Source organism: Physcomitrium patens, chromosome 17 (genome assembly GCF_059467195.1).
Source record: "Physcomitrium patens ecotype Gransden chromosome 17, ASM5946719v1, whole genome shotgun sequence".
Lineage (NCBI taxonomy): Eukaryota > Viridiplantae > Streptophyta > Bryopsida > Funariales > Funariaceae > Physcomitrium > Physcomitrium patens.
Window position 1 is genome coordinate 12,965,138 of NC_143426.1, and position 72,089 is coordinate 13,037,226.

General features: G+C 32.2%; 4 protein-coding genes across 5 annotated transcripts; 1 reads left to right on the forward strand and 3 right to left on the reverse strand.

Moving 5' to 3' along the window:
• Window positions 1–20,771: 20,771 nt before the first annotated feature.
• Window positions 20,772–23,173, reverse strand: LOC112294085 (putative phytol kinase 2, chloroplastic). The gene is made up of 6 exons (XM_024544232.3): window positions 22,712–23,173; window positions 22,380–22,447; window positions 22,023–22,154; window positions 21,788–21,903; window positions 21,454–21,568; window positions 20,772–21,274 (listed from the first exon to the last, which is right to left on the reverse strand). The coding sequence occupies exons 1-6, from the start codon at window positions 23,057–23,059 to the stop codon at window positions 21,097–21,099; spliced, it is 957 nt and encodes a 318-aa protein (XP_024400000.1). The 5' UTR covers window positions 23,060–23,173; the 3' UTR covers window positions 20,772–21,096.
• Window positions 23,174–23,653: 480 nt separating this feature from the next.
• Window positions 23,654–26,805, forward strand: LOC112294158 (plastid division protein PDV2). The gene is made up of 2 exons (XM_024544359.3): window positions 23,654–24,447; window positions 25,408–26,805. The coding sequence occupies exons 1-2, from the start codon at window positions 24,154–24,156 to the stop codon at window positions 26,170–26,172; spliced, it is 1,059 nt and encodes a 352-aa protein (XP_024400127.1). The 5' UTR covers window positions 23,654–24,153; the 3' UTR covers window positions 26,173–26,805.
• Window positions 26,806–65,811: 39,006 nt separating this feature from the next.
• LOC112294290 (phosphoglucan, water dikinase, chloroplastic) lies at window positions 65,812–68,451 on the reverse strand. The gene is made up of 5 exons (XM_090243898.1): window positions 68,284–68,451; window positions 67,544–68,200; window positions 66,993–67,364; window positions 66,308–66,905; window positions 65,812–66,182 (listed from the first exon to the last, which is right to left on the reverse strand). Exons 1-5 carry the CDS (start codon window positions 68,449–68,451, stop codon window positions 65,812–65,814), a joined length of 2,166 nt encoding a protein of 721 aa, XP_090100024.1.
• A 1,204-nt stretch (window positions 68,452–69,655) lies between these two features.
• On the reverse strand, window positions 69,656–71,106 carry LOC112294802 (uncharacterized). 2 transcript variants are annotated; one of them, XM_024545647.3, is made up of 3 exons: window positions 70,831–71,106; window positions 70,565–70,735; window positions 69,656–70,206 (listed from the first exon to the last, which is right to left on the reverse strand). In XM_024545647.3, the coding sequence occupies exons 2-3, from the start codon at window positions 70,730–70,732 to the stop codon at window positions 69,928–69,930; spliced, it is 447 nt and encodes a 148-aa protein (XP_024401415.1). In that variant the 5' UTR covers window positions 70,733–70,735; window positions 70,831–71,106; the 3' UTR covers window positions 69,656–69,927. The 2 variants fall into 2 exon arrangements, with proteins under 2 accessions (XP_024401415.1, XP_024401416.1); XM_024545648.3 differs by having other exon boundaries at window positions 70,888–71,098.
• Window positions 71,107–72,089: the final 983 nt, after the last annotated feature.

Here is a 72,089-nt window from a genome sequence, read left to right on the forward strand (position 1 = left end):
TTGTAATACTTGACGAACATGTATTTCATGTTCTTCGACGTTCTTAGAATAGATCAGGATATCGTCTAGATAGCAGACGACAAAATTGTCTAAGAATTCACGAAATACATCATTCATGAGATGTTGAAAAGCAGCTGGTGCATTCGTGAGTCCAAAGGGCATGACATTATATTCGAAATGTCCATACCTGGTTCGAAACGCAGTCTTCCATTCATCTCCTTCTTTGATCCGTACTAGATTATATGCTCCTCTTAGATCTATTTTTGTATAGATCTTAGCTTGATTCAACTGGTCAAGGAGTCCTGATATCAAAGGTAATGGATACTTGTTCTTGATTGTGATCTTGTTGAATCCTCGATAATCAACACACATTCGTAAAGATCCATCTTTTTTCTTTACGAATAGAATTGGAGCTCCTGCTGGAGATTTTGAATGGCGTATGAAATTCTTCGCTAAATTCTCGTCAATATATGTCTTGAGTTCAGCCATCTCATCTTGCGATAAACTGTAAATTGGTCCAAATGGTGGCTGAGTTCCTTCCTTGAGGTCGATTGAACAATCATATGGACGATGCTCAGGAAGAATATCTGTATTCTTTTTCTCAAAAATATCTTGATACTCCTGATATTGACTTGGAATGCCACTTGAAGTCTTTACGTTTTTAGAAATAGGTGCAGCATAAATAGCAAAAGTTGATCCTTCTTTTGCTGCGTGTATAAATGCTTTTGCACCTATGAGTACGGATTTTACTATACTAGACTTATAATTTTTTACTTGGTTCGTAGAACTATTAATAACGCTCTGGGAAAAGTCAAGTTTACGCGAATTCCAATCTATTCGAGGGTTATATTTTTCTAGCCAGGATAAACCTAAAATAACTGGATTGGACGGGGATTTAATTATGTTAAAAGCTATGTAACTATCATGACCGTCTATTGTTACTTTTATAGGATGAGTTTCATGAGTGACATCTCCAAAAGACAAGGGACGACCATCTATGACTTCTACATGTACTGGTTTAGGTTTCTGTACAAAGGGTATTTTACGACTTTTAACAAATTGTTCATCTAAAAAACATGCTGAGGCTCCCGAATCTAATAAAGCAGAGGCTTTGTAATTCTTAGGTCCTATATATAAGTCTATTATAAAACAAGGAGAGGGTTCTGAGGAGAGGATAGGACCTTCATTAGGAATTGTACAAGGTTCCAGCTGCACGGTCCCTATTGTAGCTGGACAAATCCGTTTTCCGACATGTTGTCTTCTTTGACCGTCGTACCCCTCATTTTATAGTTGCGTCGTTTCTTTGGACAATATTGAGCAGTGTGCTTAGGTTCTCCGCAATATAAACATAATCCTTCTTGACGACGACGAATCTTTTCTTGCTCAGTTAGAGGTTTAAAACGTACCGCGTCAATTTACATGTCTTCTACTTCCGAATGTACGTTTGGCAAAGATGTTGATGTTGCCATTGAGTAATAACGTTGAGGTTCCCGTGGATGATTCTCGGATCGAAATTCAAAAAGTCGATTATCACATTTTACCGCAAAATCGATTGCTTGACTCAAAGTTTGAGGATCAGGTAAGTTGAGCATCAATTTCTTTACTTCGTATTGCAATCCATAAAGAAATTGACTAATGAGTGCAGCATCATCCCACTTGATGTCAATTGCAAATTGTCGAAATTGTGAAGCATATACTGTTACTGAGCGATTTCCTTGTCACAGAATTCGGATCTTATTTGTTGCAACACGAATTGCATCGTGTTCACCATACATAGATCGAAACTCCGCCAAAAAAGCTTCCAAATTGTCCAATATTGGATTTCATTCTTCAAGAAAAGACGAAAACCACGATAATGCAAAACCAGAAAGTAGAGTACCAATAAACCTGACTTGTGATCCTGGAGTTGGATAGCTTTGCGGTTGAAGTTCAATTGCCAATTGTACTTGATTGATGAACCCTCGAAACTTTGATCTCGTACCATCGAATTTCTCAGGTAAGGCAATTCTTGGTTCTCTAGTGCTTATAGGGTGTTGTACAATTGGAGAAGGAACGTGATTTGTTGTAGATGTTGAAGCAGCTCCGATCATCTCTATATCTCCACTTTCTGCTATTCTTGTTCTTTCATGTGTTGGTGAATTGAGTTGATGCATCGCAAGCATTAACTCCCTCATTTGCTCTTGCATTTGTGCCATTGCACTCTTCACTTCAACAAGCTCTGTCATAATGGCACTAAGAAGAAAAATTTGTTTGATATTGCTCAAGACAAAAGAAAAGAAAGACTTGATAATAAAGAAGATACTAAGAACAATATCAGTTTAGAAGTGGGTAATCCACAAACTTCTAATATGCTTATGTCTTGTCAAGAGAAAGGGGTAATCCATTCTTACTCAAGAAAAAACAAAGCTTTGATATTGTAAGTGTACTCTTGTCAATCTGTCAAGGACAAAGACTCGATGAGGGAAAATATACACCAAAAGGCTATCTCGATATAATAAGTCAAAATATAAACAAGTAGGTATATTAAAAGGAAACTGGAATGGCTATTGCCACAAGATAAGAAACTAAAGACTCTTGAACCTGGACTAGAAGCAAGAAAGGAGTTGACAAGAGTGAAGAAGCCTTCACTCTTGTCTCTATATATACTATCTAACTAGGGGCTACGTGGCGACGTTCTATAGGACCTCCAATATGTGTTGACTTTGTAGGACACATGCCTTGACTTATAAGGCAAGTTTTTCTATGTGTGGGCCACATAGTTAGCTTGATCTTCAAGCTAACAACATGTGTGGCACATGGCCAACTTGTTGACCACGTTTTTAATCCAAAAAGTCAATTAAAGACACCTATGAAGTCAAAGCAGTATCTAGGAAGTTTCTAGGAAGCTTCTATATTAAATATTATAGAATTAACTTACTTTTATCTACTTTTACTTACTTCTACCTATTTCTATATGTAATTATTAGCTTACCTGATTATGGCCGTGACAAAAAGCCAACATCCAACAAGGTACTTCTATTAAAACCAATCATGGGGATCCTACCATTGACATAATGAAAATTTTAAAAGACCAATTGAGTTTCTTCAATCAACATAACTTTGACCTTTCAATATAATTTTTTTAAAGAATATAATATAATTATTGCTATAAGATAGGTTACATGAAGCAAATGTACTCAAAATAATTCATGAAAATTTACAAGATAGAGTCAAATCAAATAAAAGAGCTTTGTTTAAATGTACAATTTGCTATACAAAATATTACTTCTATGACATAACTTAGAATAACTAGAATCTAAAAATTACTCTTTTGAAGCCAATACAACCTTCACTTTGGACAAAAAAATAATTAAGTATTTAAAGCAACTCTATCTTCTTTGAAAATTAATAACATCAATTCCAAATAATACCTTGATAATAGAAGTATTTAGTATATTACTAATAATTACCAATATCTTAATAATTTAGAATCTTGTAATAATAATATCAAAATTACAAATAGATAGAATCATCTTATTATTGAAAAATAGACTATATAATTTAATCTTCCATCTAGAGAAATAAAACAAAAATAAAATGATCTTTACATATTTGGATTAAAAAAAAAATTGTTATTCATAGAATCATTTATAAGTAACTAGTTCATTATAAGTTTTGATGATAAAAATTATTTTTTGTATAGCAAAAGACACAACAAAGTCACAAAAAAGGAGTTTGGAACTACATCAATAAATTATATTAACTTAATTTTTAAATACATACTATTATATATATATATATATATATATATATATATATATATAATATCTTTGTAATTATATACCATTATAAATTTAGTTTAAACAAAGTTCATAAGATAAAATTATAGTATTATAGATTCAATTATATAAATCATTCTACATTATATGATTTATTGATATACAATATGGCTACAAGAATTCTTCACATCTCCATTTATTAATAAATCTGTAATTACTACCAAGAAAAAAAATAATCTCAAATAAGCCTTTTAGGAGCAAGTGTCATGGATATACATAGATACTCTAATAAATACCTATATGATTAGGTAGAAGTAGATAAAAGTAAATAAAAGTAAGTTAATTTCATAATACCTTTTAGAAAAACTTCCTAGAAGCTTCAAAGATGCTACTTTGACTTTATATATGTTTGTAGTTGATTAGTAGGTTAGAATCTTCGTCAATAAGTTAACCACGTATTGATAGATTGTAAAACAAGTTAACTATGTGGCACACATATAGAAAACTTGTCTGACAAGCTAAAATATATGTTTTACAAAGTGAACATATTTTGGAGGTTAAGTAAGAAATTACCATGTAGCTCCTAGTTAAGAGTATATATAGAGGCAAGAGTGAAACCTTCTTCATTCTTGTTAATACTTTTTTAGTCGTTAATCTTATTTTTTGACTTTCTAGTCTTTTTGTTTTTAGCAACAACCATTCTAGTTCAATAATATATCATCTTTGAATAAATTTTTAGTTCTTTTTAGTATCACAAGAGTATATTGAGGATTTCTTTTTCTAAGATTCATATCCTTGATAGTTTAACAAGAATGTTAACTTATTGGTCTTGTCCTCTTTTAGAAGTGAGTGAATTATCTTACATCTATTGTTATATTTTGAAGGTTGTGGACTATCTATCCTTAAACAAAAAATCTTATTTTTTTAACATCGATCTTTTCTTTAAAGAGAAGAAATTACACCTCTTTGTGGAAGTTTTCATTTGGTATTAGAGATTGTGGATTACCTTCTTCTAATTTAATTTTTTGAATTTTTTAAAATTATCTATAGAAAAAAGATTATAGATGCTACTTTCAAAAAAATGAGAATACTTTTCTAACTATTATGGATCTTCAAGAGCTTGTCAATATTCTAAGAGTAGAAATCTCATGTATTTCCAACGTGAATTATATGCAAAGTTAGTTAAGTGAATATTCCATACTATTAAAGTTGACTTCTTAGTATATATCATTTCCAATGAAGGGCTAATGATGGATCCAAAGAAAGTCCAGACTATCATAGATTGAAAGATTCTAAGAACAGTAAGGAACGTGCAATATTTTTTAGTCTTTGCCAAATACTATTGAATCTTTAGGAAGAATTTTTCTCAAGTTATAGCTTCACTTACACATTTGATTGTAAAGACAAACTTGAGTGGAGTAAAGAAGCCAAAGCATCATTTGATGCTTTAAAAAAGAAATTTACTTCTACATCAATTTTATATCATGTCGACTTTTCTAAAGTATTTTTTATAAAAACAAATGAATACGACTTTGCATTCTATGCAATATTATCAGAAATGGAAGAAGATGACAAATTCCATCTAATAGCTTTCTATTCTAATTTTTATTTAGCAGTCAAGATTACTTATGAGATTCATAATAAATAACTCTTTTCAATCATGGATTCATTTCAAGAATGGCATGACTATTTAGAAGGTGCCTTGAATCTAATCATCATGTATACAAATTATAAGAACCTTAAGTATTTCATGTCAACACATATTTTGAATCATGGCCAAGCTCATTAGAGCATGTCTTTATTAAGATTTGATTTTAAGATAACTTATCAACTTGAAAAATAATAAGGTTTGTCGAACACTTTTTCTAGACATTTTCATCTTGTACCAAAAGAGGATGATGCATCTTTTGATCAATAAATAACTATTTTATTAAAGCCAAAATAATTTGAGAGATGATTTTACATTCTAGAAGGTAGGGCACAATTAAATGGTATTCAAACTCGTCATGGCTTTCTAATAGCCTGATATTTTGGATACAAGAAGACTTTGGAGTTAATATCGAGAGATTTTTGGTGGCTTCAAATGTAGAAGGTAGTCAAAGACCTTGTACAATCATGTGATATTTGTTCAAGATTCAAAATTCCTTGCCATTAACCTTATAGACTTCTTCAGCCATTACTTATTCTACAACTACCATAGTCTTTTATTTTTACGAATTTTATTACAAATCTTCCACTCTCAAATTTATATGATTCTATATTTATAGCAGTAGATGATTTTATCAAAATGGCATATTTTATACCATAAATAAAATCTATCATATATCAAGAAATAACTAAGTTTTTTTTTAACAACATCTATTGCTATCTTGAATTGCCTAAAGATATTATTTTGAATAGGAGGATTCAATTTATATCAAGATTTTAAAAAATACTTTTTAAGATTCTAAAGGTAGATATAAACTTCTCTTTAATTTTTCATCTTCAAATTGATGGATAAATAGAACAAGTAAATAAAATATTAGAGTAGTATTTGAGGTGTACCATCAATTATCATCAAGATGATTGGATAATTTTTTTATTATTGGTAGAGATTGCATACAATAATTTAATATACTCTTCCACTCAAAAAATACCTTTCTTTGCCAATTATGGTTTTCATCTATGATTTGATACTTTTGATTTTTGAAAAGTTGATAATCTTATGGCAGAAGATTTAGCAAATAATTTATCAAAGCTACATACAACAATGAAGGTACAGTTGAAGAGAGCTCAAAAATGACAAATTTTTTAATGTAGATGCCTATTGCAAAGAATAACCACAATTCAATGTAGGTGTTAAGGTATGATTACTTTGTTACAATATCAAAACTACTCATCTTTGTGACCAGTTGGACTATCATAGGCTTGGGACTTTTCCTATTAATAAATGAGTTAGTTCTATTACTTATCAATTATATCTACCAATGTTGTATTATAATTTTTTATAGTATATAAAAATTAACTAAAGTAGATAATATATTTATAAGTATTAATATACTTTAGAATAGTTAGTAGGTTAATTTAAAGAGAGTTGATGTAAGAAAATTTATTTTAAAATTTACTTATGTTGATTATAGTATTTAAAATATATAGGATTTAAATATTTAGTATAAAATTTATAGAGAAGATTGGGACTCAAAGATGAAGATTCAAACCTCTAAAAAGCTTATTTGGAGGAATAAAAGCAAGATATGGATGGATGAAGGCTAAAAGTAATGATCTTTACAAGCATTCAATAAACATTTAGCAAGCTACTTACGACCATAATAAGGATTTTGGTGACTTTAGAAAGGGCATTCGAAAATTTTAAATAAAAGGTTGTAAGATTTATAATTTAGACTACAATTTGTATGCAAATTTTAGAGGCTTTAGAATCAAGGTGATAAAGTTATAGCCATTTGAAGTTGATGTATCTTTTAAAGATATATTGTTGCTATTATGAGGATACGAGGAGTTTTATAATAGATTTTGGAGATTAAAAGGTATAATCACAAGGATAATTTTAAGATCTATATCTCTTATAAAAGAATTTTTGCATTTGAAATTTGTATGAAGAAGTTATAGAGTATTGAAGACATCATATATAATTCATAGACAATAAGTGAGTCATTTTGTTGATAGTAATGGTTGAAACCATATCTTTAGTTTTCAAATGAATTTTTAGCTTAAAAAATTATATATCAAAATTTTATGGTGTTTAAATACTTACTTTATAAAATATAAAGAAATTTATACACATGTGTACATATATATTTTTAAAGCTATTGTGAGATATTGAGATATTATTAAAAGTAGCTTTAAAAGTATATATGTACTTTATATAGAATTTGGATTTATTTGGATGGTCCAATCATGAGATATGACTTATTGAAGTTTGGAAAAAATTCACCTTAAGGATATATATAAGGTTTTATAATATTTTTATTACATTTTGGTGATCTTTGGTACTTAAGACTTATGTATTGATATAAATATCCCTAAAAGAAAAAAATTATATATAAACTTGGTATTTTTTTAATCTTGAAGCTTGATTGAGTAATTAGTAATAGCTAGAAGTCCAACACTTTCTTAAAGAAAATTCTCTCTGTCACGACACAAAGTAATTGAAGATCCACCTTCTATTTCACATATCTCAACTTGAGCCATATAAAACAGTGAATATCTCAAGAAGAAGATAAATACCACTTCTTTCTATAGAAGTTGATAATAATTAAGAATTTGAGATAGAAGGAGACTTAGATTTAAGGCAGTGCCAAAATAGGTTGGAATATCTTGTTCATTGGCATAGATATGATATTAGTAAACATAGATGGGAGCAAGCAAAGAATCTTGCAAATACAGTAAAGAAAATTGAAGCTTTTCATCAATGACATCGATCAAAATCAAGATGAAGAATAGCAAATCTTTGCTATAAAAGAAAAAAAATTAAAAGAACATAATGCTCTACCTTCTATTCTGATTTGTAGCTTTTATATATTTGTGATGCTAAGGAGATGAAGAATCAACAACCAATAGATTCAACTCAAGAACTTCATTTGCGGATGTTACAATCATACAATTAAAGAAGATTTGAAAAGATTCTAGAAGGTTCTAAAAAGATTTTTATAGATCTTGGAAGGTACCAGAAGGTTCCAATAGATTCTATAAAAGTTCTAGAAGGTCATAAGAGATCATGGAATGTTTTAAGAGGCTTTAGAATGAAGAACTATATATGAGCATACATAATGGTCAAGGAATTGGAGTACCTCAAGCACCACATCAAATGGCAATAGACGTTCCAAATTCTCAAATAATTACATCTACTTCAATAAATATGGGAGGTGTATCCACTCCAGGCAATGATTTCATAATAATAATAGCAAAAGAACCAAGGATCAACCTTCCAAAAAAGTTCGATGGGACTTGCTCAAAATTTTGTGGCTTTATAAACTAAGTACAAGTAATCACCTTCCTTCTACCTCAAAAATATTCCATTCAAGCATTTCATGTTGGTTTGATTGGAACATTGTTCTTAAGTCAAGTTTTATCTTGGTTCACTTCATTATTTGAAAAGAATTCTCATATATTGCACAATTTTGAAGCATTTTTGGTAGTATTTATAGAAGCATTTGGTGAACATGATAAGATTCATTTTTCAATAATTAAAATTTGAAGTCTTTGACAAAAAATATATTTTACATCAACGTATGTCTCAAATTTTTAATAATTAGTATGTAATATAAATTTAAAAAAAAGGATGTATTGATGAACCAATTTTATTGGAGATTATTAGACAATATCAAGGACTTATTGTTGTCTATGCTAGATCTTCAAATACTCAATGAAGCCATTAATCAAGTTGTGAAGTGTGATAACCATTTATTTCAATGATGGTAAGATAAACGTTCTTCAATTATGCCACATGTATACACCAATTATTTTGCAACTTCTTCACCATCCAATTCTAATGAACATTTCAAAGCAAAAGATATATAGATTGATGCAGTTCGCTTCAAACCTCTTTTTGAGTAAGAAAAAAAGTATTTAAGGGAACTTGGCCATAAGGTTGATAATTGTTCAGAGAAATACCAACGTACATATTGAATGAAGAGTGCTGCCACATCATCAAAAACTTTGCAAGAAAACGAGGGTGTCTAGCCACAGTAAGGAATGTGCGATTGGATTCTTCACTATCACAAATCAAAAAAGATCTTATATTCTCTCCCAATGCTTCTTATTATTTTACTATACCTATATAGTTAGGAGTCACAAAACTAGAGTATCATGCATTACTTGATTTAAGAGCCTGTGCATGTTTTATTGATAAAGAATTATTTAGATTACATAAAATATGTATGGTCAAAAAATCCAAAGCCATACATATAGAAGTAACAGATGATCAGCCTTTATCATCTAGAAACATCTTTCATGAGACAATTCTATTAGAAATAACCTTCGACAACTATAGCAACCAAGTAGTATTCAACATTATTAAATCACCATCAAGTTTAGTCATTTAAGGACTCTCACAGCTTAAAAAATACAATCCACGAATAGATTGGATATCTTGAAAGTTAGAATTTTTTTTAATAGATCATAGAACCACCAGATCTATGAAAAAGCTTTTAACACTTGATAAGTCAAAACTTAAACAACATTTATTTATTTGAGCTAGAGCATTTTTGAGGGTGATCAAACAAGGCACTATTTTTGCTCTCTATACAAATCCATGATCAAAACCTACGGTTGCTACAACAACAATTCTAGAGGTGTATATGGATTTTGTAGATGTATTTTAAAAAAAAATACAAACATCTTGCCGAAGCATTGCCCTTACAATTATATGATTGTTCTTCAAGAAGGTGCTCAACCACCATTTGGATCCATATACAATTTATTCCAAAATGATCTTAGAACTTTAAAAGATTACATCAATGAAAATTTAGCTAAGAATTTTATTTGACATTCCAAGTTGCCAGCTAGTATTTCAATATTATTTGTGAAGAAAAAAAATGGATCTTTATGAACGTGTGTCAATTATTGCAATCTCAATAAAATAACAATAAAGAATTGATATTTATTGCCATTGATATCCAGACTTCTTGATTAACTTAGCCAAACAAAGATCTCTATGAAGATTGATCTACAATATACATATAACTTGATATGCATTAACGAGAGAGAAGAAGATAGTATTTTGCACTAGGTATGGATATTTTGAATATAATATCATGTCATTTGGACTTACCAATATACTAGCCATATTCCAATACTTAATGAATGACATATCTTATGAGCATCTTGATGTCTTTGTTGTGATCTATTGGAATGATATTATAATCTTTTTTAAGAATCCGGAAGACTACAAAAAACATATCCACCTTGTATTGGAAAAACTACGAAGTATTGGACTATATGCAAACCTAGAAAAGTATGTATTTCATGCACCGTAAGTTGAATTTGTTGGATATATTATTTTCAACAAAGGCCTTTTTATAGATCTAAAGAAAGTACAATGAATCATCGATTGGGCAAAGCCAAAAATTACATGTAATGTCCAATACTTTCTTAGATTTGTAAACTTCTATAGGATTTTTGTTAGAAATTACTCCAAGATTATTGCTCCATTTATGCAATTGACATGCAAGGATAAGCTGGACTAGTGCCTGAAAGTAGAGAAAGCTTTTCAAAGCTTAAAAAATGCTTTGACAACATCTCCAATTTTTATACATCTAGATTTCAATAAGATTTACTTTATGGAGAGTAATGCCTCAGACTTTGCATGAGAAGTAGTCTTATTGCAATATAAAGAAGATGAAAAACTTCATCTAATTGCATTCTATTTTAGAAAAATCTAAGGGACAAAAATCAACTATAAAATCTACAATAAAGAATTGCTTGCGATTGTGGATTCTTTCCAAGAATGGCGCCACTTTCTTAAAAGCATCTCTCATTAAATAACTGAATATATAAAATACAAGAATCTTGAATACCTCATGTCAGTACAAGTCTTGAAGCATGGCTAAACGCGTTAGAATATATGTTTATTATGATTTGATTTTTGCATCACATATCAACTCGAGAGCTAATAAGGGTTATCAAATACATTATCAAGACGTTCTTACTTTGAATCAAAAAAAAACAAAGCAGCATATGATCAACAATAGGCAACCTTGTTAAAGCTTAAGCAATTTTATCTTTGAGCAACCAATGTATCAATGCCTGTGGATTTATTATTTTTTGATCAAGTTTATAAAGTCTCAACTACAGACCTTCTTGTTCTTAATATCAAGCATCTTACCAACAACCTTCCTGAAGAGTCTTCTAAATTCAAAATTGAAGACAATCTCTTATTCTTTGAAGAACATTTGTTTATTCTTAAAAGACTAACTCACCTGCACGTTCTTCAAACATGCCATGACTTCTTTGTAGTCAAAAATTTTGAATTCAATAAGACCTTAGAACTTCTATCTAGAGATTTTTGGTGGCCTAAAATATAGAAGGACATTAAAGAATTTGTACTACCATGTAATATTTGTTCAAGGTCAAAGAACCCTCAATATCAACCATATGGACTTCTTCAATTCCTTCCTATTTCAAGACAACCATGGTCATCTATTTCTATGGATTTTATTATAGATCTCCCACCATCAAAGTCATTTGATACTATCTTCGTAGTTGTTGATTAATTGACCAAGATGGCACATTTTATATCTTGCAAGAAGTCAATTACTAGTGAAGAGATGGCAAGACTTTTTATTGACAATGTCTATCATTACCACGGATTGTTAGACAACATTATGTCAAATCTTCAGCCACAATTTATATCAAGGTTTTGAAAGGCACTCTTTAAGATTCTTAAGGTTGACATCAATATTTCTTCTGCCTTCCATCTTCAAACTAATGGCCAAAAAAAGTTCATCAACCAAATTTTTGAGTAATATTTGAGGTACACCATCAACTATCAATAAGACGACTAGATTTTCTACTTATCATTAGTGGATTTTGCATTTAACAACATAATCCATGCATCTATGTAATAAATGCCATTCTACTCAAACTATGGTGATCATCTAAAGTTAGATATAATAGAGCCTTGAAAGTTGATAAATCCAAGAACAAAGAACCTTGCTACACAGATGGCCGAACTTCAAGCAACCTTGAAGACTCACCTAGAAAGGATTCAACAACATTATAAGCTTGTGGCAAATGAATTGATAAAGGAACATCATCCATTCTAAGTTGGTGACAAAGTGTGGTTTATTTGGCACAATATAAAAATCAAAAGGCCATGTAATAAGTTAGACTATCAAAAGTTGGAACCATTTGTGATTTAGAAACAAATCAATAATATAATTTATTGCTTGGAATTACCTTTATCCATGAAGTTTCATCAAGTCTTTTCTATTTCACTTTTGGAAAGGTATAAAGAATCAAACATACCAGATCAAAGACAACTACATCTCCTATGATTGAAATTAATGATCATGTTGAATTTGAAGTAGAAGAGATATTAGATTCAAGGATAAGACATAGAAGGTTTGAATATTTGATCCATTGGCATGGATATGATATCAATAATTGTACATGGGAATCAGCTGATAATCTTATAAATACACAAATGAAGGTTCAAAAGTTCTATCAATAACATCTATCTAGACAAAAATCAGTAAAATGAGGCACAATAGCTTAATAAGATGGCTTCACTATGATGATTTTTAGTTCTTGGCTTCATAAAAAAGGGGGATGAGATAGCCTTTAAAGAGGCAATTTTTTCAAATATTTACAATAATATAAGTGAGTAGTTCGAGTTCATGACCATAGCTTGTTTATATTCTTTTGGTCTTATCTACTTTATGTGATATAGGTAGTTAAAAGATAGACACCCTACCGATCATATCATCTCAACTAAGTAGCTCATGAGAGAGAATGCCAACATAAAGAGCTATCTAAATCACAAAAACATTGAAAGATATCGAGTGATAGATTGCTGATAATTGTATTTGAGATAGAACTTGCTTGTGAAAGACGCCCAAAAAGAGTGTTTGTAGGATTATTCTATAATAAATATATCGAAGTTAATGCTTGCTCACAAGTAGTAGGCTTGGAGTACTATCAATGGTCAGAGGGGCCTATGAACCATTTGCCTTGCAAAAAACAATTGGAATATGTAATGGATATTATACAATAGATCTTCAACTTTTTGTACATATACTGACTTACAGCAACATTGCTTCTCAAAGACCTCAAAATTAGAGGAAGAAGTGATGTCACAAATATACAATTGAAGAAGGTTTAAGAAGGTTCTAGAAGATTCTAAGAAGGTTATAGAAGATTCTAAGAAGCTTCTTGTAGATCCTAGAAGATTCCAAAAGATTCTATTGAGTTCTAAGAAGGTTCTTAAAGATTTCAATAGATTTTAAGAAAGTTTTAGAAGGTCAGAGGAGATCTTGGAAGGTTCTAGAATGCTTAGATGATTAAGAAAGTTGCCAATGAAGGATCTTAGGCTTACTTTGTTTCTAAGCCTCATGGAAACTTTTCAAGAAGCTTCTTAAGACCTAGTATATATAAGAGTCAAGGTTGAGGGAATCTTTAGTCTTGACAACTCACTTCTTGTGGTCTCGCCATGACCTTCTTGCCTTGTATCTAGTTATTGTTCTAATGTCAAGCTAATTCCATTTCTTGATCCTAAATCCTTATCTTGTATATAGTTCCTAACAACGGACTTATCAAATAAGACATTGTAATTGTCACAACCTTAAGACAATAAAATTGAAATAAAAATTCTTAAGAATGACATATCTTTTGTCAAATAGATGGCAACATATAATGTGTTTGGTATCACAACCTTGGAAGAGACTCCAAGTATTTGGTGATTTTATTAGAAGTATGAACAACTCTTGACAATATTCCAAATGTTTTAGTTGAAGGAAGTTACAAAGACCTCAACAACAATCAAATAACAAGGTGGTCTTCTTGCTCTAGTATAAGACACTATCAATGGCTGAGAGGACCTATCAATCATCTTCAAAGGGAACAAAGATCAGAGTATGTGGCAAATATAAATTGCCGCATCTTGGATAGTCTCAACATATAAAGATTGCTCCTCATAGAATTTGTTCATAGAAAGGGGGAGAGAGGTAATATCATAGATATTCATAAATATTCTAATAAATACCTATATGGTTAAGTAGAAGTAGATAAAAATAAATAAAAGTAGATTAATTTTATAATACCTTTTAGAGAAGCTTCATAGATGCTACTTTGATTTTATATATATTTGTAGTTGATGGGTAGGTTAGAATCTTGATCAATAAATTAACGACATGTTGATAGCTTGAAAAATAAGTTAATTATGTGGTATACATATAGAAAACTTATCTTATAAGTTAAGATACATGTCTTGTAAAGTCAACACATTTTAGAGGTTCAGCAAGACATTGCCATGTAGCTCCTACTGAAGAATATATGTAGAGGTAAGAGTGAAGCCTTCTTTACTCTAATCAATGTCTTTTTAGTCCTTAATCTTATTTCTAGATTTTCTAGTCTTCTTATTTTTGGCAATAGCCATTCTAATTCAATAATATATCAACTTTGAATGACTTTTTAGTTCTTTTTAGTATCACAAGAGTGTATTGAAGATTTCTTTGTTTGAAATTTATGCCCTTGACAGCAAGTAAAACAAAAAAATAAGAAAAAATTAAAATAATCCATTCATAGATATGTGGCTTGTTTCCAATAACATCTCTTGGTGGTTCAAGCTATATACTTATCGTAACTGATGATTATAGTTACTTTATTTGATTTGATTTTTTTTGCTACAAATCACAAGGTTTTGCAAAGTTTAGATTTTATGAATATGGTTGAAATGTAATTCAAAATAAAATTTTGATCAATGCGCTTTGATCATAGCAAGAAATTTCTTTCTAAAAAATTTATCACATTATGTCAAAAAAGTAGAATAAGGCAGGAACTCACAAATGGATCTACTCTAAAACAAAACAACATTGTAAAAAGAGCCAATTGCAAATTAATTGATATGAATTGCACTATGACAATTCAAGCCAAAATGCCAACTTTTCTATGGATATAAATCATTTTTAAAATCCCAATTTGTCATTCCTCTAGATTTTTGGTTCCAAAATTTATATATAGATTAAAACATGAAAATATAATAAATTCTAGCCTCAAGTTAAGTTTGGCCTATTTGTAGAATATGACCATAGAACTAAACGATTTTAAGTATGAATTTTCAATGAGCATAAGCTAAAAATTTCTAAAAATGTTGTAGTAATATGTGGGGTCTACTTGAGAATGCATTAAATACCTGGCCGTGGAAGAAAAAATAGAACTTGTAATAAGATGACTATAATAATTTTAATAAAATCCTAAATAAACATAAATTAAATTATAATAATGCTAATTAATTTTTAATTAAATTCAAATTTATAAAAGAAATATAAAAAAATCATAAATTATTCTTAATAAAATATATATAATAAAAAAATATCAAAAAAAATATTAAAAAAATATCAAAAGTAAATTGTTTAATTAAACCTTAATAAAATCCTAATGTAATCTTCAAAAAACTTTAATGAAATCCTAAACCAAATTCTAAACAAATCCTAATGAAATCCTAAATCCTAATCACACATTAATTAAATTCTAAATCCTAATCTTAGAACAAACTTTAATAAAATCTTAAATCTTAATCAAATACTAATTAAATCTTAATCAAATTCTAATCTTAAATCAAATCCAAATAAAATCCTTAATCTTAATTAAGTCCTAATCAAATCTTAATCAAATCCTAAATAAATTTTAATAAAGTCCTAAATAAATTCTAATCAAATCATAATCAAATCTTATATAAATCCTAAATCTTAACCAAACTCTAAATCAAATCTTAAGTAAATCCTAAATAAATCTTAGATACTAAAATAACTTTAATCAATCCTTAATCAAATCCTAAATCCTAAACAAACTCTTAACATATCCTACATTAGATTAAAAATTCAATAAATAGTTTTTGAATTGTTGATTTTGACTTAAAATTTGCAAGATTTGTAATAACTAAATTTAAACCAAGCATAAAATATTTGAAAAAGATTTCACATACTATATAGGTGATAATTCTTGAATTCCCCTCAGATATCAGGTAGCCTTTTTGTCCAACCCTGATATTGATATTTATGAACCACGATTTCTTAATTTTACTTTTAAATTGGTTTTAAAATTTTCAGAATTATTGGAAGTCAAGTTAAGTGCCTTTGAATAAAATTATATTTCAATCCAATTAACAAATTAATAGATATATTAGAAATTCTCATTGATCCTATAAACCTCAATTTTTAAGACTATAACCTACAAAATTTTCGTATTCTTTAATCTAATAGCTTGATTGACATCAAATTTTTTACACACATTCATAACAAGCACAACAACAAATTTTCAAATTTTTACTTATAAATATCCTACAAAACTCACAAAATCTTCAAATTCATGAACTTACTTTTATTTCACAAAATCTAAATCTATCAAGTACATTATTAACTTAAAAAATCCCTAAAAACCTCAATATTAATCCAAATGACATGAAATTAACTCTCAAATTGTTTTTCACAAGTTTATTCTCAAATTTCATTCTTTGATTGACAAAAAAACCTTAGAAATAATATAGGTGCTCGGTTTTGTGCCTTTGGATTTAATTTTGATCCTAGTTGGCAATTGGTCCTTTTAGGATATCAATTCTTATTTTCTTGTACTAACTTTTGCTAAAATATATAATATAACTCTTCTATGATAAAACATTTCCTTTCTTCTTTTATTTAATGGCTGTTTTATTATACAATAACATATTCTTCAACAAAACAAATGTCTTAAACAAAGATATTGTACCAAACCATAATCTATCAACTATTCAAAATAGCACCAATGTCTTAAACAAGACAAAAGCAGAAACACCAATCAAACCAAAGGACTCACTATTACTTGCATCTAATAATGCAAATAAAATATAATCAAATCTAAATATCAAAAGATCAATTGACATCAATGAATAAATTCTACCCACCGCATTCTTAATCAATGCCATTGGATATCTAGTTCTTGATACATCTACGCATCCTACAAGAAATACTCATATATAAAATGGTATTATTCAATGGCATCATCCTACTCAAATCCAAGAACTATCTTCTTGATTGAGAGATAGGATAATGTTCTCTTGCAATGGTCTCAACACAACAATAAAATCACATTCTCTTTACCAAATCATACCCTACTTACAAATTGAATACAATTATTTTTTGGTATTACTCATGAGCCATTAGATCCTATTAGTTTTGATGCAATTAATGTTGATCCAAATTGGAAAGAGACTATAGAACAAAAGTGTACTTCCATTATGAAGAACAACATATGGAAGCTCTATGACCTTCCACAATGCATCCTCACCACAAAATAGACATTCAAAACCAAAATTCGATGCAATAGAAAACCAATAAAACACAAGGCAAGACTAGTTGCAACTTTGAACAAATTTAGATAATTGACTATAATGAAAACTTTAATCTAATTATGAAATAGAAAGCAATATGATTGATCATTCTTCTTACAACCAACAATGAATGGTCACTTCTTTATTTCCATATAAGATCCACTTTCCTAAATGGTGATCTAAAAGAAATTATATACATACTCATCTCTAATAGTTTCTACAATTTCACAAACTTCAACAAAATATGCCAACTTAACAAGTCTCTTTATGGCTTGAAGCAAGTATGAAGGGCCTAAATTTAAAAAAATCAATATATTTTTTAATATACACAATTTTTTCAAAACAAAAGTAACTACAATCTCTACTATCTCCAAGATAGTGTTGGCACAACCATTGTCATACTCTACATTGATGATCTCTTGTCAACTAGCTTTAATTCCAACAAAATAACCTAAATCAAAGACTAACTCATGAATCAATTTGAAATATCAATTCTTGAAAATATTGATTCCTATGTTGGAAAAGATTACTAGAATCTTCCTCTCCTAACTTAATTGTAAAAGACACCACCCATATTATGAAGGACTTGACTATGGAAGATTACACACCATCCTCTACATCCATGACTAAAGGACTTAACATCAACAATGAGGCAGACTTGCAACACATCAATACAAAGCATTTCTAGAAATTTATGGAAATGCTCATATATTTGGTAAATACAAAACCAAAAATCTCCACTGCCAAAGGAATTCTTTGCAGCTTCATGCATAATCCTTGAATTCCACACCTACAAGTAGTGAAGAATTTGCTCACAATCCAGTGTGCCGCAACAGATCCAAACACATAGAAATGTGGTTACACTACATACGAGAAAATCTACTCACATGAACAGTAGATCTGTTTTTCGTATCAACACATGATCAGATCACACATATCTTCACCAAAGCTATAGGAAAGAACAGATTTGTCAAGCTTAGAAGCAAAATGGGAATAAAAAACTCAAGCTTATTATCAGAATTCTAAACGGGATCCAACTTATAAAATCCTAGAAAAAACCTAGTTCCCTAGCACAAAGGGCCCTGCTTCCTCCATAGTCAAAGTTTTGTGAACAGCACCCCGAAACTTAATCACCTGTCTCTTGCAATCTGTCCATCGGTAGTAAACCCTAGGGCAACGTCTATATTGAACCGCAAAGAACCTCGACTGACTATTGACATCACCGAGGTTATCTCTCAAAGAAACCACCTTCTCCGATTATACCCCATCAAAACCTTCACCGCTCACAGGAGTTCGCAACAACAAGAAGATAATATCCAAACACCAATGACAAACTCAATGAAGTGTTGCCAAGAGGAACCAAAAGCTCCACAGAAGCATCTGAATCTGCAAAAATTTAGTGCTTTACAAAACCATTACATCCAGGGTAAACACTCGTTGTACTCTGCACACTCCATCTCCAAATCACGTGGAAAGACTCACTAGCGAAAACTTCTGGGTATCACGACGACTGAAACCTGCATACATCCTCCGGTAACTCGATTCCAAAAACCAGGAACACTTCGATCTCGTTACCTTATCAAAGTATGATTTATCGAGAATTCTAAGCGCGAGGGGTGTTGGAGATCTATATTTCATTCTGTCAGATAGATGAACAACATTCATTTGATCACGAACTAGTAAATGTATCGTTCTCGTGCCCATCAATAAAAAAATGTTGTTACTTTTTCTATGTGTATTCAGTTAGAGGGTCACATTCAAGAGACATATTTGTGACATAGTATATTCATTCATTTGTATTTGTTGGCATTTGTGATGAAACTCACAAGCGACAAGAACATAATGGGTTTTGCAATACCCTGCAGAAATAAAAAAATATATGGAATGCTTATGTAACATTCCATACCCTCTTGTTGTAACCGCATGAAAAGAAGCGCTGGGATAGCAACGAGGCAATTCAATCCACAGACCTTGCACGATCCACATTATAGAACAATACATAATTCTCCACAAGACAGTTGTACAGGTGGCGTCAACTTTGTAGCGTCCGATTTCGCGGACGAGAGCGTCGGACCCGCAATTTGAGCGCTTCGACATATGGAATTGAATGCTTTGGGGTTGGACTGGTAAGAATTCCGCAATGTGAATTTTCGGACCATTTCCACCGACTCATCTGGCCTTCTTGCCAACACTTGCACTGATGCGGGACTTGGTAGTGGACGAATTACTTTCATTCTTGACGCCTACTCATTCAAATACCAGCTTTTAACGGCCTTCAAGAGGCTGCTCTTGGATTGCCGACAAGTCTCTCCTTCACAATAATTTTGAGCACATAAAACCTGGTTTTTTTAGGTCTAAAGCCTTCCTGTAGACTTTTGTTTGGGGTCCATGCTCCTCATGTGTCTCGATGAGTTTGATTTGTGTTAACTTACAGGATATATATATATATATATATATATATAAAAACGTTAGGAAGAGTTTTTACATTAAAAAAAAAGCCACTTGATATTCGGGTGGATGAACACAATAGTTTAGTTCCTTTATGCTTGTTGATGAGGTATACTTACATCGTTTTTCTATTCACGCTTTGAAGCTTTTCGGAAACTTTGAGAAGGGCATTTGACGAATTCAAATATTGAAAAATATGTTTGCATCCAAAAATATATGTTTCAAAGTCCCCATTCCCAAGACACTTGTATATTACTCTGTGTATGACAGCATTATTTACACATATTTTCTGATTTATATATTTATTCATGTTTTACTCATACATTCACAATATCCAGAATCCATAACTTGAAGAAAAACTCGTAAACATAACAATCTAGAAAATGGTATTATTAGTCAATCAACATCTACTCCGACTTAAGAATACAACATTAATATAAATTTTAATTCAAAATTTCACTAATTATATTATTAAATATTAAAGATTAATATTAATTATTAAACTTTCATAGTGTACATACCCTACTTGAACCGATTCTCCTTAATTTTTCCCGAAAACCATCTCATTTGAACATTGAATTGAAATAAAATAAACATAGAATGCTCTCGCAGCATTGTCATTATAGCAAAGCGGCTTGTCCTTTTGGCTTGGAGTAGCATTAGAGTGTGCTTCATACACTTGGAGTACTATGTCGGTAGCTCTGCATATAATTACTGCGGCTTGCTGTGAAGCTACTAAACTTGATGTGCAAGACTTAAGAAATAGTCGAAAATCCAAGGGGATTCACGTCTTTAGAGTTCACGTGTCGCAGAAGAAATGAAATCAAAGCAGCGATGGCAATTAGACAGAATGTGAACTGCAGTTCGTGCTTAAAAAGGAAACAATAGCATGCCGACTCCGATTGCAGTGAAAGGCACAGTGAAGTTGTCATCAATTGGGAGAGGCAAACCCTCGACAATTGCACCGGCAAGGGCCACCGCTAGCGACGTAATATAAACACCCGGCGTTGCTGTGAAAAACCCACATGCTGAGAAGATAGCTATGTATCTGCATATTTCAAAACAAAGCCAACATAACCATTCAACTCATGGCCAACCGAAAAATGATTAAGACGTCCGAAATCACAATACAATTTAAAATGTGTAAAAACTGGGCAGATTTAGGACTTTTATCTATATCCAGAAACATTTTGCTACCATCACAGAATTTTGAGGTTGGTTACATACACCGTGGACGCGAGTGAGGCCAGCATAAAGAAAGCCACAGAGCCAATGTATGATTTGTCGCTGTTGTACGGTAACTTCAGCTTACCATACTTTCTGCCCACAATATCCGCAAACCCTGCATCACCCATATCAACATCAACTAACATCGCCTCAACGCTCGATGGCCCTTACTGGAGGGATACACAACCAAAAGCTTCAAAACAAACCTTGCAGTGGGATAATCTGCCATGGTTTGTCTGTTTCAGTGACATTCTGTGTGATGGATAGAAAAGCCGAGAACAAGCATGCCGACTGTACTGCAGAAAAACAAGTATGACAGAGCAAATGATTTTACCATCGCCTGCGCACAAAGTTGCAATTGCACATATGCCAATAGGTGAATCTCGCCAGAAAAAAAGTGTTGCGACCAAGATTGCAATTGCATAATAAAGGGGACCCTGCAGCAATTCCCTGCAATGGGTTGTCAATTGTGAAACGGAGTCCAACATCGTAGAACTGGTGAGCGTAAGAGATGTGAAAGAGTTATAAACCAGACACTCTTGAACTGGTAGCCTCTGGCAAAAGATTACCTTCGGCTGCCTCCTCTGCTTATTGCTTTTACGAGAGACTCATTCTTCCAAAGACCAAGCCCTAACCCAATCATACGAAATCCGTTTGCCACAAGTGCAAAGGCTGCCAGATACTTAGCAAGAGGAGCAGTGCTGCAAGATGAAGAACAAAGTGTTACTATCCACACCGAATCCCTAAGCAAGTTTGTGTGCAATGAACCCACACATTTCGGAACATACCGAAACAAAAGGTGAGGAAAGTCAGCCTTGGAGCCAGCAAGACACCATCTAGCATCTCAGCTTCTAAAGTGTGGCTGACTATGTTAGTGCATTCGCCATAGTGAAGCTGAGTGCAGATCTAGCGTTACAAAGCCTCACCTGAAAAGAGGCCAGAACAGCATAAACACCAACCCAGACAGTATGTGGCAGAGCTTTCGACTCAACGTCTGCATATACCAACAGGACTATCAAATCAGGACATTCACAAGGACTTTCGGGGTTTTCCAGAGAACGCAGCAACAAACTCAAAGCAATAGAGTCTGCAGCACAAGCTTCAAGTTCACACCCAACTTCTTGAACTAGGGCTTCGAGACAGTTATGAGAGTGCTGTGTTGAGGCACAAAACAAGCGTATCGAGCCACATGATATCGCAGGAAGTGACACAGCCTCAAAATGAGGAAAAGTTGCAGAAATGCAGAGGCAAGTTTCACCTTCTCTAAGAAATCGCGTTTGGCTAGTTCGTCAAAAAATTGTAATATTCCGAGAGCCCCAGTCAAAGTGAACACAGCGACCACGTAATCGGATAAAGGGGAAGCTTGAACTGCTTCGACGGCAGAAGCCCAACCAGAAGACATTACCATGACAGAGCTACACAGAAACCCAACCGAAATTCTTTTCCAAAGCCCTTGCGATTGTGGGCAGCAACTCTGGGAGAATCTCGTCAAACAGGTCACAGAAACAGGTGCCATAGCCACTAGATTTTGAACGTCACCGCGAAACTTGAGATCGATAAAACACCGGGGATCCACACTCACACCCTCACATTCTCGCGGGAACATTGCGCGACAAACTAACAGCTTTTATGCGCGCTACGAGTTAGATTCCAGATGCTTGCCACCATAACCCAAATGCAGCCTGATTTGTTTTTTTTCCATTCTTCCTGTTGCTTCTGTTGCTCATGCTGACTTCAGGGTTGGTGTCTTCAGTCGTTACTATTTATGCTCTTTTAAAATTTGAATTCACAAAATGGTGTTTCTTTTTTTGGTATTTTAATATAAAGTTGGCATAAAATGTGTTATTTGTGTGTATATATATATATATCTATATATTATTTATTTTTTTATTGAGGTTTTTTTTAATTGGTTTCCACTGTGACTATTACTCTAAACTTAATTCGCCAAACTTCTATGGTAATGCATAGATGTAGGCTATTATTTATCTATTTTCACGTATGTAACTACCTATCTGCTAGTTATATTACAACACCATCCACCATAACTAATATTTAATATTCAATCATAAATATATATATATATATATATATATATATATCCAACCAATTTTAACGAATAGAGTTATAGTTACTTAAAATTGATTTATAATGAAATATTGATAACTTTATTAACTAGAGAGTTGACTGAGAATCTGACCCTAACCCTTATTTCATTTCAGTTTCCATCGTCCCCGACAGTCGCTTTGTGTCTGCGAACTGACGCTGCAGCCTCGCTTGTCCATCGCCGCCCTTTTCGCCGCCTTAAATCTCTCAGTCTCCAAACTCACCAAGTTTTCGTAAACTTGTGGCGTGTTCGGCAGCGCGTGATCGCAGCATTTGAAATTCGAGCGGCAGGTCTTGATGCGCATACAGCCAGGGAGTTCTTTTAGCGGCGGAGGAAACGGAAGCTGGGAAGACGATGATGACTGCGGAATGAATTGTGGAGATATCATGCCCTTGCTAGGCTTTGCACCTCTGACATCGCGTTGAAACTCTGCTCGTCTTTCATAGTTGCCGTGATGGAGTAAGGGTGGCTGTCGAAGTGCGGCTCATGCACTCGATTGCATGATTGAGGAGTAGGTGCGGACGTGTTGGCGAGTTTCTTGATTGTGTTGATTTTGTTTTGAGATTCTGGTTTCTCGTGGAAGGGACGGTGAGGGAATGGAAGCGGACGAGATACGCTTGGTGTTGGAAAGGGCGTCTGAGCTTCATGCCAAGATTAGTGAGGCCATTGAGCGAGCGTTGAAGTCCGAGTTTATGCGAACGACTTGCAGCCGGATGTTCGATTCTAGTTTGTCCTCTGTGAGTGACGCGGGTGAGAAGGATGGCTATGGGAGGTTTGGTGGAGATTGTGGCAAGGCCAGTACAGGTGGAGATCAGAATGTGGAGGCAAGGGCTTTAGGCTTGATTCGCGATGCTTTAGAAACGCTTGAAGACCAGCTTGAAGCTTTACAGGTTTTCTGCTCAGTTCTCACTACCGTGTTTTTTACACTGCACTTTCTTTCATGCGAGACATGCGTGAGTCGTCTCTCGGTCTTCTGGAATTTTACCGGCGACTTTTCATGTATTATGTCCGAGCAGGTGCATTTCTCTTGTTTCGTTGGAGTTTTGGAGTCCTTGTTTATTTTCCCAATAACTTAAACTACATATTATTCCTGAGCCGCGGATTATTTTGAATGCATGAAGCCCTACAAGGTTATGTCTGCAATTGAGAGATTGGTTTCGACAGTTTGCATGTAACGGCGCTCGACAGTTCTCAGAAGACAACTCTCTCCATCTATCCTGTAGTTGAGGTTGAGTTGGTTTTTCTCGTGAGACATTGTTGCCTATAGGATGTCAACGTCAAAAACGTCGTATGATGGCTTTTCATAGGGACATTGTCAGCACTCCGGAAGAATCGTAGTGGCGAGCACTGAAACCGACCCCAATGCAACGCACAAAACTTGAAAATGACGTACATATTAGAGCATGAAATCTTCATCGTTCTCTACTGGATGAGGTTTTGTTAATTTTACAGTAGGGTTGATAACTCTTACGCTCTGCAAAGAGTTTGATCCCTTGACAAGCGTTTGTGGTTTCTATGTGACGTGCCATTCCTAGGAATGGCAAGGATGTCTGTTTGGATTGTAACCCGCGATTATGAAGAGCAAGTCGGACTTTCATTTGAGGAGCATCACAATGAGATGTTCTTTCGTAATTTGCATAATACAATCAGTAGAAAGGTTTCAAGCTCTCAGACTACAGCTAAGAACATATAGGGTGAATACTTCAATGGGTCGAAGGAGCACTATAATGTTATGTCTTGTCAGGTGCTCGTATCGTCATTCAAGAAAGGTCTTCCATATCGTCCATGCTGTTGTAGCTCTGAACTCTTAAACTTTCCCTTTGACTAAAGCAACTGATTTTGTTTCTCAGTCAACGCAAAGTCACCAGAGAGTCGAAAAGGATGCCATACTTGCAGAACTCGAAGAAAATCGTCACTTACTCCTTCACAGGTTGAAGAACCATAAAGGGCGAGAATGGGAAGTTGTACATGAAGCCTTAGCATTTGCAGGTGAGCCAATGGAAGAAAAAGACGATCTTCTCCTTCCGCCGTACTCCAAGCCAGTTTTGGATGCAGCCATTGAAGTGGACGACCAATCATCCAAACATCTCTCTCAACTTATTTCGCTGCCTCAAGATCGAGCTGACAAAATGCTAACGCTCTCTAGGGGAAATGAAGTAGATAAGAAAGACGATGGATGTAAGGGCGTACCACTAGACAGAAATGGCAAACAGGACTCTCAAGAACCAGTCTTAAGTTCGGATCATAAAGTGGTTGCAGTAAGAGGTATTGATTTTGCGGGAGGATTCATGAAGGGTCTACGTGGGAGGGTTGGACATGCACTTGCCCATGCTGCAAAGGCCGTCTTAGTGGTGGCGAGTGTGGTTGCCTTCCTAGCATTTACTGAGCATGACCACAGACAAGTGGAGCAGAAACCACTTCTGGTGCCTCCAACAGTAAAGCCTGTCTTATTACCCGAAAATCATCCAAGGCCACTATCATCTCCAAAATGCTCTTGTGGCAAGAAACTCGCAGTCTTAGAAGAAGGAAATGCCGAGTGTGCGGTGATGGAGCGATTTGAGCTACCATTTCCCAGGGAAGTCAGGGATCCCAATGTTCTGTATGGTCGGGGATGAATGGAAACTCTTCGAGAACAATTCTGAAATCAGGTTGTGGAACCAGGCAGCTTCGAAAATTGAGCAATTCAAATAGCACATATCTTAATCCGACACTTTTCCAAGTCGATGAGAACCCTGCACACGGTGCGGGTAAATGTTATCGCAATTGTGCGTCTCAAGATGTGTGTATTTATATCCACCAGCTACAATTTGATTTGATACTTCAAACATGTCTACTAATACTCTTTGAAGCTGATTCTGAGCAGCACGTCAATTGGGCCCATCTTAGCAGTGACTGATATCATGGGCAGCAGGGACCAACGATAATAGCATCATATAATAACTACACTGACTGTCAGGTAATTGGTGAAGTTATATGGCATCAAATATAGTACATCGTATTCGAAGTCTCGCGACTAAACGCTAGCTGGTGACGTAAAATAAGAATTGCTTCAATACTAGAAACTGTGCCATGTGCCAGAACCCAGGAACCCAGGAATTGCTTGCATGCAAAGCATTGTGCTCCAAAAAGGAAGTTTGAGATTGTTCATAGTTAAGCGAGAGTTTCCTTTCGAAAAGTTTTACTTGTTGCAAGGAATATTCTGAAAGACCTGGAATATTGAGCTCTTGCGAAACCTCTTTGATGTTTAACTCTCGACTGTCTTTGTTGAATTTCCTGACTAAGATACTGATCGTTTTGGATGCACTCGGTGACTAATTCACTCCAGCGCGTTGAAGTATTTAACTCTGCAAAACTGATGCAAAAACTGGTCAAATCTTGCTAACGACATTAAAGCATTTTGACCGCAATGGAACGTGATCCATTGAGGAGACTGTTTAGGACTTGAAGAATGTGGTGTTGGCTTCTCCGGAAAAGTTTTTGAAACCTAATCGATCCCTGATGAACATTGTCTCCCGTGACTGCAATGCTCGTGCAATCTATGTAGAAGCTCGAAACTTGAGGAGGATTAAACAACACTTGAGCTTTGGCCGAGGCGAAGCTCAATGTCCAATGTGTCCTCTTGCTCCCCCATCACTTTATTCAAGCATAGGGGATTTCTTTCAAAGTTCACTGTAGAGCCGGAGTTCCACCATGATTTCTTACTCCGTTGACACCCTCTGGAGTGAGACAAAGCTTCACGAACAAAGTTTGGCATGCTCTGGAGTAGAAGCCTGGTGCCAAGGTCCGGCATCCTCTCACACGAGCTCGAGAAGATAGATTTCTCTAAAGGCGAGGACAGGAAAAGGACTGAATTCGAAATCATTCGATTTGCTCTGGACATGAACGCACGTACCGATTTTGAAGTTGAAAATTCCAGGTTATGGGAGGGTGTGCAGAGAGGCAACGACACTGATTGTGGCTTCGAGTAGCATTGAACCCACGATAGCTCTGCAACGACTGCATCGTTACAACCCACTTTTGGCTCTTCACCAACTCACGCCTGACGCCCGCACGAACTTTGAGGATTCTAAATGGTTGACGATGTCAACAAAAGCATGGTTTTCTAATCTAAGGTTCCACTCTATTTGTGCATGATTTGAGCTTAAGAGATAATTGACAGGAAAGTACTATTCAGCATCCAGCAAAATATTTGAAGTTTAATACTGGAACTTCCTATGAGAGGTGTTGTTTTGAACGCGTGTCTATCAGTGATCACAGGCCATAATAATCACCTCTTGTCTCCATTACAGAAAAAAAGTATTCTCGCAGGAAATTTGTTAAATCCCTCAATGTGGATTGCGAGAATGTAACAGTTCCACATTGAATCCTCCCAACTTTGCATCGATACATATTCAAGACTCCAGAGAATCTGCATTATGCACCCACGAGATTACACTAGAATTCAATTTAGGTTTAATATCAGCGACTCAATTTTGAAGACAATACTAATTCTTTAGCCTCACATTGGACCTAAATGAAGTGGACTTTGAACTGAGAAATCCACAAACAGTCATGGTCGTGAAAAAGAGAGAAATTATAACCTTCATGTGAACCATCTCAACCGAAATTTGATGTGAACTCAATCTCCATCAATCAACTCAACGTGCAACACAATTTGAGTTGAGACTGGGGTCCAAAACTTCTTTTCAACAGTTGTGCAATTGTATCACAGGTTTGTTCCTTACAAGCTTGCAAGTCCGTCTAATCTGAGTCATGCTTGCAAGTGAGCTTTACTCACGTCTAGCATGCCTAGAAAACTCAATCCGAGCTTGCTAATCTTATTCCACTTAAGGCTCTCCACTTTTGAATGAAAATGTTATGCTTTAGATTGAGGTGATACTTTGTGCTTGTTTCATAATACTTAGTCCTTCACTTGATTATGAAATAAAGTAAAGATCACTAACAAAGAGCCTACATTATTTGTACAATTCACATGGAAGAGCTTGCTTTACTTAATTTAAATCAAAGTAACACAAGAGATATAAAGATTGACTTCGACTTTATTACAAACTGGAATGAATGAAGAGGCCAACCAAATTCACAAGCTACATTTAGAGATAGATTTTATTTGGTTGCATTTCATGCATTGAAATGCATAAGGAAGTGTACATCTTTATTTCAATGAAATGTTTTTACAAGAACAATCATTATATGCATAATTCAATAGATGTCAAAAACATCTATATTTATTCTAATGTTTACGAGTAGGTAGAAGTAGGTAAAAATAGATAAATTTGATAGTATTTATAAAGAAGTTTCTTAAAAGCTTTGTAAATGAGGCTTTGCCTTTATAAGTGTCTATTATCAAGGACAAGAATTTGATGAAAGCAAATAAATAAGAAAGATTTTTTTCAAAAAAAAAAAAAAAAAAAAAAAAAAGTATGTATATTAAAAAGAAATTGAAATGGCCATTGCCAAAAAATAAGAAAACTAGAGACTCTTGAAATTAGACTAGAAACAAGAAAAGAATTGACAAGAGTAAAGAAGGGTTCACTCTTACTTCTATATATATTATCTACATAAAAATTATGTAGCGACATTCTATAGGACCTCTAAAAGACATGGGTGCTATATAGTTAACTTATATTGTAAGCTACCAATACATGTGACATGTGGTGAATTTATTGCCCAAGTTTTTAACCTATCAATTAACTACAAATACATGTAAAATCAAAGTAGCATCTATAAAGCTTCTAAGAAGCTTGATTAGAAGATATTATAAAATTAATCTATTTCTACTTACTTCTACCTATTTATATTACTAAGATAACAACTATAGTAAATATATATTTGTGACATTACTTCTCCTTCTAAAAACAAGTTTTATAAGGAGTGGTGATTATATATCGAAAAAGTTTAAGATGTAGCAAATTACATTTCCCACATAATTTGATCTTAGTTTTCTTTGAAGGTAGTTAATAGGTCTTTTTAGCTATTGATAATATCTTATTTTAGGATAGGAAGAATATCTTATTATTTGATCATTGTTAAAACCTTTATAACTTCTTTCAAACAAAATATTTGTAACATCATTAGAAATTGTTCCTACTTCCAATAAAATCACCAAATATCTAGACTTTCTTTCCAAGTAGTGATACCAAACATATTATATCTTGCCATCTATTTGAAGAAGAACATATTATTCTTGAAGGTCTTCATTACTATTATATTATCTTGAAGGTTGTAATAATTGTAATATCTCATGTAATAAGTCAATAAATGATGGTTCTTGAGTTGAATCTATTGGCTATTGGTTCTTTATTTTTTTAATATCAAAATTATATAAAAATTATAAATAAAGATAAAAAACAAAAGGTTTTCTATCATTCATCTTGATTTTGATATTTGTCTTTAATGAAAAGCATTGACTTTCTCTGCTGTATTTATAAGATTTTTTTATTGGCTCCTATGTACATTTGCTAATATTGTATCTATGCCAATAAATAAGATATTCCAACCTAAATTGGTATCGCCTCAAGTCTAAGACTTCTTCCACCTTGAATTCTTTATTATTATCTACTTTTATAAGATGTAATGGTATTTGTCTTCTTTTCAAGATGTTCATTGTTTTATATGGCTCTAAAAGAAATACATAAAATTTGGGATGGATTTTCATAGACTCTAATAGATGTAATCAATAAGCAACTAAATTGATTTATTTACAAATAAGAAATGATCCAAGTCTATGGTAATTCAATTTGTGATAAGGACAAATAGTTTTATTATTATAATGAAGTAACTATATCTTATCACCAACATAGAAATGAAGTTGTTTCTTACAATATGCATCCATATTACTTTTTTGTTGTTCTCAAGTCTCATTTAGTCATGTCTTTATTGATGTATGTAGCTCAAATAAATAATTTGTCAAATCTTTTATTATAAGATTATCAACTTTTGAAAAGTCAAAAATATCAAATTATGGATAATAATTATAATTAATAAATAAAGATATTTGTTACATAGAAGAATGTACAATATTATTATAAGCAAACTATAGCAATGATAAAAGAGTTATCCAATCATCTTATTGGTAGTTGATGGTATGCTTCAAATATTGTTCAAAAACTTGATTTACATGCTGTATTTGTCCATCAATTTGAGGATGGAAAGACAAAGATAGTTTTATGTCTATCTTTAAAATCTTAAAAAACATTCTCCAAAATCTTGATATCAATTGAGTTCTCCTATTCAATATAATATCTTTAGACAATCCATGATAGCAATAGATGTTGTTAAGAAAAAACTTAGCTATTTCTTTACCTGTAATAGATTTTATATTTAATACAAAATATGTCATCTTGGTGAAATGAACTACTATCATAAATGTAGAGTCATAAAAACTTGGAACTAGAAGATCCATAACAAAATCCATAGAAATAGGAGACTATAGTTGTTTTGGAATAGGTAATAGCTAAAAAAGTCTAAAAAATCAATGATAAGGAGTTTTTGATCTTGAACAAATATCACAAGATTGTATAAAATCTTTAATTGCCTTCCACATTTGGAGCCACCAAAAATTCCTAAATATTAGTTCCAAAGTCTGATTGTATCCAAAATATTCTACTACTAGAAAGTCATGATAAGCTTGAAGAATATATAATCAAACTTCATCTTTTAGAACATATAAGTACCAATTGGATAATAAGAGCCAATTCGATCCAATTTCGAGAATCCAATCTGGGTCTTACTACTGGACTCTTACCCAATATGAGACCTGAATTGGTCTGGCAACCCAATGCAGTCTGATTACGAGAAAATCCAGGTCTTACTACGGGTCCTCTTACCCAATATGAGACCTGTATTGGTCAGGCAACCCAATGCAGTCTAATTACGGGGAAATCCGGGTCTTACTACTGGACTCTTACCCAATATGAGACCTGAATTAGTCGGGCAACCCAATGCAGTCTAGTTACCGGAACATCCAGGTTAATCCGGGTCCTCTTATCCAATATGTGACCTGCATTGGTCAGGTAATCCAATGCAGTCTAATTATGGGAAAATCCGGGTCTTACTACTAGATTCTTATCCAATATGAGACCTGAATTGGTAGGGCGACTCAATGTGGACCTGAGTACGGGGTTTCGATTCTGTTTCAAGCTGTCCTATTCTCTGTTTCAGGGAACGTTGTTTTCGGTAAATGGATCTCTTAAAGGTAAAAATGGAGGAGGAAGCTTTGACGGCGAGAGCCAATTTCGGATCTAAGCTCTGACGATGGAAGCCAATTCCGGATCCAAGACGGAAGATTGAAGAAATTCAGAGGATAAGGTTAGGGGGAGAATAAGTTTTTGAGAGGTTTTTTTTTTCAGATCAGGAGGGGGGGGGGGTTTGGATCGAAGAGCTAACTTCAAGCTCTTTGCAAGGTTACTAGTTCGGTTTCATTGGAGGTTTTTGAAGATCAAGGGGATTGGAGAGGAGCTTCATGCTTCGGGTCGGGGAAGAAAAGACGGAGAATTGGATTTTTCTTCTTCATAGAGTTTTGGGAAGACTGAGGCAATCGTTGCTGAAGTCAGTGTTGTAATGGTGAATTGGGATTTTTTTAATGAAGTGGGTTTGATTACTCTTGACTGTTTTGTGAAATCGAGTTACGTCTGTGATTCAAGGATTAAAAGGGTGTCTATAGGATTGAGTATGTGGAGTGAATGAAATTTATTGGATTAATCTAACAAGACAGTTAGTGGATATAAGATCGTAAGTACAAAGTGGTATCGGAGATTAGCAGATTGGGTTGTTCGGGGTTCTCTGTAACGTCTAGAGACCTACTGGCTGGGGCAAAAAGGACTTCGACAAGCAGTCGAAGGGCATCCGTATAGATTTACGGTATATTCTTGTAGTCGTTTATATTCCAGCAGTCAAAAACTGATAGACTGCTTGACTATTGGCGAATCTCCATACTACCTTCTACAGCCAGACGCGCGGCGCGTTCTCGAGCAGGAAAGCACGTAATACGATAAAAGTGGTGAACCCGACGTGAAAGCTTGAGGTAGAAGGTATTGGATTTCGGTTGATTATATCTTTATTTTATGGAAAACAAAAATAAAAATTTTGAAGGATTTTTGGGAGGAGTTTCTGGTAGAGGTTCTTCTAAAGGACAAGGTATGCACATGGATCCATCTATTGCTAGTATGTTTCAAGCCTTCTCATTATCAATGCAGCAACAACAAAGCAATGATCGAAAGGAAGCTTTGGCAACCAAAGCATTGCAAGCAGTGGTCAATAAAATTGATCAATTTGATGGGAGGAATATTTCAAGGTATTTAAGATGTTATGTTCGTGAAATGGAATTAAATCGGGTTTCTGAGAAGAAAATGGTTGAACTATTTGGACTTGCCATGATACCGGAGATAAGAGACCACATTACATCGATTACGGATCGTTATGGGAATTCATGGGAGGTTTTTTCACATGCATTGAAAGACGAATATTTCTTAGAAGATGTTGATCGCGTTACTAAGAAGCTGTTTCTGGAATGGATTGAACGGCCCAATAAGAATTTACAAGCAACAGAGCTACTAAGGGAATTTGAGAGGCAGTACTCTCAATTATCGAAGGTAGAAAAATTGACATTGGAGCCGAACAAAGTTGATCTATTTCTTCAAGCTGCTGATGGAGAATTGCAAGGGAAATTAGAACTCCTTCTTGAAGACAAAGAAGAAGATGAAGGATTGACAACGAAGTGGAGGAACGTTGAAGATGCGATGGGGTTGCTTACAAAAAGAGAAAGGAGGAAGGATAGGAGCAATATTCCGAAAACAGTACAAGCACCCAAAGCTCCAGTATCTACAACACCACCAACAATGCCTACAGTTCAACCTTCGACATCCTTATCAAAGAAAGCAGATATGGGGATGGAAGAAATTATATGAGGAATGCGAGATCTTCAAATCAAATTGGTAATACTTGAAGAGAATACTTCTATAAATAATTCGAAGAATGTTTCAAAACAAGGATATGTACAAAGATGCATTTGGTATGATGATGCTTCACACACTAGAAAAGATTGCAATGAATTTAATAATATGATACGGCAGAGAATTATTTGCTGGAAAGATGGGAAGATAGCATTGAAAAATAGAGAGGATCTTCTTCAAACCAATTTTGGCAAGGGAGGAATGAGAGCATTGGTTCAAGATTACTTAAAAGAGCATGAAACAGCAGCACGAGAAAGTGCAAGTTATGGTGCTAGAGTAGATGATGACCTTGGTGGAAGTACGAAAACTAGTGAGTTTTGGGCTTCTGCCGTTTCTACAATGCAAGAAGGGAAATTACCTCGAGAAGCGTTATTGAGAACTGCAGCTACAATACAAGGTAGAACAGGTTGGGAGGATCCTGTTGAGTCTCTTTCAGTTCATGCATATATTGCTAAGAGCCAAGATGAAGCTTTGATGGAAGAAAAGAGACGAGAAAATTTTGATGATACTAGAGAAGGAAATTCTTCTAAGAGGCAAACTCGAGGAGACAAGGCTCAGGAGGCAGCTTCACAAGAATTGCCTATAAAGGATACCTCAGCATCATTGGGAGAAAAAACAAAGGAGACAAAAGATAAGGGCAAATCAATTGCTTATAAGCTACTTTCTGACATTGAAGCGGCAACAAATTTGAAAGGGGTGTTGGAAGAACGTATATTAAACGCTAAGGTGGAATTCACATTGAAAGAAGTCTTAGGAATTGCAAAGAAGGAGTTTCATGATGTTATCATTGACAGCATTAAGCGAAAGAGGCAATTAATGGGCGAAACTGGAATGAGTCATGTTATTGATGCAAGAATATGTAGAGATGAAGAAGAGGTTGATATTGGTTACAAGCAACCAACAAATGAAAAGAATGGGTATAATCAACGAGTACGTTTTGAAGATTTTAATGACAAGGAAATGGAAACTTTGAGCCATTATACTCGGAAACATTGGGCAAGGGCAACTACTGAGGTATTGGTGAAAGTAGGAGATATAGAAGAATCAATAGTTGCTTTAGTCGACCATGGTTCTGAAATAAATCTCATGTCTAAAGATCTTTATAAGAAGCAAAAATGGCCAATTGATATGGAACATGGATGGGCAATTCGAGCGGCTAATAACACACGGGGCAAATTATATGGAGCTTGTCCAGATGTCAAAATTCGGATTGGGATGTTGCGACGGAGCAACATTTCTTTGTTCAAGATACAACGTCTTATCCGTTGATTTTAGGACATCCTCATATCACGGCAACATGGATGGAAATAAAAATACTTGACGATGGTTTTGCTTATGCAAGGATATGGAGCGAAGATGGGAGGAAAGGTGTACAATTTCTAACAGTACATCCTAACCATGAACGGAATCGAGATAGGTTGAGGAAAAAACCATTGCCAAAGATTGTTGAAGGATTTAAGGATTTTGGAGAGGTACCACTGTAAAGCGAGATTATGGAGGTACAAAAGAGGAGGTACTCTCGCGAGATGAAGGTGCCTTTGATGCGAGTTTTATTGATATATTAGAGAATGGAAATATTATGTATAAGAAAGTTGATGATTTTAAAAGAAAAAAAAAAAAAAGATTATATGATATTGGAGGACAATTACGCAAGTTAGGTACATTGCAAGATGATGAGAAGATTTTAGGTGTTTATAAAGAAAATGGACTGGAAGATTCATTGGAATTGATTACATCTATTGGGTTAGGGGATAATGATAAGATTGTTGAGATTCATTCAAGAGAGGTTTATACCATGCTTGAATCTTTTTAAGCACCAGAAGTCACTGTAGAGACGAAATATAAAACGGCAGATAAGAAGGTAAAGCCTGTTGCCGGACCATTACCAGAAGATTCTAAAGAACAAATGGAAGAAGCATCAAAAGAAGCAAGTTTAAGAGATCCAATGAATATTGGACATCAATTTACTAAAGAAACTTTTGAAGAATTGAAGATTGATTCTGATGGTTCTTTATTGCCGGAGGAAATTACTTGCTTCAAAAAGATGTTGGCTAAACAAGGTAGATCGTTTGCCTTCGAATCTCATGAAATTGGGTGTGTGGATCCAAATATTGTAATACCTATGGTTATCTTCACTGTACCACATGTACCTTAGAATCTAAGATCGATTTCAGTACCGAGGGCACATTTACCTAAATTGGTTGAACTATTAAAAGAAAAGATAAAGATGAAAATATTCGAACCTTCATTTGCGCCGTATTCTAGTCGATGGTTTACAGTACCTAAGAAGAATGGGTCACTACGGTTTATTCAAGATATGCAACCGATGAATGCAGTAACTGTCAGAAATGTAGGAATTGGACCTATTGTGGTTGAATTTGTTGAGGCATTTGCTGAAAGGACGATCTATTCAATGGCTGACTTGTATTTAGGTTATGATCAATTTCAACTTGCCAAAGGAAGTAGAAATATGACAACAATGAGGACACCACTTGGATTGGTTAGAATGTGCACTCTTCCTCAAGGCGCGACCAACTCAGTTGCGCATATGATGAATGGGATGAATAAGGTATTGAGAGATTTTATTCCAGAAAAGACTATGCCTTTTCTGAATGATGTTCTTATAAAAGGGTGCAGAGAAGGAGACAAGGATGAAACTTTAAATACGAGGGGGTGTCGCAAATATGTTATTGATCATATACAAGATTGTGAAAAGATTTTAACTCGGCTTGGAGAAGTTCATCTTACATTATCGGGTATGAAGTCCGTATTTGGAGTACGAGAGGTTGTAATTGTTGGACATTTATGTGGATCTTATGGAAGAAAACCAGATCCGACTAAAGTTGATGCAATTGGAAGGATGAAAGAGGATTGTGATTCTTTAACAAAGGTTCGCAGGTTTTTGGGTGCATGTGTATTTTATCGAATCTGGATCCCTCATTTTGCTCACATAGCGGATCCATTATATGAACTATTACGCAAGGGTTACCGATTTAAATGGGAAGAAAGGTATATTCAGGTAATGCAAAGATTGAAGAAATTATTGATGTCACCTCCAATATTGAGGAAGGTTGATTATAAGTGCAATAGACCAGTGATTCTTACTGTGGATGCTAGTCCAATTGCCATTAGATGGGCTGTGGGTCAAGATGATTCTAGTGGGAATAGATTTGCAGTTCGATTTGGGGCTGAAGTTTTAAGTATTCGTCAGCGTGCATATTCGCAAGTCAAAAGAGAACTTTGGGGGGTCGTTTTGGCTATGAAAGCTGAAAGGGATTATTTGATTGGGGCAGTAGTAGTAATTGAAACAAATTGCTTGCCATTGCTTGGAATGATTATTAACTGTTCAACGCCAGATATTGCAATGTTGAGATAGATTGCTTATATTAAGTCACTAAATCCAGAATTTAAGCATATTACTGGGAAGGACAATTTAGTAGCAGACATGCTATCTCAAGCAAGATACGAGAGGGAGGACGAAATGGTTGAAGACATTGATGACGTCGGATTGAAATTCTATTCAATATCAAATCTCAACAGAGAAGACAAGCTATTTCTTGAAGAAGCTTATGAAGGAGAATTATTGGATATTGGTCATTACTTGAATACCTTGACTAAGCAGGAGAATTGGTCTATAGAAAAATTCAAAAAAAAAAAAAAAAAAAAAGCATATGGATTTTTACTTCGAAATGGATTCTTATGGAAGAGACCGAAGAAAGGAATTGGGATGCCACAACGAGTGATAGGCAAAAAGGAAGAAAGACTAAAATTATTAAAGGAGTTTCATGATAGTTTATGGGCAGGGCATAGAGAAATCTGGGCTACTTTTGCTAAACTCAAGGAACGATATTGGTAGAAAAATATGTATCGAGATGTGCTCTCATTTGTAGAGTCATGTGAAATCTGTCAATCATATTCTAATATCCGACATCGAGATGGTCTTCATCCTACGTATCCTTTGGCTATTCATTTTAAATGGGTTGTTGATTTGGTTATTATGCCGGTTGGGTTATGGCAAATGAGATATTTGGTTTTAGCTCGTGAAGATTTATCAAATCAAGTAGAAGGAAGAGCATTGAGGACAAAATCTACAGAGGGGATTTGTAGGTTTTTGCTTGAAGATGTCATTTGCCGCTACAGATGCGTAGGAAAAATCACTGCAGATCATGGAGAATTAAATGCACAAGAAGCTCGTAAGTTCTTTGAAAGATGTGGAGTTAAACTATCACTGACTACTGCTTATAATCCAGAAGGGAATGCAAAAAGCGAACGCGGTCACCCACTTATTGTGAAAGCATTAATTAAAGCTTGTAATAGAAAAGTTAAAGAGTGGCCACGGCTTTTGTCATTTGCATTATGGGCTGATCGAACAACACATAGTTCGGTGACAGGATATATGCTAGTAGAACTTATGACAGGTCAAAAACTAATTATGCCGATTGAAGAAAAGGTACTTACTTGGAGTATGCTACCATGGGAAGATGGATTGACAAGAGAAGAACTTCTGGCTATTAGGATTCGACAATTGGAGCAAAGAACGGAAGATGTCCAGATAGCATTGGGAAGGTTAAAAAGAGCAAGGTTACAAAACAAGGCGCGATTCGATAAGCAATATCGATTGAGACCAAAAGCAATCGAGGAAGGTGACTGGGTACTTGTTTATGACAATAGTGTGGATAATCAACATAGTACTTTGCGGAAATTTTTAAAACGTTGATTTGGACCATATGTCGTAACAACTGTTCATGATAATGCGACTTACTCGTTACGGGAGTTAGATGGTACAAAATTGAAAATACCAATTGCAGGGAAGCAAGTAAAAATATTTAAACGAAGACACGCAGAGATGAATATGGAAGACCTTAATGAAGGTATAGAAATTCAGCAGCAAGAAGATGAAAGTGATTTGGATAATGAAGGTGACGAAGACAAACAGGACAAAGACGTAGAGGATATATTGTGAATCAAACAGCAATTGGGTAAATTGGTGCATACCGGAGGATGCACAGGTTCAGAGGGGGTGGATGTCGTGTTGTAACACGAGTATACCATGAAAATATAAAGAAAGGGGACTTTTATTAATGTTCAGTTACCTCGAATATTGGGAGCAACGACCAACTCTAGTGCAAATACTGAGTGGCCAGGTTCAATCACCCCGTTACAGTCAGCCGGGGCATACTGAAATGCTCCGTTCGATTCCAATAACGGGAGTCAGCAAGAAGGGAAAGGACCAATTCATGCGACGGGTGAGCCTGGTTCAAAGAGCCAATTGGATCCAATTTCGAGAATCCAATCCGGATCTTACTACTGGACTCTTACCCAATATGAGACCTGAATTGGTCTGGCAACCCAATGCAGTCTGATTACGGGAAAATCCAGGTCTTACTACGGATCCTCTTACCCAATATGAGACCTGCATTGGTCAGGCAACCCAATGCAGTCTAATTACGGGGAAATCCGGGTCTTACTACTGGACTCTTACCCAATATGAGACCTGAATTAGTCGGGCAACCCAATGCAGTCTAGTTACGGGAACATCCAGGTTAATCCGGGTCCTCTTATCCAATATGTGACCTGCATTGGTCAGGTAATCCAATGCAGTCTAATTATGGGAAAATCCGGGTCTTACTAGTGGATTCTTATCTAATATGAGACCTGAATTAGTCGGGCGACTCAATGTGGACCCGAGTACGGGGTTTCGATTCTGTTTCAAGCTGTCCTATTCTCTGTTTCAAGGAACGTTGTTTTCGGTAAATGGATCTCTTAAAGGTAAAAATGGAGGAGGAAGCTTTGACGGCGAGAGCCAATTTTGGATCTAAGCTCTGACGATGGAAGCCAATTCCGGATCCAAGACGGAAGATTGAAGAAATTCAGAGGATAAGGTTAGGGGGAGAATAAGTTTTTGAGAGGTTTTTTTTTTCAGATCAGGAGGGGGGGTTTTTTGGATCGAAGATCTAGCTTCAAGCTCTTTGCAAGGTTACTAGTTCGGTTTCATTGGAGGTTTTTGAAGATCAAGGGGATTGGAGAGGAGCTTCATGCTTCGGGTCGGAAAAGAAAAGACGGAGAATTGGATTTTTCTTCTTCATAGAGTGTTAGAAAGAGTGAGGCAATCGTTGCTGAAGTCAGTGTTGTAATGGTGAATCGGGATTTTTTAATGAAGTGGGTTTGATTACTCTTGACTGTTTTGTGAAATCGAATTACGTCTGTGATTGAAGGATTAAAAGGGTGTCTATAGGATTGAGTATGTTGAGTGAATGAAATTTATTGGGTTAATCTAACAAGATAGTTAGTGGATAAAAGATCGTAAGTACAAAGCGGTATCGGAGATTAGCAGATTGGGTTGTTCGGGGTTCTCTGTAACGTCTAGAGACTTACTGGCTGGGACAAAAAGGACTTCGACAAGCAGTCGAAGGGCATCCGTATAGATTTACGGTGTATTCTTGCAGTCGTTTATATTCCAGCAGTCAAAAACCGATAGACTGCTTGACTATTGGCGAATCTCCATACTACCTTCTACAGCCAGACGCCCGACGCGTTCTCGAGCAGGAAAGCATGTAATACGACAACGTCAACTCTAATTTATTTCACAAAATCCATGTCATCCAAAAATAATCTTGACTTTGTAAAGCTCTTACAAAGTCATAATCACTCCAAATTATCCAAAACCAATGCTTATAGAAACCTTATTTAGTTTTCTATCAAATCCCATTCTTTGATTTGCAAAAGAGCCCCCAAATTACCCTAGGTACTTGGTTTTTTGCCTTAGGATTTGATTTCGACCCAAGTTCATAACCGGCCCTCCTTGGATATCAATATCTAGTTTTTTTTAGGTAATTTTTGCTAGAATTTACTCTTAACTTCCTTATAAAGATATTTATATCATTTATTTTTCTAATCTATCTTATTTTGCCTTATTTTTGAGCCTACAAAGTAAGTAGAAGCTATTTTTTCTAAAATGACAACATTACTACTAAAAGTTTTACTACCTTCTTATCTTTTATCCATATTTTTCTACTTTATCTTTTAACTTGGCTCTTCTATAATAAGATCCATATTATTATCTTTGACCATATAATCATGTTATAACACGACAATATATGTGATTCTCTGGCCAAAATTCAAAAAGTTGATTATCACACTTTACAATTAAATCGATTGCTTAATTCAATATTTAAAGATTAAATAAACTAAATATTAATTTCTTTATCTCATATTATAATCCATAAAGAAATTGGCTAGTAAATGCAGTATCATCTTATTTAATATGAATCACAAGTTGTCAAAATTAAGAAGAATATAATTTAATAAATTGATTTTATAGTCGCAAAATACGGATCTTATTTTTTACAATACAAATTGCATCATATTTTTTATGTATAGATCAAATATTTACCAAGAAAGCTTCCAAATTAACTAATATTTGATCATATTTTTCAAGAAAAGATAAAAATTATGATAATATAGAACTGAAAAGTAGTGTTGTAATAAACTTGACTTGTGATCTTAAAGTTGGATAACTTTGGGATTGAAGTTCAATTTTTAATTGTACTTGATTGATGAATCCTCAAAAATTTAATCTTATACTATGAAACTTCTCAAATAAGAGAATTCTTGGTCCTTTAGTACTTTAATGGTCTTCTAATATAGGAAAAAGAACATGATTTGGTACAGATGTTGAAGCAACTCCAATCATTTCTATATTTCTACTTTCTATCATTCTTATTTTTTTTTTGTGGTAAAAAATTAAGTTGATGGATTATAAATATTAATTGTTTCAATAATTCTTACATTTATGCCATTGCATTCTTTATTTAGGCAAGCTTTGCCATAATAATCCTTAGTAGAAAAGAAATATCTAACATTGGTCAAGATTAATAAAAAAAAAAAACTTAAGAATAAAAAAAATATTAAAAATAATATCAAGGCTCATATGTAGTACATATTGATTACTTAAAGTGGCCTTGAGGCCTTAGTCTTATCTTCCTACTTACACCCAAGGTGCTACAACCTATATAGAACTTGTCCACTTCTTTTTTTTACAAGGACTAGATTAGCTACTGGTCATCTTATTTTTTACTTGAAGAATTCATCTTTTTATATTTTTGACTTCATTATAGTATTTAAAAATATTAAAATAGCCTAAGAATCTTATATGGCTTTTAAATCTTGTTCCAACTTTTCACAATGGCTCCCAAGGTGGTAAAATTCAATTTTATCAAGATCTTGAAAACTTTTTAAAAAATTCTTAAAATATTCTAAATAAATTCTAAATAAATTCTAAGATATTTTTATAATATAAATATTATTTTAAAGATGTATTTTTCTACTTTAATAATTTTTAATAATAAATTCAATTTAAATTTACTAAAATTCTTATTTTTTATATAATTAACTGATAAGATATGAAGTTATTTTTCATACTTCCTCTAACCATTAATTAATCATTGATAGGAATTTTATAAGTATTACATGTAGATAAGAGGCTAATAAAGATATTGATTTTAATAATCAATCTTTAATACTTAAAAATAGATAAAAATACTAAACTAATTAAGATAATTACTTCTAAGACTTATTAAGATTCTATTTTTATAATTTTTTAAATAATACTTTTATAAATTATAAATACTTCTAAATTATAATAAATACTTAAATAATCAAAAAGATTCTTTAATTTCAATATTTGTATAATTAGATGACTTAAAATTATATTTTTAATCAATCTACCAATTAAGATGTATTAATAGGACTTATAATAAAGAAGTCTTTACTTTTGTCTTCATATATACTATCTAATTAGAAGCTATGTGGCAATATTCTATAGAACCTTTGATACATGTTCAATATCCAAGACATATGTCTTAACTTACAAGACAAGTTTTTTATATGTGTGCCATATTATTAGCTTGTACTACAAGCTATTAACATATGTAATATGTGGCTAACTTATTGGCCAAGTTTTTATCCTGCCAATTATTTATAGATACATATAAAAGTGAAATCACATCTATAAAGCTTCTAAATAGTTTTTCTATAATATTTTATTAAATTGATCTATTTTTATTTATTTATAATATTTAGATAATTATTATAATTATTATAATATATATATATATATATATTTAATATTATTTCTTTCCTCTTCTTCTCTCCTTTCAAGAGAAAAGTTCAACAAAGAGTGGTAATTATATGTTGAGGATGTTCAAGATGCAATGAATTATATTTGTTACATATTTTGGTCTTTTTTTTCCTTTGAAGGTAGTTGATAAGTCTTCTTAGCCACCAATAATGTCTAATTCTAAGAAAAGAAAACCACCTTGTTATTTGGTCATTTTTGAAGCCTACATAACTTCCTTCAAATAAAACATTTATAGTACCATGAAGAATCATTCTTACTTCTAATAAAATCACCAAACTTTGGGAGTCTCTTTAAAAGTCAAGATACCAAATATGTTATATCTTGCCATCTATTCAAGGAAGAACATATTATTCTTGAAGGTCTTTATCTTGATTATATTGTCTTAAAGTCTTTGATAACCACAATATTTCATTTGATAAGTTAGCAAATGATGGTTCTTAAGTTGAATCTATTAGCTGTTGATTTTCTATCTCCTTAATACCACAAATATACAAAAATTATAAACAAGGATAGAAGTCAAATGAAATCTTTTTTAAATTACAAATCTTTTATAGTAAAGACTTACTATCTTTATTTTTGATTTTGATGGATGTTCTCAATAAAAATATCAACCTTATTTGTTTCATACGCAAGATTCTTTACTAGCAACCATGTGCATTCACTAATATTATATCCATATTAATAAATAAAATATTTTAACCTATTTTGGTGTTGCCTTCAACCTAACATGTCTTTGCATTCATACTCTTAATTATTATCTACTTCTATAAGAAAAAGTCTTATTTATTATCTTTTTAATATATTTATTATTATCTTTCTATTATTTAGCTTAAAGAGAGATATATGAAACATCAGATGGATATTTATAGATTCTAATAAATATAATCTATAAGCAATTGGATTAATTTATTTATATATAAGAAATGATCCAAGTTTATGGTAATCCAACTTGTTGTAAAGGCAAATAGTCTTAATGTTACAATAAGATAATTATACCTTATTATTAATATAGAATTAAAATTATTTATTGTAGTAAGAAACTCCATTAATTTTTTTTAAGTTTCTTTTAGTTTTGTCTTTATTATTGCATTTAGCTCTAATAAGCTATTTGCTAAATTTTTTGCCTTAGGATTATCAACTTTTAAAAAATAAAAAATATCAAATTATGGATGATAATTATAATTAGAAAAAAAATATTATATATTAAATAGAAGAATTTATTGTATTATATTAAATAAATTCTATTAATAATGATAAAGTTTTCTATTTATCTCATTGGTAGTTGATGGTATATCTCAAATACAATTCTACAACTTAATTCACTTACTCTATTTAGCTATCAATTTGAGGATGGAAAGTCAAAGATAGTTTTATATCCATCTTTACAAACTTAAAAAGAGTTTTCTAAAATCTTAATACAAATTGAGTCTTCCTATACAATATAATATCTTTTGATAATCCATAATAATGATAGATATTTTCAAAGAAAAGCTTAGCCATTTTTTCATCAATAATAGATTTGTACATAGTACAAAATATACTATCTTGGTGAATTAATCTACTATCACAAATATAGAACCTAAGACTAGAAGATCCATAATAAAATCCATAGAAATAGAAGACCATGGTTGTTTCAAAATACATAATGGTTAAAAAAGTCTATAAGTTCAATGTTGAAGATTTTTTGATCTTCAATAGATTGTAAAATAAAAATAAATCTTTACTTATTGAGAGTCTATTTTAATTTATATTTGTTTAATTATTCATATATAATCTATTATTTCTTGATTAATATTTGATTTAAGTCTAATAATTTTATTAACTATCTAATTATAAATTTAATAAACTTCTCTGTTAGGTGATTTATTCTATCTTTCAAATACTAATTAATGTATGAAATGATTTAACAAAAAATATTCCTAATTTTTACTAAAAAATTCAGATCTTTTAACTAATTTAATTCACATTCATACAACCTCCACAACAATACAAGCTACATCAAATAACTATTAAGAATTTTAACTTAAAAAAAATTATATTATTTTATTTTATATTATTTATTTATTTATTTTATATCATCTATTTATAAAAATTATCTAAGGTTAAAATTCATCTAAAATAATTTTTCATCCATAATTTTTTTCATCTATAAATAAAAATTTATCTGCTTTTAATAATTCATTCACAATTGAATTTTCTTTAATATTAATTTTTATCTACTTTTTAAAAAATTCATATAAATAATTTTATTTATAAAAAATTCAATGATATAAATTTGATAAGTTACATATCTTAAGGTTGCATTGACCTTGTATTTCGGCTTGAAGTTGAAAAAAATTGTAGAATAGTATTAAGAGGATTAGCCTCCTAAAGAAAACATGATATCCTTCATTGCAAGTGGGTTGTAAGAAGCACAATATTACCCAAATAAAATAAAATATAAAATAGTAACTCAAAATTTGTGTAAATTTTTTAGTTTAATTTCTTTTTTATATTAAGATGCATCCAATCCCTAATTCTAATCTCAAACTCAAACCTTTTCTTACTAAAATACCTATAAATCACTTATTATTAATTCAATTTAGGTAAAGTTTTTCTTATTGATCTTAATTCAAGCTAAAAACTTCAAAATATCAAAGTTGATAAATAAATTTCAAAGAAATTGAGAGCCAAATCAAGAAAAAGTTGGTCGCTTACTTTTGCTGCAACCTTCAAAATTTCCATCCACAAATTTGCTTGATTCTCCCTTTTCATAGTTCTATTTCTTTTATGTTAAGGCTTATTAGAAAGTTAACAATAAGATATAGTTTCTTTCCAAATCTTAATACAAAATAATGTAAATCCAATTAATGGCATGAAAATTTTCAAATTGGTCTTAAAGCTTGCCGCCTAAAAATTCTAGCAATTTTCTTCCACAAGTTTATATAAACCTCTCTTATCATAGCTTTATTTCTTACATATTAATATTAATTAAAAAGATAACAATAAAATCTAGGTTTTTTTAAAAAATAGTAGAATAAAAAAAAAATCCAATAAATGGCAGAAAAAACTCTAAACTAATTTTGAATCTTACCACTCAAAAAACTCCAACAACTCTCTATCCACAAGTTTGTATGAATCTCCTTCTTCAAAGATTTTCTTCTTGCATGATAATGCTTATTAAAAATCTAACAACAAAATCTAGCTTCTTTCAAAATCTTAAAATTAAAAAAAAAAAATCCATAAAAAATATAAAAAATTTCAAACTAGTCTTGAATCTTGTTGTCGAAAAACTCTAGCTATTCTCTATCTACACATTTTCATGGAACTTGTTCATCACAATTCTTTGTCTTACATACTAAAGCTTGTTGAAAAGCTAACAACAAGATATAGCTTCTTTCAAAATCTTAATATGAAAAAATAAAAATATAACAAATGGTATACAAAAATTCAAACCAATATTGAATCTTACTATCTAAAAATTCTAGCAAACTCCTCTCACATGTTTGCATGGATCTCCCTCCTCACATTTTATCTTCTCATGTTCTAAAACTTGTTGAAAAGCTAACAATAAGATCTAGTTTTTTTCCAAATCTCAATGTAAAAAAATATATATCTAAAAAATGGCATAAAAAACTTTGAACTAGTCTTGAATCTCATTGCTCAAAAATTCTAGTAATGATCTTCTCACACACTCCTACTCAAGTAAAAAGAAAAAAAACTCTACTTGATGCCAAAATAACTACCCTAATCTTCTTCCAATACCTGCCTTGAACTACTATAAAGCTAGATATGTATCCTAAAAGATAATATCATCAAAGCTTGTTTATATTATTTATATTCTATATTCCACTCAAATTATTGTAAATAATTTCATATTCTATATTTCATTCAAATTTATAAACATATTAGTATTATATTCTTTTCTGTCTATAACTATAACTAATAAACTAAAACTTAATCTTTGATATTTTTAAATTAAGTTTATCAAGCCAACAACCTCTATTCTCTTTGCTTGTTGTCTTTGATTGAATTGAAGTCTTAATCCTATGTATTGGCCATTTCTTTCAAAGACAATAATTACACAATCCAAAACTTGGTCATAGTTTGTTCACTTTGTTTTCATTCAATAAAAAGTAAAGAATAAAAATAAAAAATTATTTTTAAAAAGGTAATTTTCTTACCTGTTGAATAATTTAAGAAACATATAAATTTTAGTTATTATAAATAAGTTATGAAGTTTTAAAAATAATAAGTATATAAATAAAAAATTAAATAAAAATATTTTACCTCAAAGATAATTTGCTTATAGATCAAGGACTCAAGCCTCACCAAGGCTCACATATAGTGTATATGGCTGTCCAAGAAAGGCCATGAGGTCTTAGTCTTGTCTTCTTAATTACTTTCAAGGTGCTACAATCCGTGTGGGATTTATGCACCACTTTCTTTTTAAAGACTACACTAATTGCTAATTCTCTTATTTTCTACTAGTAGATCCAATATTTTTGCATTTTTAACTTCACCATGGTATTTAAAAAACATCCAATTAGCTTAGAAATATTGCATGGCCTTCAATTCTTATTCCATTTCTTCATAATGGCTCTAAAAGCAATAAAACTCATTTTACCAAAGTCTTAAAAATTGCTCTAAATCTTCTAAATAAATTCTAAATAAGTTCTAAATAAATTCCTAAAATTCGTAAAATAGTTTTAAAATACTAATATTAATTTAAGATATATATATATTTTTATCTTGATAATTTTTTAAAATAATAAAATTAATTTAAATCTATTATAAATCTTATTTTTTATATAAATAATTAAAAAGATATGAGGTTCTTTTTCATGCTTCTTTTAACTATTAATTAATATTTATATTTTTTTATAAGTAATACATATAGATGGAAGGCCAATGTAAATATTGATCTTAATAAATAATTCTTATTACTTAATAATAAGTAAAAATACTAAACCAATTAAGATGATTGCCTTCAAGACTTACTAAGACTCCATTTCTACAACTAACATTCTAATTTTCTATTTGTCTAAAGATTTCTATACTACTCACCATATGTTGTGAATTTAAGCATTCTAAATGTATTTCTTTTTAATCTTAAAATAACTAATGAGTCAATTTGATGACTTACATCTTGCTAGTTTGATTTAAAGATCTTGCATCCTATATAAAATCTCTTCAACTTCTATATCTTTTTTCTTTAATATAGATGCTAGAAATTGAATAATTATTATTATTAGTCATCTAGTATGTATTTGAATCTCATATGTATATACTATTCTTAGAATATTGATCCTATCCTTCTTCTTTTTTTATTTGCAAGTAAATCCACAATATCTTTAATATTTCTCTACTTCATTATCAATCCTTCATCTTCTTCTTTGTCTTCAAGAAGCAATTCTATTCTTTCTTATAATTTTTTATTGATAGCTTGAAGAAATAATTCAATCTTGTTTGGCTCCAATGTTAATTTTTTACTTTTTATAATGAAAATTATTGCCTTTCAAATAACTCCATTCAAAGTTCTATAAAAAATTCCAAATTCAACCTTCTAGCCTTCTTGTACCATTAATTCTAAATAACAACAAATACAATCTGATAACTTTTACTTCAAAATTTTACATCAATTTTATAACTTATGTTGTATTATGTATTGACTTATTTGAGAATGCACCATGCACCTAGCTATAGAAGATGAATTTGTGTTTTAAAAGAATAAAAAAAAATCCTAATAGATTTTATCCATATAAAAAGAATGCAATTCGAATTTCATTCCAAAAGTACTTAAAGCCAATACAAAGTACTCAAAAACTTTCTTCTTAATAACTTCAATCATATACAAACTCCAATTACCTTATTACTTTCATAATTAAGTAATTTTGAATTCTCTTTGTAAGCCCTAATCTTAATTAGTAAGCTTTAGTAAGTTGTAATTCCTAATCTCATTATCTACTTAATACAAAAAAATTTATAAAAATTCTATTATAAGTCTTTTATATGCTTAGAAAAATTCAGCCCAATCCAATATATAGATTATAAGAAGACATCCAAAAAACTGCATTGATGTCACTTAGCCACCAACTCAAAAGTTGATGGAGATGTTTTAGTAGCAATTTCTCCTTCTTCAACTATTAACTTAAGCTCAAAATTGACGTGTAGCTTGATTTTTAAATCTTCTAATACCATGCCAAATTTCACTTTATTTTAACTAGTAGATCTTTAGATATCATAGAAATCTTATCTGATTCCAAATAACCATCTTTCAATACCCTCTTGTACTAAAAACCAAATATCTCTCAATTAAATTATTAAATTAATATAAAATTTTATGCATACTTAGCACACCTAATAAAAAAAGTACTACCAAATTTTAAATTATAGATGTAATACTAATTGCATAAACTAGTTGAAAGTGCTTGCTCTAATTATATTGTATAAATCCAAAGTCACCAATACAAACCTTGATTTTGAACAAAAATTTCAAAGTCATTCCAAATCCTATACAAATAATTCTTATGCTTTTAGAACAAGCTTAAAGTTAGCTCTCAAAGCCTAATCATCAATCTCCAAAGGTCTTCCATACTTTGCCTTAGATAACCATTTTAATGGCAAGAAGTCTGATTTCAACCATGTTCTATAAACAGTCAACCTTTGGATATCAATCCAATCTATCATAGGAATTTTTTAGCCCAACCTTGCCTTCAACTTAATTTTAATATCAACCATAATAATAATTTATCTCTTTTATTTTATTTTTATTAATTTATATTTTTTTTTAAGATAGTAAAAGAATTTTTACAATCTAGAAGGTAAAATTACTAACCAACTTTTAATCTACTAGATATTAAGATAAAAAAATAATTTAAGAGGCTTTTATAAAAGCCATATTAAAATATCTTAAATTATTATTGAATTAAGATGATTTGATATTAATTAGAAATTTATTTTTGATTATATTATTACCATATTATTGTATTACAATATGATATCATCATAACAATTATTAGAAAGCATGAATATTATAGGATAGCACTAGTTCTAATCACATGGCATCAAAAGAAAAATAAGGCTGCACTTTACAAAGAAAGACCATACTTTCAATACAATAAAATAACATCGAAGCTCTAGTATACCAAAATCGCAACAACTCCAACTTACACTTTTTAAAGGAGCTTATATCCTACAAATTAGAGTCTCTTTGTAACAAAAATAAAGAAAAAAATAGCAAGAAGAGTACCACAAAAAGAATTCAAGAAGAACCAACTATAACTGAGTACCACATCTCCTTGCTACCAATACTACTTTGAAGGATACTAGCAATCCTCTAACATCCAATAGCAACTCAATTCCACTGCTTGACCTTTTAAAAAAAAAATCCTTAAATATAAAAATAAGAGAAAAAAAATAGGCAATACCATCAAAAGACTTTGGAATTGCAATCAAATACAAAAAAAAAAGAAGAATAAAAAAAAGGTTTAGAAAATAATTTTCCAAATCTTAGCAATTTTTTTTCAAATTTTTGGATTTTCACCTTTATTCTAGGAATTCCAAGTAAGTAAGATATATATATTTTATCTTCTTCTTCTTCTTCATTTTTTTTCCTTTTTTGTTTGTTTCTTTGTTTGTTTGTTTGTTTGTTTGTTTGTTTTTTTTTTTCTTTCTATTTCCTTCTAATTATTCTTTTATTTTTTAAATTTTTTTATTTAATCAAATTAAGTTTATATTTAGCTCTTAATTTAATTAATTTTTAATAAAAAATTCGATTATAACAAATATCATAAATATATATTAGCTAAATTAAAAATTACTATTTATTTTAAATTTTTTTTCAAAGAATTCTTATTAAAGATCTTTTTTTATATTGACATCCTAATTTATACAAATTATAAAATCTATAGAGTCATTTTTTGAAATAAAATAGACTTTTCTTCAATTCAAACTTAAAAGTACTTTGAGACTTAAAAAATATATTTTTAATTTCATAAACATAAGGATCAAAGGACATACTCAATTAAACTTCTTTGAAAAATATTGAATCAATAATTAATATTGATTTCGTTACTTAAAGATGGAAATACTTTGAATTCAAGAGAATTATTTTTTGTTGATTAAAAGTTGCATTTCCTTCTCTTGGTGCAAAATAAGAATATCTAAAAAATCTTATTATTTTTTGGATCAATAAGTGATCTTGAAATTAAATCTTGATAAGAACATGCTCCAATATATTTGGCAATAATTCAAAATATGTATCGACATGAAGTATTTAAGGTTTTTGTGATCCATATATATAATGATTAGACTTAAAGTATCTAGATGTTAATGCCATTCTTGAAATGAATCCATAATTACAAAAAGATCTTTGTTGTAAATGTCATAGTTAAACTCAGCTGCTCAAAATTTCTAAAAATAAATGACCATCAATTATTTATGTGTAAATAGGTTTTATTTTTTTAATTAAGAATATTTATTATTTTTTGATAAATTTTTTGTTAGTAAAATAGACTAAAGCTTCTAAATCTAACAAAGCTAAGACTTTGTGATTTTTTAGTCTTAAATAAATTTTTATTGTAAAACAAGGTGAAGGATTTGAAAGGAGGATATGATCTTTACTAGGCATTGCAAAAGATTTCAATGGCATACTTCTTATTGTAGTTGGAGAAATTGATTTTTCAACACATCATTGTCTTTAGAAACAATGCTCCTTATTTTGTGGTTGCATTGCTTCTTTAGACAACATTGTATAATATGCTTAGCTTCTCCACAATATAGGTACAATCTTTTTTGATAGCATTGTCTTAATGTACTTAATTTAAATACATTAAAGATATTTAGAAGTTAATTAGTTTTACTTGTAAGATGGGAGGAATATAATGCTAATACATTTATAAATTTGAATAGGATTTAGAGTAAAAGATTATTATGTTACATAAATTATTTAAGTTTTGAAGGTATTGCCTTTTAGAGTACATACCCGGATCTATAGGAATTCAAGGTGGATGTTGAAAGAAGATTAGAGATAGAATATTTCCATCAAGTGGATTTTTTCCTTTGGCTAGTGTCATGTAAGAGGGAGGTTGCCAAAAATTTGACATAATAAGATGAAAGAATAGTTCAAGTTTTTCTATGCTATCTATTATATTTTCATTTTTTGGTATTGAAATTTTGAGAGAAGATAGATCTTGTCATTAGCTTTTTAATAAGCCTTAATATGCAAGAAGAAAATTTTTGATGAGAAAGATCTAAGCTAATTTATAGATGGAGGTTTTGAAGGTTGTGAAATTTTAAAAAAATTCTTTCATTTTTTCTAAAATTTATTGTAAGATTTTAATAATTTAAAATTTATAGTTTGAATTAAGTTTAATGAGCTAAAATTTTCATAGATTAGATTAGTAATAAGTGAGTTATAGGTATTTCAGTAAAAAGAGGTTTGGATTTAAATTTAGAGTTAGAAATTGGATGCATCTTGGTACAAAAAATAAATTAATCTAAAATTTTTACTTAGCCTTTGGATTGCCTTTTTATACTTGAATTTATTTAAGATAATATTGTACTTTTTACAAGTCATTTGCAATCAAGTATTCTCCTGAAAAGGCTTGCCTTCTTGATAGCATTGAATCTTTTTTTGTTCAATAAGAAGTTTAAAACATATCGTGTCAATTTGCATATATTCCAATCTTGATGAATAAGTTTCTATGAGCTTAGAATCTATAGCCATGGCTTGACTTGATTTGTACCTCTTCAATCAAATCTTTATTTTTGGTATCTTTTAAAAAATCAATTATCACATATAATAGCTTAAGCAATAAATTGTTTGAGTGAATTTTCTCTTAACATTGTCAATAGTAAATCTTTGACATTATTTTTTAATTCATATCAAAATTGATTAATAATTGCTTTATTATTCCAATCTATGTTGTAAGCAAGGTTTTGGAATTAAGCAACATATATAGTAGCTGAATATGATCTTTATTGTAAAGATATAAGTTTAGTTTCTACTATCTTTTTTTGATCACTTTCCCAAATATAGTCATGAAGACTTTTAAGAATGAATTTAAAGTATAGAATAGTTATAAATCTTTTTTTTATTGAAGGTAAGAATTAAGAAAGAATATTCATAGAAAGAAGTGCATTTATAAATTCAACTTTAATAAATCCATCAAAGTATTAAAAAAGATGCAACCTTAGATGGAATTTTATTAATTATAAAAAACTTCAAAATTTTGATATTATTCCATCAAAATTCTTATTCCATCAAAATCTTTGGCATACTTATTTTTGCCTCTTTTATACTTATAATAATAAGATAAATTGAATTTAGTTATGAATTTGATCTATTTGCTTCTTTTAATTGCTCAAATTCTTGGTGTAGACTTAAAAATTTATTATTGACCTCTTCTATAGGCATTGGAATACTACTTCTATATTTGATGTTAAAAATATGTGAAATTTTTACTCTAAAAGTACTGACAAGCTCATGAAGATTTGTAATGGTTGCAAATATATTATTACTTTTACTAAGAATAGTATCCATAATTTTTTCTTTCATAAAAAATTCAAAAATAATCTATAAGATAAATTAGATAAAGGTAATTTACAACCATTAATACCAAATAAAAATTTCTACAAAGAGGGATAGTCCACTTTCTTTAACAAAAAAATCACTATTAAAAAACTGAAATACCAAATTAAAAGTAAATAATTTATAACCTTTAAAATGAAAGTGGACTATAATAGAATTAAAATAGTCTAATTACTTCTAAAAACAAGATAAAAACAATGAGTTAGCATTCTTATCAAACTATTAATGATATAAATCTTAAAAAACTAAAAAATAAATATACTCTTGTATTACTTGAAAAAACTAAAAAATTATTTAAACATGATAGAATATTAAATTAGAATGATTATTTTTTAAGAAAATAATATTAAAAAGTCTTAAAACATGATTAAAAGCTAAAAAGATATTTACAAGAGAAAAAAAGGCTTCACTTTTGCCTCCATATATACTATCTAATTAAAAGCTATATAGTAATATTTTGTAAGACCTTCAATATGTGTTCAATTTATAAGATATATGTCATAACTTGCAAAATAATTTTCTTATATATAACACATTATTAGCTTGTACCACAAGCTACAAATACGTGCAACATGTGGTTAATTTGTTGGCCAAGTTTTTACTCTAATAATTACTTATAAATACATATAAAGGTGAAATTGCATCTATAAAGATTTTAGAAAGCTTCCTTACAATATCTTATCAAATTAATCTATTTTTACTTATTTATAATATTTAGGTAATTATTGGAATAAATATATATGTCCATGATAGGTTACTCAATTCATTTGGCAATGATTTCAATCTTAAGTACCAACTTATATCCAAGGTAATTAAAGATGTGAGGTTGTCTAATCTATTTGGAAATAATGTCAAGTTTTTCACCCATTGATATCTAAGTTTTTTAAATAAAAAAGACTTTCTATTCATATTAATAATGATCTAAATTTCATATAGTCTTTTAAATTAATTATCTTTAAAAAAGTCATATATTTCATTTCATTTGACAACATGATTAAGTTTTAGTATCTCTTTAAGTCAAGTTCTAATAATATAGTAATTTTAAAGAATGAATTTAGAAATTTTTATATAATATAACAATTTTTTCATTGCAATACATTTAAATTTTCAAACTTTTTTCAAACATCTTTGTCATCTAGCCTTGCAATGCTTTATATACTAGTTCTTCTTCTAATTCATATTCCTCTAGCATAGTTAATAAAAATTATTTTAAACTAAGAAAATACTTTATCAATATAAAAATATGCTTAATATGCTTGCTATATATTTGGATGCAAAATCAACAATATTACAATTTAGAAATCGAAGAGATAAAAGAAGTACTTCTTATTTTTTTTAAATTGATGTTGTTCATGTTGTTGTAAAATAATCCTTTCAAATATAAACCAGTACAAAAAGATTAGAATTTTAACATTAGTAATGCACCTCATTAATATACATATCTAATTACAATACAAGATTAAAAAAAATTATAACATAACTTCACATCTACATATATCTAAAAATTACAATAAAAAATTATATAATATATAAATTAAAAATTCTAAGCTTTAAATTTTGATTTTATTTAATTACCATAAGTTTTATATGTTATTTAGATAATAATTAAGTCAAATTATCTTTTTTAAGAATCTATGAAATAGATCTACATTCAAGTTCCATATTTGTATATACTTATATATATATTTTTTTCGACAATCTTTTTATCCATGTCTCATAGTTGATCATATATTCCTATAATTTTATCTTTATTTAATATAATAATGATTGATAAATCAATATTTCTAATATAAATTCTATATCTTGATCTAATATATTTCATTGACTATTAATCCATATTTGCAATGCTCTTTCTTTTGACATGCCTTGTAGAGATACATCATTACAAAAAAAAATATATATATATTCAAAAATATATTCTTTTCTTTAACTTTTAAATTATCAAAGTTTATTCTTAATGTCATCCAAATTTAATAGTTACTATTGTTTTCATCTTTATCCAATTCACTTTCTCTTTTCAACTTTTGTGAAGATAACTTTCAATATCTTAATCTCTTCTTTTCTATTAAAAATGCTTTCATAACTTTTAGACTCAATAGTAGGCCATTGCAAGCTCTTAAATTTTTTTTATCAATGTCAAAAAATTCATTAGATAGATTTTCTTAGCTATAAGAATGAGTGATAAATAACTTCATATTTGTTTCTTCATGAAGTTCTTCAATGTTAGTTTCATAAATTTTTTCATCCCAATACATTATTAATATTGAATCTCAAGTTGTTGCAATCAACAAGTTACATTTGAATCTCAAGTTGTTGCAATCAACAAGTTACATTTGCTATATATATATATATATATATATATATATATATCATTTAAAGGCACAACATCTTCAATTTGACTTTGATTCTTCACATTGTCAAAGACCATGATGGTTTTGTTCTTTATAAAGAAATATTTTAACATTCTTTGAGCTTCTTTTAATTTTCGTGATATTTCTTTAACTCTAAATTATCATAAAATATTACAGGAAGTTATATAGTAATCACCACCACTTTTAATACACTCAACAAAGCATGAGGCCTTATACATGTATTTTACATTATTAAATGTGGTCTTTGTTATTATAATCTTGTCTATTCCACCTATTCCAATAAGAAATAATGATTTTACTTCATTTTTTATTTTTATTTTATTTGTGCTAAATATTATGTCCTATTAAATATTATTTTTTCAAATAAATCAATCTATTATAAAAAAATATATCCATAAATTAATAAGGAAATAAGAATCATGCATGTATTATATTTTATGATAGATTTATTAATTTGAACTCCAATTAAGGCATTTAAATATCATTATAGCCAAAATATATATATATATATATATATATATATATATATATAAATAAATAAAATTAATTAATATAATTAATTAATTAAATATTTTCTATAATATTTAATATAAGTCTTACTAATAGCAATCTATTATCTATTTGATGAAATTCTAAAAAGGTAAAATTTTCCCTCAATCCAAATTATAAGATGGCTTCAATTAAGATTTTTTTATAATTGGTGGTCTAAAGTGGAAGATACAATACATAAGAATAAAGAAAGAACAACACAAGTTAAGTGAAATAAGTGCAATCAAGCAATTGTACACAATAAAAGTAGTTTATACTCTATATATTAATTTTTTATCTAATAAAAAATAAAATAAAATATTTAAAAATTTATTTTTAATAGATAATTTTATTATCTTTCTAATGAAATAAGAAACATATAAAATTGAATTACTCCAAGTAAGTTATGAAATTTTAAAAATAAGAATAAATAAATAAAAAGTTAAGTAAAAATATTTTACGTCAAAGATAACTTGTTTATAGATTAAGAATTTGAGCCTCACCAAGGCTAAAATATAGCATATATTGGTTTTCTAAAGAGGCCTCAAGACCTTAGTCTTATCTTCCTATCTATATCCTAGGTGCTACAATCTACATGGGACTTGTATACCTCTCTGCCTATAAGGACTAGACTAGTTGCTAGGCCTCCTATTTTCTACTAGTAGAACTCATATTTTTTCATTTTCTACTTCATTATGGTATTTAGAAATATTCAAATAGCCTAAGAACATTTTATAGCCTTCAAATCTTCTTCCATTTTTCCATAATGGCTTCCAAGGTGGTAAAATTAAATTTTATCAAGGTCTTGAAATCTTCTCTAAAAACTCCTAATTTTTTAAAATAAATTCTAAAAATATTATAATATTTCTATAATAATAATATCTATTCAAGGCTATATTTTTTTATATTGGTAATTTTTAATATTAATAAAATAAATTTAAATCTACTAAAAATTCTATTTTCTATATAATTAATTAAAAGACACAAAGTTTTTCTTCATGCTTTCTTTAATTACTAACTAATTATTGATAGAATTTTTATAAGTAATACATGTGGATAAGAGGCCAATGAAGAAATTAGTTTCAATAATCAATCCTTATTATTTAATAATAAATAAAAATATTAAATTCATTAAGATAATTATCTCTAAAATTTATTAAGATTATATTATAATAATTTTTCTTTTAATAAGAATTTTGTAACTTATAAATACTTCTAAATTCTAATAAATACTTAAAAAATAAAAAATACTCTTTAATCTTAACTTTTGTATAATTAAATGATTTAAAAAAATATTTTTAATTAATTTATCAATTAAGATGCATTGGTAGGATGTACATGTGAGCCAAAGAATTGGCTCGCATAGTAACTTGAGTGAAAAAAACCACCAATTAGGATTAGTTAGCACCGAGGAGAGTGATTAGGATAGTTACAAGCCAATAAATTGTGGCTAAGGGGTTTAAATTATGTTTAGAACGAGTTCTCACAAGTTAGGAGCAAGGAAAAAATCATAAATTAAGAATCTAACGGAATACAACCTAATTCAAAAGGGTGGAGACTTATTTTCACTATCAAAACCCCGAATCCATCATGTGTTTTCAACACAGTGAAGGAAAAACTTAAATATTAAGAAGGGTTTAGTAAAAGCAACCACATGAAATCGGCCTATGACCACGATAACAAATTTTGTCGCGACACTAAAATTATGACTCACCTAATTGTCTTACAATTAACGAATTTAAAACCTAAATCAACTCTCGGAATTTGTAAATTCCTTAGGGGCCCTTGATTAGATAAATTCCGAACAATTCATGGTTATATCTAATGGATAAGAAGTAATTGATTTCGGAAGGTCCTTGACTATTCCAAAGGCCATGAGGAAATAAATAAATAAATAAATAGACAAAAGAACCGCAAGTCATAAGTTGGAGGAGCAACCCAATAATTGAGGTGGTAGAAAAATAAAGAAAAGAAAAATAAAATTAAATAAAAATAAATATAAATATAAAAGTAAAAAAATTGAAGGATATAGAGGCCGAGCACGGCTGGCCATGTGGGCGAGTACTATTTATTTCCAATTTGGTTTTGATTTTTCTATTTTATCCCTTCCCCCGAGCTGGCGAGGGGGGATTTGGGGCTTTCCTAGGGAATATTCCCCAGAATTAGACTGGTCCCGGAGGACCAGCCGCGCCGTCCAGGCAGGCAGCGCAAGTGGGGTAGGCGGGGCCAGAGGGGAGTCGATCGGAGAGAGGAGGAGGAGACCAGGGATCGACGCGGGAGGGGGGAGTAGTCGCGGAAGCTGGCTGGAGGACACAACGGAACTACGAGCAGGGGGAAGAGAGAGACGGCGGTCTGTAGGGAGGAGACCCAGTCGCGGAAGGGTGGTAGGAGAGAAGCGCTAGGGAGTAGGGGATAGAGGTCCACCAAGAAGAGAGTCTCGGGGGAATCGCGCCAATGCAACGGCGAAGAAGGGAGCCGCGGAGTGAGTCGGCCAGGGAAAAGAATAGGGTAGAGGTCGGAGGATGGAGTGAGGGGGTCGGGATGGCGGTCTTGTGTGTGATGTCTCGGCGGGGTCTCGGGAAGACGGGGTCTATCTGAATCGGGGTGATCGAGAGGCCGCAGCGGTGAAGGAGGTAGGATTGCCGTTGAATGGGAGCTGGGAGTCTATGAGGGAAGAGCCCGGACCCAGAAGGAGGGAACCCCCAGGTCAACAAGGCGGAGACCGGTAGGATTGCGATCGGAGCAAGACGAAGCCCGCACGGAAGTCAGCCGCGCCTGGGCAGATCGGGAGCAGGCAGGCGCCGTTCCGAGAGGAGAGAGCTGATCGGCGGGGGTTCTGTCCGCACGGACTCGGAGGTAGGAGAGAACGTGGAAGCGACGGTGAAGGAGGCCGCGCCTGGGCAGATCGAGAGAAGGCCACCGTGAGGCCGTCAGCAAGGCCTGTGTAGACGCCTGAGGAAAACAAGCAGCAGCGGGGTAGGGGTGGAGAGAGCGGAGGCGACTAGTGCGAGGAGGGTTGCAGCCACAACCAGAATCATGACCTTGGTAGCTAAGGAGGTTACCAACTTCCTTCCTCTTTTCCCTTCAATTGATGATGGTTGGTGATGCACAGTTGAGCTGCTAGGAGTTGTAGTGCCAGAACCGGAATTTCCGATTGACGCGGAAGCGCTGGCCAAATTGCTTAGGATTAGGTCAAAATCCTTGGATCTCCCCTTGCGTGACAAGTCATGAATTCCATGCAATCTTGGTAGTTGTATGGTCTTGAATCTGAATGTATCCTCCTTGGAAGTTGAGTGCTCACAGTCTAGTTGACATTGAACATGAGGCATGAAGTGAAGGCATGCTGTCCCATCAAGTTGATTATTGAATTTAATAACATTAGACGTAAAAAACTTTAAATTCGGACGTAAACTCGCAAGGATATAGTCATCTGAAGTTGGAAGGTTAATCCAAAAATTAAAAAAAAATAAAAAATAAAAAAATAAAAAAAAATAAAAATGAATTTAAAAACAAATAATAAATAAAATAAACTAAAAAATATTTAAATAATAATTAAATGATAATTAAGCGACACAATTGGGTAATTCCAGGGTTCAAGAATGGTGAAGGATTTAAGTAAAAGAAAACTACAAAAAAAATAAAAATAAAAATAAAAATAAATAAAAAAATCAAGATAAACATAAGGATAAAGATAGAAATTAGATTAATGAATTAAGCAATTAACCAGGAAATCAACATAAGTTATAAAATTCCAAGGTTGGACTATAATTAGGATCTTGTGATTAGAATTAGCCTCTTCACTAAGGGGGGGTTAATTTCTGTTCACAGTACAACTTCTATATTTTGATGACAATTGTTTTTTGATGCTCCAAAATATGATATATTTGCTACACCAATTTCAAATTTAAACTTATTCTTTAAAAGGTTTGATCTATCACAAATTTTTACAAATTTTGGCCAATGCAAAGGATTTAATCTCCCATTTTTACATGATTGCTTTTAAATTTTCATATTCTAGATTTAATTCATTAAAGAATGAACTATTAAAGAAGAGAATTCTTTGTCCAAATTGATTTAAGTAGAATATATTTAAATATGATTTAAAATACGGCCTATTGGAACAAAAACTAAAACATAGGTAAAAGATATATTTGACGGTTGCTTGAAAAATCGCTATTTTTTAAAATCATGATCTAAACTATAGCAACATTTGTAAATTCTCTACCTTATTTTCACACCCTATTAATTAGAGAGTATTTAACTTGGAATAATTAGACAAAGATGATAAAAATAAAACTACTAAGAGATATTATAATTCACAAATATAAATAGGTCTTATTAAAGTAGTGGCTACAACATCCAGATACAAACTATAAAAGTCTTTTTTAGAAGTCAAAAAAATGATATCAACTTGAGGATTCATTCAAGTACAAATATCCAATTCTTCAATAAAAACAAGCAATTCTTAAACAAAAATTGAATGCTACTAGGTGAAAGTAAAGATCTAAAGAACAAAGAGCAATAGTAACATGTAAGAAAATATCTCATAATAGCACTAATCTCAGTGAAGCTTTAAAAAAATACACACAAATAGATAGACATTAATGTAAGTGGATTTAAAAAAAGATAAATGAAATCTTAAAAAAAGCAATGTTATAAGGTATAGTAGGAAGGACAAATTTGATGTGGATTGAGAAGGTGCCACGAGTGACAGTCGTGATAGCCATTACTATGTAACAATAGCAATAAAAAAAAAAAAAAATTAAGGATGTCAATGTTTGCAAGAGTAAGAGCTGAAGAAATAAGAGTACGAGGAGGAATTAAGAGTGAGTGGATTGAAAGGAATAAGCAAAAAGAAAATATAATCCTAAGTAGAATGGACAGTGCTATCCTAAGATTGAATAGTGTTGACCAAAAATGATGCACAAGGAGAAAGTGGTGGTGAAGAAGAAGGAAGAAGAGAAAAAACCAATGACGATGACAATGAATCAAGTAGGGGCAAGGAGAGTGGAAGATATTGCAATAGTAGTATGTACAAATAGAGTCCTGCAACTTTTTCTTTCTATTACATATAGAATTGTTTCCTAGAAACCTTTCTACTTAAGTCTTTTTTCATCAATAAATCTTTAAATGCTTCAATATAGACTTCAAATGCTTTCCAACTATCTCCAAAAATACCTTACATACTTGATATTTTGTCATATTTTTCTATAGTATTTGAAAATCTTTGCATGATCAAACTGTAAAAAAGACTCCAAATCATGATAATATATTCTTTCAATAATTCTTAAAATTATTCTATGATAACTTAATAAAAAATAAATCTAATTTCTCTTTTTTATCACCTGTATAAAATTTTACATTAGATTTTTTTGATATTTTTTATTCAATAAATTAAATCTATAATTTTAAAACTAAATCATTATTCTTAAATATTCCTTAAACCTATATATATATATATATATATATATATACACACACATACATTTCAATTATCTCATTTCAATCTATAACTTTAATGTAATAATTATTAAATTTCAATCATAATTCTAAATTTTAAATATCTTATATTTAAAATAAATCTTCCTTACAACCTTTGATATACAACTAAAATAATAATTTAAGATGATACAAATAAAATAAAAAAAATTACAATCATAATATAAATTTTTTTAAGTGCACCTACCTTTTTATTAAATAAAAAAACCAGTTCAAGATCCACAAAGAATCCAACCAAATAATATCTTCTATATGACTAATTTACTAAATAAAATATTTTATTACAAATTCTAATAAGAATAACTTTCAACCATCTTACATTATTTCTAACTTTTATGTTCTATAAATTATATCAAAAATGAGACTCATTCATCTATTTCACTCAATTTTACCTACATTCTTACATATCTTTATTATTTCAAATTTCAACTTACAAATTATTTTTATTATATTTATTAATTAAAATATATTTACTATACCAAATATTATATATTACATTCATTCATCACCAAATTCTAATTTCTAATTTTCTATAAAATAATAATAAAATAAAATATAAAAAATAAAAATAATAAAAATATCACTCACTATATCAATTCAAAATTCTTTCTATATCTATATCTATCTTCATTCTTCCATATAGTTCAATTATCAAGTATAACCATATTCTCCTATCAAAAAAGACAAATGATTCTAAAACAAAGAAATGAAATTCATAATTCATTAAACATTCCAAAACCAATAATATATATCTTACAAATAATTTATTAACCTACATTTGAAGATATTCTTATCAAAATATCCATATTTTTTATTATAATATAATTCATTAAATCACTTTTTTCCATTAATGTATACAAATGGAGTTGTTTTTACTTCATTCACCTTTTCAACAACTATGAACTACTTGCTATAACTACTATCTGATTAGAGACTTATTCTACTTAGGCAGGGCACTACCTCAAGATTTATCACTTCTATTCTCTAAACTATCATATAAGAGAAAAGTTCCTATGTTGCTACTAACTCCATCACCATGTAGTTGAAAACCTCATTTATATTCTTCATTATAATGAAGCTTTCAAATTGACAAAAGCAATCACATCTATTTTCAAAATACTCTATTGTTCAAGTTGGCACTTACTTCATCCTATAGTTTTAATTTTCAATATTTATCCTAGTTGAATTATCTAAGACTTAAATTCTGAAAATAGAAACATCAAATATGTATCTATCCAATATTTTCAATCTTCAATAGAAGTAAGAAGATAAATATCACGTATATAGTCATCAATATTCCTATACAAATTTTTGATATTGCCTTACTTTTAACCACTATCAATGTCTCATGCAAGATGTTTAGTTTCTTTATCTTCCATTATATATTATGATCTTCTAGTTTATGATTCCTCAATGATCGATAAGCTATAGGAAGTACTTGTAAGTAATGGTAGAATTTTATGTTACTATTTTCTTTTCTATGTACTTATTTTCTTGTTAATTATACCTAACTTGCATAAATGGTCTTAATTTATGGGATCAAATTGTGTATGTTTGAAATCTTTCAAGCTTTGACAACTAGATCAACCATACTACTATCATTTAGAACTCAAATGAAATAGTAAACTTCATAAATTGGATATGAAATACTTCACAAATTTTTAATTTAAACTTGTGATAATTGGCTATAAAGCAAAAGATCAAAAACTTTACAATCTACTTAATACTATAAAACTACTTGTGAAAAATTGATTGATGGTATATAATTGTTCTTGTCATCAAAATTGACAAAAATTAGTTAACAAATAAAACTCAAAAGATGCAAGGTCAAATATAGCAATATAAACCACAATGGATTATAAAATAACATATAAAAAAAGAAAAAAAAAGAGAAGAAATAACATGCATTTTCACCTTTATATTCCAAGTAGACTAAAAAAATTCAAAAACTTTGTTTGAAGTTTAGTATCACAATATCCATTTTGTGAAATCTAGCTTTCACTTTAATATATGTGTATATAAAACTTTGAATGATGCAACATAGAAAGAAAGAAAACACATCTTTACTACATAGATGTCTCAACCAAGCCTTACAAGCATAAAAATTGAGCACTTTATTGTGACTTTGTTAATCCACTTCATCCAACAAAGAATCTTCTTGCAAATGTCTCAACCAAGCCTTACAAGCATCAAAATTGAGCACTTTATTGTAACTTTGTTAATCCACTTCATCCAATAAAGAATCTTCCTGCAGATGTTCTACAACTCTCATGCTTTTGCCCTAGAGATATCTACATCTACACATATATATAGATGTAGAACTAGGTACAGTTAGGGAGAAAATGGGTGTGCAGAAAAAGAAATAGTGACACAAAATTTGACCATTATTTATAAGTACTTCCTATAGCTTATTGATCACTAAGGAATTTGGAACCAAAAGAACATATTATATTGAGGGAGATAAAGAAACTGGACGCTCTACAAGAAGAATTGATAGTTTTTGAAAGTGAAGATAGCACCATGAATTTGGGTAGAGATGTTGATGACAATGTGCATGATATTCACCTCGCTTTTTCAATTCTAAGTAGCATCTATTGTCCACAATCTTATGCACAAATATTTCAAGCACTACCAAATTGGTTTCTTGTTCTGTTCATAGTAAGGTTCCAGATCAAGCTGTAAAATTTTGATCTCATTGTGAAACTAATTGAACCAGACAAGGTTGTTTGATAAAATAATGAGTTCTACCAGTTTGAATAAGCAGTTGATAAATGCAATTATGGAAAATATTATCTGTGAAAAGACGTGTATGCAAATAGATAAATAGACAAATAGACAGCATCTGAAAGCAAGAGTATTCACTGTAAACTGCAAAAAGAAGTGAAGAATTTGACTGTTATCACTAAAGCTGAGGCACCCCAAGACGAACATTGTATTTATATACCTTTAATATTATTTCATACGCAGTAGAACATATGTCATAAAGAATTCCAGACTTAGGTATATATCCTTCAATCTTACCAAATCCAATATAAATATATGTCTACGCATGTGAGGTATTCAAATGATATTTATGGATTGACACTCCTGAAGCATCCAGATTCATACAAGCTACGTTCATAGTAAACGTTAGTTCATCCACAAAAGAAGAAAAAAATTGATTCACAAATATCCACAAAGTTCCAAATTTTGAGCGGGTTTCAAGTTATCAGTTGTATGGCACAATAGCACAATGAGGGGTGTCACCAATCCACCATTTTGACGCTCTGCTGAGCGACCCTAAGCAGCGCATTGATCTCAATATTGACATGAGAAAGAGCTTATTCATGACAAGTACAACCGATTGGAAAAAGGTTACTGTCCACCTTGATCCGCTTTGAATGGTACCAAGGAGCTGGGAAGATAGCATTTGCTACCATTGCTAGTCTGTGTTAAATAAAACGGCTGCTGGTAAAGAGGAGCTAAATTTGGAGCTCTGCAAAGATCACAGCCATGCATGGAAACAAGGGCAACAGTAGTCACTCGATATAAAATTATCTACACTATTTGTACAAAGTAGGTTTCAAAAAGATCGCAGACGTTCAGTAGTTCAACTCAACTGTGTTCTGATTTCATGACTGCAGTCGTGTTTGCACAAAGATATGATGATTACCAATGATGCAGCCCTTAATCTCCTGAGAGGCTTTGAAATGTTGTTCAAGGAAAAATCCAAGGGCGGCAAGACGCTGGCATACTTGTTCTCGATATAGAGAATCAAAAGAAAGACTTTGGGTGCTATAATCAATGACTTCGCGCACCATAGCTGCACCAGCTTCTTCACTTCCCTCATTTACTGATATCTTCTCGCTGAAGTTTGCAAAAGCCAAAGTCCTCACCGTCCCATCAAATTTGTTGACATCAATACGGTATGGAGTGCCTCGTGTCTCAGAGGCCGAAGTCACACCCAATCCAATAGCTAATTCAGCTTGCAGTACTGTCAAATCATTATCAACTAGACTCGTTGTGTGAAGGACGAAGCTTACCCCTGGAGACAAGAGCTCCTGAACAATGACAGCCATGGAGGCTGCCTTTTGAGGCACTCCAGCCATTCGCCGACTCAAGACTGCCCTTCTAGTGTACAAGGAAGACCAAACTTGAGCCAAGGCTTTACCAAAAGTTTCAGGCTGTGAAAGTCGAACATTTGGTATTGACTCCTACAAACCCGATCCCGACATTCCTGCTAGATCTCCAACATTTGTACTTGATCGCACGATAAGCCTGGCAGATTTGAGAAACCCTCCTGAGGCGAGTCCTTCCAGAACTGCCTCCGAAATCTTCTGCTTAGCAACCAGAGATCGCAAATCATTGCACACATTGTCCAACTCTGCACCTTCTAGAGGAGTAGCCTCAAGCTTTTCAACGAGTTCATGGAACTTTTCCAAGGAGGCACTGCTTTCGAGAGCGTCCTCCATTGCTCCAAATGGAATAACCTTACCTCTGGGTACACAAACCGTTGCAGGCACACCCCGATCGTCGCGTACTGTTTTTGTCTGATCACTCAACACAGCTAGCACATGGCACCCAACTGCTTTCGAGCCAGAATTTTCAGCTGTAGCTTCTAAGTTGTCAAGTACCGCCCCAACTGGGCTTCGGACATTGATGACAAGTGAAGGAGGTGGTGTTGTATGACTGCCCCCATCAAATTCAAGCCTGCGGCCTTGATCTCTTCCCCGCCAAAGGCCTTCTTAACCAGCAGGATGACAGGACCACTGTCGGAAGATGGCAAAGAACCTGGAACAATTTTATCTACTTCAATGAGCCGACCTACAGCTCTTCCTGTCATAATGACATCAAAACCATCCTCTCCAACAGTTATTCGAATAGCCTTGAGAAGTCGTAAAAATAACTTTTCAACTTGAAACATCACACTTGCTCGTACCTCAGCTTCTGCATAATTTCTTACGGTGTTTCCTGAAATGCGAAAAGCCTTGCCCAGTCTGCCCACATAGCCGGGGTAGACTTGTAACACTGTGCCAGTGTAGGTCTCAGCGAATCGACGTGCACGCCCTATGGGTGCCTTCAATCTAAGTGCCCATGTCTTCGTGTCTTTGGTCTCAAATGTGGAGATAACCGTTGGCGATGACCACGCAAGTAGCTCGCTTTTAATCGCAAGACATTCTGCGTTGTGCATACCTGACAAACCCAGCTGCTGAACACCCAAGGCGAGGCCTGTCAATGAGGGTGTCCATTGCTCTACTTTTCCATTCCCAACTTCTTCTACAAGCCATTCAGCTCCTCCTGCACTTTCCTACATATTCACCAACCTGCTGAGCAAAGCAAACGAGTAATTTTCTAACTCAATCTCTGACAGGCACTATTTCTGTCGCAAGGTTACGGATTCGTTAGAATCTTCATTTCGAATACCGCTGTCAAGCGCCTTGACAATTGTCGCAAGTAAGTTGGTCAATGCATGCATCGTATCTAAAAACGTCTTTATGATATTTGCACCACTTGCCTTCTCCAAACTGTCCTTTTTCCAAAGAAAATGATCAATAATTGCCTGGGTGTCCTCGTCAATAAATGGGCGCAATCCTTCCAGCTGTTCCGTCAAGCTTTCAGCGTTGAAGAAATCTTTGAGCTCCGCGTAAAAGGTTTTGAGCTCCTTCACAAATTCTTCACTGTAATCTCCTGGCGTTTCGGTCACCGTCGCGAGTAATGCCTCTGCAGCCACTAAATCAATCGGTTCTGCACTTCTATGCAACTCATTCTGTAATTTATGCTTGATTTCCTTTATCAGGACTTGCGGGATATAGTTACGATGCACAATGTCCCATATTCTAGTCAGAAGAACAGAGGGTGTATATTCTGCCTTGAAACCAGGCAGCAAGAATGAATTTTTTGGACTAAAAGGAGCTCTCTCAAGCTTGAACTACTATCAACAGTAACCTGTTCAAACTCTACAAAGATCCTTCTCGGAATTTCAGCGTGCTGGTTAGGCCTGTAATGTTGACCGACCTCGTCGGAATTAATTTCCCTGGTGCTGATCCATTTCAGGTACACCGCAACATGAGTAAGCGACTTTAGCCATTCTTTCTTTCCAGGCTCACCAGTTACAAGAGCACGTACCACCTCCAACTTCTCCCACCAATTCTTCGCGTTTTTATCACCTTCTACTGTTTGTAGGGCCACGCCATCCAAACCAGTAGTATCCCACATCCCTGTCCCTTCCTTTCTATCGTTTCCAGCGCTTCCCTGCCATCGATGTACAAAAAAAGTGGAAACCTCCAAGAAAACCTCCTCCAGCTGACTACTCGTGACTTCAGGAGCTTGGGCTTGCTCCTGTTTACTTTCTTCACGCACACCTACCAGTTCATTAACTACTGGCTCTCCCTGCAACTGAAGCTCCTCATGTGTGCAATCCCAGTGCGTGATAACCTCAAATTCACCCTCATTTGGCACGTTTAGGACGCAGTTCGGACCTCCTTCCCAAACTGCATCACCACTATGGGTCACGATGACGTGCTTATACACAATCGTCTCCTGAGGATTGGCTTCTAACTCTACCACCCACCCGGACTCTGTCCATTGCATAGGTGCCCTCTCCTGCCATGCCCAGTACACGGCGAAGAACCCAAAATTGCGTGCGTCTCACCAAAAGGCACCTGATGATCAATCAACAATCGCACTTTCACCCTTTTCTCACTCCTCACCGTCAAAATCGCCCTGCGTTGAACAGCTATCGCCCTCCGACCATCAATTGCCACACATTGCGCATACCCCACCTTCCTCAACCCCTCGAAACCACTGCCCACAAGTCCCAACCCACGATGCACTAAGTTTTGAGCGGAAGCCATGACTCCTCACACCCAACACTCAACGACGACAGTTCAGTACACCACAGCACTCTCCCCTTCTCGAAGACTTCATCACCGCTCAGCTTGCTCACTCATTTACACTACACACAATCTCCGGCTTCAATCTCTGTTCCATTCCAGAGTCTTTCAGAAACCCGATCAAAATGGTCGTAATTGGTTGGGAGCGACCATCTAAAGTCGACACTGATTGTCATCTTCTACAATTGAGCCTCGAAAGTGTCATAGATGCCAGTTTCCCTATCCACAGCAGCCGGGAAGGCCACACATCTCGCGGATAAACTAATGACACCGCTCCGGGTGGCAATGTTAGAAGACTTCGACTACCATACATATTCTGCACACGATTGCGATGCCACATCCGCACAGTGTTCGCATCTACGTGATGCAAGACCAGGCGATTGTCAATCATCCAGACCTTTTGTTTTTCAAGCAAATTTTCTTCTCAAGTAAAGTAGCTTCTGAATTGACCTTAAACGCCATTAACTACATATCGAACCGCCCACTGTTTGTAATTGGAGCGGGACCTCAGCTGTTTTGCGAAAGTTACAATGTCTCCTCTACGATGCAGACACAGGAATGAGAATAGTTACTGGTAATTCTTCAGAAACGTTACACCGCTTTTAACCGAGTTAGGGCTTGTCAAAATGGGGTTTCAACAAACCATTTGTCCATATTCTTTAGCCCTGAGTTTCTGAATTTCAAGCGAAGAAAACTTCCAACAAGCTTTAATTGTGATTACATCCTGAACTTCTGCGAGACGAGGAGGAATAGAATTACGAAAAAATCATTGAGCTAATTAGGTACAGAATCAAGTCTGCTGAAATAACGAATCTAGTCGGTCAAGTTCTCCTAGGTGCAAACCGGCAAAGCAAATGAGATTGGTATGTGACAACGGGAAACCCTGCACAGACAGAAGCTTTGCCAAATACTAGACTGGTCAAAATGAAATCTGTAGCCAATCCATATTCTTGCTCAAGGTGACCGTTCCTGAATGCCGGAAACAATATAGTTGCAGTGGATGAAGCGAAGTTGTTATCATCACTTTAGAAAATGATGACTTTGCAATGACTACATTTTGAATATGTATACTAGGTGATGCCACTGTAAACAAAGTAATGACATAAAAAGATAGCAAACTAACATGTCACGTCTTGACCTGAAAATCATCGCGACTCTGATCAACTACTATATGGAAGGACAGTCTCCACACAATCTAGTTATTAATGTCAATATTACCAGTATACAAAAATTGGCACTCGGATACGAATACGCCACATCTACGCAGGGCCAAATCAAAATGCAGGCAGTGTCTAATTCTCTGCGTTGAGCCAGTTCAACCCTTCCAACATGAGGTCTCTAATTATTTGCTAACCACCTCCCTGCCCCATACCGAATAAAATTAAACATATTGTAACATCTAAAAAATACCTTAAAAACGTCGCGGGTTTTACAAAATTAATAAAACTTCTCCTCTTGATGCGTTTCAATGACACAATCTGATGTCGGATACGAGGCGCACATGAGAGCGAATCCAGCTTGCAATTGTGCCTCGTCAAGAAAGGACTGCTCATCCTGATTCAGAGATCCCGATTTCAAGAGTCCGACACAGGTGGAGCAAGCTCCCGAACGACAACTGTGGGGTAACAAGACGCCTTCTCTTTCAGCTGCATCCAAAATGCACTCATCTTTGGAGACATGCACCACCCGCTCCGCTTCGGGAGTGATCAACGTCACCTGCAAAATACAGCATCAAGTAGTCAGGTCAATGGTCACCTAATTCTTGGACAACAAAAGGTTAATGGGGCGTTATCAACCATCCGCCATGGTCACAGGCCAGTTACATAAGTCAGTGTGCATTCAATCTATTACTTGTGTTTCCATAACGGCGCCCGTGACAACAAGATGAGATGCCATGGCCACAGTCGCAAATAAAGCCCCAAGAAGCTTTCATCGGCACATGAACAGACAAAGCAAAATACTGAACCATAACTAGTGACCTGCTCCTATCAGAAGAGTCCAGATAAACAGAGGCACGGCTACATTGTAATTGGAGCGAAGCAGACAGAGCACGGGATAAGTACAATCAACTTACCTGATACGCAGCTGCGATGACTCTTCCGCTCACATGAAGAGCATTGATTCGGAAACTCCTTCTTAAAATGAGTTGCGACGATGACATCGCATCAGGAAACGACAACACTGACGCTGAAGCAGCCGTCCTGCTTGGCATGGAAATCGGTCCCAACGCTACAGCTGCCATGTTCTAAAACGAAAAACAATAAATCAATAAATAAATAAATAAATAAAAACTCTAATCAAGAGCGAAGAAACTCTCAGCAAATGCTCAATGATACTCACAATAAATTCAGCTCAGAGAAATAAATATTCAGTCGAATGTTGCCAAAGAAAGAGAACCGGGGACGACGGTTTAGGCAGCAGTGCAGGAGTCGGGAGGAGATGATTGACAATATTGATGTCACGACAATCAAAGGCGCAGGTTCAAATACTCGGAGATGGCGAAGTGCAGGAAAGGGGAGGGCTAGCGATGCGCAGTCAGCACGTGAAAAAACGTCGACAATATCGAACAGAGCCCGAAGAAGGTTCTAGGCTCTGCCTGATTGTGCCCTCCCTATGTCGACGCACACACGCTGAATTTTCGATGGAACCCACGAGATGAGTTCTGTTCCCCCGTTGGGGTCATATTCACACTAGAGCTGTGGCCATGGGTCATAGAATGGGTTAAACCGCGGTCCTTCTCAGATTCTCTGCCCATTTCCATGCCCCCGAGCGATTACACGTAACATTGTATTTATTTGAATTTAAATGATTTTTTGCGTTCCGCACAACCATGTTTTTCGACGTTCTGAAAATGTGGAAATATTGATAATGTAGGGTTAAGATATTTTTTTTGAAAAATGTGTTCTTCTTAAATGAATATTAGTACACAGATTGAGGATATTGTCCTTGCTGGTGGAATTTTTTGTTATTCATTTGCACTTGAATTAAAAAGAAAAATCATAAATTCAAAAGAAAAATAATAAAAAATAAAAATATGTACACTGTAATTAATATTTTTTATTTTACAATATTGCATTTAAATAAATAATGTTTTCTTGTATGCATGATGAAAAATGTAGCACCTGAGCAATAGTAGAAGTTAAATAAACTTATTCTTGGTACATGCATAAATGTAGGTATCATCCAAAGAAATTGTATTTCTTTTCTTTTTACTTTTTTTATTTTATTATTGCTGTTGTTGTTGTTATAATTCCAACCTGTTGGCACTAAGTATCCAAAATCTTGAGGAATAATAATAATAATAATAATAATTTAAAAGTCAAAAAATATAAAAATATAAAAATTAAATTAAATTAAAAAACAAAAAGAGCCCTCTTATTGGTCAAACATTTTATTTTACTTTTCTAATATAAATTTCTTCACAAGAATTGCATGAAGAGTATGAGATTATTATTTGAAATTTAACAAATCTATCCTTTTATCAACTAAAACTTGAGTAGAATTGATAAAAATAAATAATTAAAAAATATATAAAATCTAATTAAATTAATTATTATAAATATAAGTTATTTTGTAATTAATAATAGATGGTAAAGAAT

What these genes read in the sequence shown, in the direction of transcription:
- LOC112294085 (XM_024544232.3), bottom strand. Translation starts at nt 23,059, where the DNA reads ATGTTCCCGCGAGAATGTGAGGGTGTGAGTGTGGATCCCCGGTGTTTT. An exon ending in AGCAGAGGAGGCAGCCGAAG is followed by an intron (nt 21,904 to 22,022) that starts GTAATCTTTTGC and finishes AACCCATTGCAG; the next exon opens with GGAATTGCTGCAGGGTCCCC. An exon ending in GCCTCACTCGCGTCCACGGT is followed by an intron (nt 21,275 to 21,453) that starts GTATGTAACCAA and finishes TGAAATATGCAG; the next exon opens with ATACATAGCTATCTTCTCAG.
- LOC112294802 (XM_024545647.3), bottom strand. Translation starts at nt 70,732, where the DNA reads ATGGCAGCTGTAGCGTTGGGACCGATTTCCATGCCAAGCAGGACGGCT. An exon ending in TCATCGCAGCTGCGTATCAG is followed by an intron (nt 70,207 to 70,564) that starts GTAAGTTGATTG and finishes TGTATTTTGCAG; the next exon opens with GTGACGTTGATCACTCCCGA.
- LOC112294290 (XM_090243898.1), bottom strand. Translation starts at nt 68,451, where the DNA reads ATGGCTTCCGCTCAAAACTTAGTGCATCGTGGGTTGGGACTTGTGGGC. An exon ending in GGAGTGAGAAAAGGGTGAAA is followed by an intron (nt 68,201 to 68,283) that starts GTGCGATTGTTG and finishes TGGGCATGGCAG; the next exon opens with GAGAGGGCACCTATGCAATG. An exon ending in GGAAGAGATCAAGGCCGCAG is followed by an intron (nt 66,183 to 66,307) that starts GCTTGAATTTGA and finishes GCTCGAAAGCAG; the next exon opens with TTGGGTGCCATGTGCTAGCT.
- LOC112294158 (XM_024544359.3), top strand. Translation starts at nt 24,154, where the DNA reads ATGGAAGCGGACGAGATACGCTTGGTGTTGGAAAGGGCGTCTGAGCTT. An exon ending in ACCAGCTTGAAGCTTTACAG is followed by an intron (nt 24,448 to 25,407) that starts GTTTTCTGCTCA and finishes TTTGTTTCTCAG; the next exon opens with TCAACGCAAAGTCACCAGAG.